At 44.0% G+C, this 62722-nt stretch overlaps 2 protein-coding genes across 5 annotated transcripts; one reads left to right on the forward strand and one right to left on the reverse strand.

The window, feature by feature from the left end:
- Positions 1 to 9305: 9305 nt before the first annotated feature.
- On the reverse strand, positions 9306 to 47305 carry MRPL46 (mitochondrial ribosomal protein L46). Of its 3 annotated transcripts, none has more exons than XM_008057182.2 (4): positions 47047 to 47303; positions 45574 to 45760; positions 44669 to 44842; positions 9306 to 9965 (listed from the first exon to the last, which is right to left on the reverse strand). In XM_008057182.2, exons 1-4 carry the CDS (start codon positions 47272 to 47274, stop codon positions 9814 to 9816), a joined length of 741 nt encoding a protein of 246 aa, XP_008055373.1. In that variant the 5' UTR covers positions 47275 to 47303; the 3' UTR covers positions 9306 to 9813. The 3 variants fall into 3 exon arrangements, with proteins under 3 accessions (XP_008055373.1, XP_008055372.1, XP_021567564.1); XM_008057181.1 differs by lacking the exon at positions 9306 to 9965 and adding an exon at positions 39664 to 40048 and having other exon boundaries at positions 47047 to 47305; XM_021711889.1 differs by lacking the exon at positions 9306 to 9965 and adding an exon at positions 39664 to 40048 and having other exon boundaries at positions 44669 to 44839; positions 47047 to 47287.
- A 316-nt stretch (positions 47306 to 47621) lies between these two features.
- Positions 47622 to 58701, forward strand: MRPS11 (mitochondrial ribosomal protein S11). Of its 2 annotated transcripts, XM_008057183.1 has the most exons (6): positions 47622 to 47713; positions 47840 to 47950; positions 53222 to 53320; positions 56324 to 56453; positions 57699 to 57764; positions 58310 to 58701. In XM_008057183.1, exons 1-6 carry the CDS (start codon positions 47649 to 47651, stop codon positions 58415 to 58417), a joined length of 579 nt encoding a protein of 192 aa, XP_008055374.1. In that variant the 5' UTR covers positions 47622 to 47648; the 3' UTR covers positions 58418 to 58701. The 2 variants fall into 2 exon arrangements, with proteins under 2 accessions (XP_008055374.1, XP_021567562.1); XM_021711887.1 differs by lacking the exon at positions 53222 to 53320.
- Positions 58702 to 62722: the final 4021 nt, after the last annotated feature.

The following is a 62722-nucleotide window of genomic DNA, read 5'->3' on the forward strand; positions in this document are numbered from 1 at the left end:
TGGGTACTTGACTGAGTACCCTCTAGAAAGTTCCATCTAGGGATCGCAGCTTTGCCAGCCCACAAGGGCAACTTCCTGTCAGGACTCTGCAGAGCCCTCTGTCCTTCCATCTTGGCTGGCAGGGCTGCTCTTACCCCTTTTCTTGGCTCTTATCAACGAGGATCTCTGTGGGTTACAGTATTAGACCAGGCGGGGCAGCACTGGATGGCTGCAGGGCCCTGGGTGCCAGGCAGCTTGGGGCCATCTCAGCCCATCGCTCTCGGACTCCATCAACCCTTGTTAGTCCTCATTACCAGCCCGAGCCCAGACAGGCTGCCTCCATGCTGGGTCCTTGATTTTTCTATTTTGAGAGAGTTTCTCCGGCCAAATCACCAAATCAAGTTATGCCCCTGACATCTTAGGCTTGCAGTGCTCTGACAGTACCCATCCCTTGTGAGCCATCCTCAACCCCCACAAGTTAGAGATGGTCCCCACAGCAAATAAACCTATCCTGGACCTCCAGCAGCATTTATACTCTCTCTCTCTCTCTCTCTCTCTTTCTGTCTTTCTAACTCTCTCTCTCTCTCTCTCTCTCTCTCTCTCTCTCTCTCACACACACACACACACACACACACACACACACACACGCTCATATATACGCAAACACAAACCAGCAGTTTCACAGATGCGCTCTTTCACCCATACTCATACAGATAAGCATCCTCAATCATAGAATCATGAACACCCACATCCAGGGGTCTTCAGAGGTCATGACAGACCCACATCACTTACAGTTTTCCAACATGTTCAAGAATGAGAGAATAGCTGGGTGTGGTGACTCATACCTATCATCCAAGCACTTTGGGAGGTCAAGGCAGGAAGACTATTTGAGCCTAGGAGTTTGAGACAAATCTGGGCACATAGCAAGACTCCAAGACTCCATCTCTACAAAAAACAAAAACAAGCAAGCAAAAAAAAAAAAACTATCTAGGCTTGGTGGCTCAGCCTATAATCCCAGCACTTTGGGAGGTCAAGGCAAGTGGATTGCCTGAGCCCGCAGGGTTTGATACCAGTCTGGGGAACTTGGCGAGGCTTCATCTCCACAATAAAATAAAAAATTAGCCAGTCATGGTAGCACACACCTGTAGTTCCACCTACTTGGAAGGCTGAGGCAGAAGGATAGTCAGAGCCCAGCAGGTCGACACTGAGGTGGCCATGAGTGTACCACTGCATACCAACCTGGGCAACAGAGTGAGACTCCAACTCAAAAAAAAAAAAAAAAAAAATTTAGCCAAGCATGTGGCACATGCCTGTAGTCCCAGCTACTCGGGCAACTGAGGCAGAAGGATCACCTGAGTCCAGAAGGTCCAGGCTGCAGTAAGTTGTGATCATGCTACTGCACTTCAGCCTGAGTGATAGAGTGAGACCCTGACTCAAAGAAAAAAAAAAGAATGAGAGATTGCTGCAACCACATTCCAAAATTTGTAGCTGTTTTAAATGTTTACATTTAACAAATTACCATCATATGTTTTAAATCCCAGATAATTGTGTTATCCACAAAATAATTATAGGATTTATGAACTATTAATTCGTAGGACACGACAGGCAGCATGCTTCGGTAATGCAATGTGCTCAGGGCTGGATGATGAATGTCCTCCCCTCTCCATCTTGTCAGCTTATCTTTTGGACTGTGTGTGTAACCTCATTTGGGAATGATATTGAGAGCCCACATCAAAAGCCTTCTGTGAGTGTGAGGCCTAGCCTGTGACTCCTGTCAACCCCTGAGTGCACACACACTAACATCCATGCACCCACCCCATCTCCCAGGAAGGCACCAGTCCTGGGACTCGTTGGTAACCTCGGTGACCTCTTGACCATCATTGGAATGGTTCAGAGCTGGGAAGGACCCTCTGTGTCATCTGATCTAGCCCCTCTCAGGACAGAGATTTCTCCTACAGGCCCCCGGAGGGTTGGCCACCCAGCCTTGACGCAAGCCCTTTCAGATGCTTCCTGACATGGCAGCCTGGACCAGTCCTGAGGGGAAGGAATGTGAAGCTGGCCATCATAGAACTTCCGCTCATCAGCATCCTCCTCCCCTTCCATATAGCCGCCCTGGGACAGGAAAGGAACCATCACCACCCATTCAGCCTGCTCTTCTCTGGAACAAAGGGCTTCTGTTCCTTCCATCTGTGTCTGGAAAATCATTGCCTATGTACACACCCACATATACACAATTACTTGCTCACACACATATACACTTACATGCTCACAACCATACATGAACACACACACTTTGAAAGACTGTGGCTTTCAGGGCACGACCCTGACCTTGAGATGTAAACAAGATGCAGTGTGAAGCCCTCTTTCATTCCATTTTAGTGGTGGCTTGAAAAGTCATTTGTCCTCTGTGAGCCTCAGTTTTTCCTGTCTTTAAAGTGGATCCAAAACCAATCTGCTTCATAAGTCGTTGTTAGGATCAGCTTGAGATTTTTTCTAAGAGCATCCAGCAAAGCACCCAGGACAGTTCCTTTCCTATTGTCCTATGCTTTGGGGAGATTATTGAACTGGCCACATCTGGTCCACTCCCACTGAGGACAAACACCAATTCAAACATCCAAACACAAGATAAGGTCACTATCATCCTCAGTCTGGATGTTAGCAAATGACAAATACTTTGGGCAAAGTGGAGGCTGGCTCTGCCTGCCTCACCTCTGCTACTGTTGGGAGGTGATGAATTTTGTAGGAAGTGATGAATTTTACACCCTGTGGCATGTAAAAAGTTTTGCATTTATAATCTCCCTATATAATGTACAATGTAGTGAATTTGTAACCCCACGTGTTAGGTGCTGTGTGGTGATGTTGCTCAGCTGTAATGTGCTTCTAGGAGGGGTCTCTAGGAGATGCCTTATTTGGACTGGAATGCACATTCAGGAGGGTCTCTAGGAGATACCTTATTTGGAAGGAATTAAGTGGCCACGTTAAATTAGCTAACTTGCTCATTCTGCTTCTGTAAACCCCCGCTGGCATTATGTGATTGGCATATTTGAGTTTCCCGGGCTTGTGAGGTAATGTGATTGGTATATTTGAATTTCCCAGGCTCGCGAGGTGGGCAGGCTCTGATCTATTTAAGGGCAGCCTCTGCCATAGCTTGGGGCCCTTGCTTTGTCTCTGTGTTTCTGGAGAGCGGTCCTGGCTGGCTGAACCTTGGCTAATAAACCTCTCCCTTGTTAAACTGTGTGTCGGCGCCGTGAATTAAACACTCAGTCCCCACTCCATCTGGGGGCTCATCCGGGATTCCCCAGTGCTTAATCCACAGGTTTTAAACCAACCGGCCTTGTGAGCTTGCTAGCCTGCAAACTCCCAAATAGCTGAGTCGTCCCTGGCAGGCTCACAACGCCTTTTGGAGCCCTCGGAGAGATAAGTCAGGTTCTCATTTTTGTCTTGCCTTTGTCTGCTTTTGTCTGCAGTAGTGCGCACTCTGGGTTAAACTTGCAGGAAAGCTGGACCCAGCAGTAATTCCAGAGTCCGAGGTCCCGGTGAGATGTCACTGGGTCCTCTGGTTTGGAACCCTGAGCGGCCAACCATCGAATAAGCCAGGAGCTGAAACAGGATCTGGAGCTGAAAGAGGCTCAGGCGGCCGACTGGTGGTGGATGGGCTCAGTGTCCATTGTTTTGGTGTCCCTTGTTTCCCGTTTGGAATTCAGAGCGGCCAGTTGTCGGATAAGCCAGGAGCTGAAGTGGGCTCCAGAGCTGAAAGAGGCTCAGGTGGCCGACTAATGAATAGGCTCAGTGTCCAATCTCTCCCAAGGACTGTTAGGTCCTCCTACACTGTATGTGTCTTTGTCTCATTGTGTCTTGTGTTTGTAACTATTGTAACCCTCATTTTCATTGCTGCAGTTAAAGGTATGGGACAGCGGGGGTCTAAGCCTCGTACCCCCTGGAGCTGGTCTTATATCATTTTAAGGATTTTCAGGATGCTGCAGAGCAGTCGGGAAATGTAGTGCTTAAAGGGAAACTAACCGCTTTCTGCTCCCTTGAATGGCCTAAATTCGCAAACGGCAGCTGGCCACCAGAGGGCACTTTCAACCCCTCAATAGCCGAGAGAGTCCAGCGAATTGCCTGCCGGTACCACCCAGATCAGATTCCGTACATCATTGCCTGGTACATTCTAATCCTGCAGCATCCAGCCTGAATGAAAAGTCCAGGACTAACTCTTCTCATGTCTTAACCCTACAGGAAGCTAAGCCCCCCATGCTCCAGCAGCCACCAGCGGACGAGGAGAACCCCCACAATATCCGGTGGTGGGACAAGGACAGGGCGTTCAAGAGCAGGGAATTCTTAGCCCGGCTCATACTAGAAGTGGTTCTCCCTACCAGCCCCCTCCTGGCCCACCATGCCCCACTCTTAACCGGCCACCCGCCCAAGGTCCAACAGCCCCAAACCCGGACTCAACTACTGAGATCTTGGAAGAAACTCCGGCGATTCTCCCTCTGCGGCAAGCCCTAGGGCAAATGTGGGTGGGACGGGACCCCGACACTTTATGGTTTATGTCCCTTTTTCTACTAGTGACTTCTACAATTGGAACAGGACCTAATTGTCATAGCCACACATGCGATAGAGGCCCTTCTCTGGGGGGCCGCAGCAAAATGGATTTCCAATACCCGGCTCACCCACTATCAGGCACTGCTTCTCAATCAGCCACGTATCAGGTTCCAGCGAACTGCCAGTCTAAATCCCGCCACCCTGTTGCCGGCGGGGACCTGCAGCACCTATGACTGCATTGAGCTCACTGAGTTCCTCCAGAAGCCGCACCCGGACCAGACAGGCGTTCCTTGGCCAGAACCAGACTTAACCCTCTGTACGCACAGCAGTTGCTTCATGGAAAATGAAACCAGGAATGCGGGGGCAGCAGTGGTAACACTGCAGAACACCGTATGGGTCCAGCCCTTCCCCCAGGGACCTCAGCCCAGAAGGCAGAGTTAAACACCTTGACAGAAGCCCTCAAAGCAGGCACAGGAAAGACTGTCAACATTTATACTAACAGCAGGTTTGCCTTTGCAACTGTGCATGTACATGGGACAATTTACAAAAAAAGAGGGTTGCTCACCGCTGAGGGAAAAAGTATAAAAAATAAAAAGAAAATTTTAAACCTCTTGGCAGCAGTCTGGGCTCCAGAGAAGGTGGCAATCATGCATTACCCAGGTCACCAACAGGGAAGCTCAAATGAAACAGTCGGCAATATGGAAAGTGGATCAAACTGCCAGAGGTGGCACGCTGCCGCACTGCCTGCCTGCTGGCACTACCTCCTCCGGTACTGTGTAAATCACCAGTTTACACGGAGGAAGATTTCTGTATAGCACAGAAATTAAATGCGACCACAAATTCGGAGGGATGGATGCAACTCCAGGACCAGAGGACCATCCTCCCCCAAGCCGTAGGGCACAACCTCCGACGGCAACTCCACGAAGGTACTCATTTGGGAAAAACTAAGTTAACTGAACTCATAAAAAAGGAGTTCTACTTGCCTCACCTGGATCAGCTGACCCAAGAACTCATCCAAGGCTGCATACCATGCCAAGAGACTAATGTCACTAAGGTCAGTGTATCTACTCCAGGAACCTGACACTGGGGAGTAACCCCTGGGAGACATTGGGAAATAAATTTTACAAAAGTAAAGCCAGGGCAATATGGATATAAATACTTGTTAGTTGTGGTAGACACTTTCTTGGGAGGGGTCGAGTCTTTTCCTACAAAAACTGAAACTGCGTCTGTAACAGTTAAGAAACTTTTAAACGACATCATCCTGAGATATGGTCTACCTATCTCAATAGAATCAGATAATGGGCCAGGCTTTGTCTCCAAACTTACAAAAGGTATAGCAAAGGCTCTGGGAATAAATTGGAAATTACACTGTGCTTATAATCCCCGAAGTTCAGGACAAGTAAAAAGAATAAATCGAACACTTAAGGAGACCTTAGCCAAATTAACCCTAAAAACCGGCGAGGGATGGGTGATGCTCCTTCCCTATGCCCTCCTAAGGGCAAAATGTATCCTCTACATCTTAACTACGCCAACAGCAGTGAAGGTAGGCAGTGTCCATCCCTGAATCCATCATTCCCTACTAAAGAAGGCAGCCCCTCCCTAGACTAGCGAGGAACTGCCGATGAAATGGAAGGTCATCAAGCCGGCCGCCGAAAAAACCCACTAAAAATAAGACTTTCACGCCCCGATTTCCTAGGTCCATCATGTAATTGGAGGCAACTGTGTCCCGCGTTCCCAGGGAGGCTAGTAGCCCTCCTTATTCTTTTAAGCCTTCCCCAATGTACAACATATTACCTTCCCCCGCGAAACTCTTCATGGGGACTGGTAAACTCTATTACTGAAACTGTAGTTTCCACCTACATCGGGAATGGGTCACCGGCCTTTAAATTTAATCTTTGTAGACTGTGGCCCAATTTAGCCATAACTGAGTATAATTACCGCCTGGCACTGAGCGGTTCAACCCGTTGGAAAAGGGGCTGGGAATGCATTTCCAAGGACATTGAATATAAAAAACAGGTTGCAGTGTATAACTTCTATGCTTGTCTGGCCGTTGCCCAAAGCCAATGCCATAAGACAGGGCACTTTCATTGTGCTGAATGGGGTTGTGAAACACTTTCCCCTTGGAAAACTGAGAACCCTTTCATATGCCTTCAAAGGCAAAGCAGGGCGCCCATTTGTAATCAGCTTAAAACATGTAACCCCCTAAAACTCACTATTATACAATGGGATGCTTATGGCATCCAGAAAATATGGAAAAAGGGCAGAGCATGGGGACTCAAACTGTATGTTTCAGGAAGGGACCCTGGAACAAAGTTTGCCATACAAAGAAAAGTTATACCCCATGTCCTTTTCCCCATGGGGCCCAACCGTAATCTCTTTCTGCCAAACCCTCAGGCAAGACCTCAGGCCCTCAAACCCATTCAGAACAAGCCCAGGTCAGTTAATTTAACAACTGTTGCTGCAACCTCAAAGCCTATTGCAACCTTAAAACCTACAAGACCAACTGTTACTCTTCCAATTACCCCACTTGGAAACGAAAATCTTTACCTCCCTATGTTAGCAGCCATCCATAGGCTGGCCATTGCCACCCAACCAAACTTGACCAGGGGCTGCTGGCTGTGCCTAGACCTCAGCCCCCCATATTATGTGGGGGTGGCCGTAAACTCCTCAATAAGTAATACCGGGGGGCACATACAAGTTCTTAATCATACTACTACCCAACTCAGGGGATTATGTCCATGGGGACAGAATCCTGCTCTCACCCTGGGAGATCTCCAAGGGCTTGTCACACTTCATCCTATAACATAGAAAGCTCCCCTTATCGGGAAGCTTGTTTGACTTCTTCCAAAATAAATGCCTCCCAGCTGGGCACTCCTGAAGGCCTTAATATGGTTGTTGCACCCCCCACTGCCTGGTTTGCCTGCACACGGGGTATAACCCCATGTGTCGCTCTAAAGCTCTGAGCTCTGTGTTTTGATGCACATACTGCCCCAGGTGTATATTACTGAAGGGGCCGCAGGATAAAAACAACTTAAATTCCAGAATTTTAAACGAACCAAAAGGGTCCCCATCCTAGTACCTATCCTTATAACATTGGGAATCACAGGATCGGCCGCCATGGGGGGTGCTGCGCTGGCCGTAGGAAATAAAAATCTTAAAAAATTAAGCAGGCATGTTAACGCAAATCTGTCTAACCTTAAAACAAGCATATCCCAATTAAAACGACAAGTAGACTCTTTAGCTAAGGTGGTGCTCCAAAATAGAAGGGGACTAGACCTCCTGCTCACACAAAAAAAAGGGGGGGCTCTGTGCAGCATTTAAAAAAGCCTGTTGCTTTTACACCAACAGGTCCAGAATAATCCAGGAAACACTCGCCCTGGTTAAAGAGAATATTCACCAAAAAGAGTCTAAAAGACAGGCTTCAAAAAACTGGTACCAATCCTTATTTTCCTGGTCCCCTGGTCTCAGCCATTGCCGAACCTCTGCTCTTAATCCGAATATTTGTAACCGTGGGGCCATGCCTAATTCAATGTCTTCTAAATTACATAAGAAACTGGCTAACAACCACAAACCTAATGTTACTAAGAACACAAGTTAAGTCCCTGCACAACGAGTCAATGATTTGACTCTAGGAACAACTCAAAGTGGGGAATGTTGGGAGGTGATGAATTTGTAGGAAATAATGAATTTTATACCCTGTGGCATGTAAACAGTTTTGCATTTATAATCTCCCTATATAATGTACAATGTACTGAATTTGTAACCCCACATGTTAGGTGCTGTGTGCGGTGATGTCGCTCAGTTGGAATGTGCTCCAGGAGGGGTCTCTAGGAGATGTCTTATTTGGACTGGAATGCACATTCAGGAGGGTCTCTAGGAGACACCTTATTTGGAAGGGATCAAGTGGTTATGTTAGATTAGCTAACTTGCTCATTCTGCTTCTGTAAACCCCGCTGGCATTATGTGATTGGTATATTTGAATTTCCCGGCTCGCGAGGTGGGTGGGCTCTGACCTATTTAAAGGCAGCCTCTGCCATAGCTCGGGGCCCTCGCTTTGTCACTGCATGTCTGGCCAGCGGTCCCAGCCGGCTGAACCTTGGCTAATAAACCTCTCCCTTGTTAAATTGTGTGTCGGCGCCGTGAAGTAAACACTCGCACCCCACTCCACTACTTCCACTCCTTCCCTATCACCTACTTCCATGTCTTGCTGAAACGCCCGCTGCTCTCAGCCCCTGGTACCTCCCTTGACTTCACTTCAGCTCTCTCTGACTGGAACATCTTCCCCATCATCTCCCAGTTCCTCCCAGCTCCAGATCAGGGAAGGCTTTCTGGAGAAGGTAAGCTCAGGGCTCAGTCTGGAGGGATGAGCTGCATCACTGTTTATCTCCCTAACTCCTATTTCTCTCTCCACACTAGTGCACGCCTTCTCCTTAAGAAAGCTTTCGCTGATCGCCTCACCTCACGCTGGTTTAGATGTGCATCAGTTAGCACTCTTTTGTTCTGGTTGTGATGAGTGGTTTTGGTTTGAGGTTGAGATACTTATCAGCAACTGGGTGGTGCACTCAAATTAGATAATTTAGAAGAGTTTACCAAAGGGACTGTTTTCAAAGATGTTAGCAGGGTTTAGGGAAACCAAAAAGAGCTAGTGTTACACATGGGGACAGAGGGCAACCTTAACCACCACAGGCCTGAGATGACAGGAGGAGCAGTTAACAGAACCGGAGATAATGCAGCTGTGTGGAGAGAAGGCAGCAGGTTAGTGTGACTAATGCCATGTGCTAGAATGATATTAAAATAATAATGCTCATTTAATGTTAATATTTTAAATGAACACTTTTAGCTGATGTTTTTAACATGTTTATACATATTTTGCATCTAAAAGGTATTAAAGTTTTAGTTTCACTGATTATTTTATATGAATTTTAATACTTAATAAAAAACCAGTATTAGTGATAGCATTTCAACATCGCACAAAATACTCAAAGTATTATTTTGTTCTAATATTGAAAGTCTACACTCTTTTGGTTGTAAGTGATAGGAAAACCAGCCCAAACCAGCTGAAGCAAAAAGGGAATCTGTTACTTCACATGTGTAGAAATTCCAGGGCGTGGGCTAACTTCAGACCTGGCTTGGTGCAAGGGCTTAAACAATGTCAGCAGGACCTGAGTGGCTCAGTCTTTCAGCCTGACTCAGTTCTCCTCATTGGGTCACTTTTATTCTCAGTCAGGTCGTCGCTTCAGGGTGCCAGGGGACTGCAGCAGCTCCAGACCTCATACCCATTCAACTCCACATTCAGTAGTGAGGGGCCTCTTTCCCGGAATCCTCTGACGGCCTGCTGCCTCCCACTGGCTCTGGTGGGGTGTCACATCTGTGGCTACAGCAATCCCTGAGTCTTGGGTTGTGAGTCCCAACCGCCCTTGGTGCCTGGAGTGGATTCAGCGTCTCTGAAACATAAAGATTGAAAGGGTAGTTTCCCTAAAGCATAAGAAACTACCCCAAGAAGGGAGTGCTGATACTGGGTGACAAAACAGACACCCTCCTCATATAATGCCCCCTCTGTGCTTCCATGGAATCCTAGACTTCCCTCTTAAATGGCTCCATTCATGCTTTTTTTTTTTTTTTTTTAGCCAGAATCTCACTCTGTCACCCAAGCTGGAGTGCAGTGGCAGGATCAAAGTTCACCACAGCCTCTACCTCCTGGGTTCAGGTGATCCTTCCACCTCAAACTCCCAAGTAGCTGGGATTATAGGTGCACATCACCATGTCTGGCTAATTATTTTATTTTATTTTTATAGAGACAAAGTCTCACTATATTGTCTAGACTGGTCTTAAGCAAGCCTCCCGCCTTGGCCTCCCAAAGTGCTAGGATTACAGGCATGAGCCACTGCACCTGGTTCTTTCATGCTAAAAAAAAAAAACAAAAAAAAAAAAACAGACAATTCCTGGAGAACAGAGACAACTATGTATTCCTAGTTCCTAGCAAATGCCCAGCATTACATAGTTACTCATTAACTGCATAGAGTTAGCATATGTTTAGAAGTTGTAGGTGAGGATGGCTTGCCTAGAGACTCTCTGTCCAACAGTCTGATGGGACAAAGTATTTTAGTTACCTTCTGCGTCTGACTATAGATTTCAGTGTGCCTAGGAATTGCCTGGAAAGCTTTTTTAAAACGGATTTCCTTACTAGGCACAACGGCTCATGCCTGTAATCCTAACACTTTGGGAGACGGAAGCAAGATAATTGCCTGAGCCCATAGACTGGAGACCAGCCTGGGCAACTTGGTGAGATCTCATCTCTACAATAAATCAAAAAATGTGCGGGCATGGTGGCATGCGCCTGTAGTTCCACCTACTTGGAAGGCTGAGGTGGAAGGATTGCCTGAGCCCGGCAGGTCAAGGTTGCAGTAGCCATGACTGTGCCATTGCACTCCAGCCTGGGTTACGGAGTAAGACTCAGACTCAAATAAATAAATAAACAGATTACCCGGCCCAGCCTCCACAGCTTCTGATTCAAGTGTTCTGGGTGGGGCCTCAGAGACTGCATTTCCATCAAGCTTCTAATTGCTGCTGATGCTTCAGGTCCTGGAACACACATTGCATAGCACTGCTCAAGAGGACCTACGAGTGAGACCCTGAGCATCAGGGAAGAGTGTTGTGCTGGCCAAGAGTCAGGCTACCCTTCGTGATGAAACATGTGTATTCAAACGGCGCTCCAGTGACTGCTATATTAACCAAGGTTTTGCAAATGGCTTTGCTCGATGGGGCTCGTAATGAAAGAAGTAGAATTTTCAGAACTATCTGGTAAAAGATTTATTCAATTAAAAGTGATTCAATTTTTAAAGGTATCTGTCCCTTCGTGAAGGCGAAGCCATGCTTTTCTAATTAAAAGCTAATTACTGGCTAATATGCAGGTCTCACTGCTTTGGGCACAATGAGACAGAGGGAGAGGCAGCATCTGGTGGCTGTGCTTCTCCCCATCCCTTGGAGTGCAGGTTGAAGCCTACACCTAGTGTCTCCATTCATTCAACAGGCAGTTTAAGCATTTTAAGAGGAGGATTCAAAGGTTCTGACCACGTCACTCCCCTGCCTGAGACCCTGCAAAGGCTCCCGATTACATTGGACCAAGAACAAAATCTTTAGCATGGCCCATGAGCCCTGATCAGGCTCCTCCCCACCTTTCCAGCCTCATTTCCCAGCACTTGCTCCCTGACTAGGGGTCAGCTGTCCCAGGTTTCTCTTTGTTGGTTCCTCTAACGCAGCGGTCCCCAACCTTTTTGGCCTCAGGGACCAATGTGGTTGGAGACAATATTTCCACCGAGACAGGGGAAGTAGGGAGTGGGGAATTGGGAACGGGGAGCGGGGACGCGAATCAAGCATTAGATTCTCATAAGGATCGGGCAATCTCGATCTCTCGCATGGGCAGTTCACAACAGGGTTCCAGCTCCTGAGAATCTAATGTCTCCGCTGAGCTCACCTCCTGCTATGCGGCCCATTCCTAACTGGCCCCCAGTCTTTTAAGGACTGAATTGTGTCTCCCACCCCCAAAAATGCACAAGTTAAAGTCCTAATCCCTAATGTGACAGCAATTGGAGAAAGGATCTTTAGGACGTAATTAAAGTTAAATGAAGGGGCCTTAATTCAATAGGATTGGTGTCCTTAGAAAAAGAAGAAGAGACACCAGGGTCACTCAGATAAAAGGCCAAGTGAGGACACAGGGAGGAAGCTTCACCAGAAACCAACCCTGCTGCCCCCTTGGTTTTGGACTTCCAGGCTCCAGAACTGTGAGAAAATGAACTTCTCTTGCTTAAGCCACCTCATCTGTGGCATTTTTATATGGCAGCCCTTGTAGACTATCACAAAGTCCTCTTCTGCCTCAAAGCCCTCACACATGCTGTTCCCTCCATCTAAAAGACCCTGCCAACCCTCCTACTCTCAGTCAGACAGACTAATTACTGCTCATCCTTTAGGCCTCAGCTGAAATGTCACCTCCTCAAGTAGACGTTCCCTGATTACTCCTCCCTCAGACTGTTCTTTAGAGAACCCATCAATGAAACAGATTTCAGATTACCAAAACATACCCAAATACAAATGAAAAAAACAAAGCTCATGATCAACACAACATTTTGAATCTGTAGAACAAAGGATGAAGGACTCAACAAATTATGTTGGGATAAACTGGGTCTCTAACTGGAGAAAATAAAAGTTTGGTCACAACCTTATTATTTATACCAAAATTAATTCCTGATGAAAAAAAGATTCAAATGTATAAAATAAAACCACAAAGTTACTGGAAAAGTTTTTACATTCTTGGAATAAGAAAGTCCTTTTTAAAAGTATGATACAAATCCAGAAACTGATATAAAATATTGATTATTTTAACTTTTTAAAAATGTTATTTATGAAAAAATGATAAACAGAGTCACAAGAAGAGTAACAAATTAAGGAAAATATTTGTAACATATTACAAACAAAAGGCTAATTTCTATTAATATGTAAAGAGCTTCCTCAAATCAATAAGATAAACAATCCAATAGGAAAATGTGGAAAAAATAAAATAATAGCCACTGAAATAAAATGGATTTTTAAACACATAAAAAGATTTGCAAATTAAAATGCGATACCATTTCTACCTATTATGTTAGCCAAGTTGATAAAGCTTAATAACAGATTGTTGGCAAGAATGTGAAGAAACTGACACTCTCATTCATATGCACTCTCAATTCATGTGACCTTTACGGAGGAAATAAACCATAATATTTGAAATGTGCAGAGTTTTTAATCCAGTAATTGCTGTTCCAGAAAATTAGCCTATGGATATGCTTGCACATACGTGAAATGACATATGTATAAGAATATTCATTGTGGCATCGTTAAAAACCTAAAAGACTGGAAACAAACTAAATATCCTTCAATATCAGGCTGGTTAAATAAATTGTGTTACAATCCATACAACTGAATATTACACAGCCTTTAATATGAATGAGGAAGCCCCCATGAACTGACGGGAGCATGCTCTAAAATACATTATTGTGTGGAAAAGCAAGCTATTGAAGAGGGTGTCTGCTAGAATGTGTGTTTAAAAATAAAAGAATATGCATGCATATACTTATATGTGCATTGATTAACTTTGGAAGGAAACGTAAGGGACTGGTAACCAAGGCCACCTTCCAGGAAGGGAACTGGGAGGGGCGGGAGACTTCTTTTTCACTGCATAATCCTCTGTAACTTTTGAATTTTGTATGTACTATGTATCAAAATGAATTTTTGATTAAGAATAAATGAATTAAAAGTCATTTCACAGTGGGAAAATACCAACAGGGAAAAAAGTAAAAACAAAATGTTACCAGTGATTGTGTGGCAGTACTTCACTTTTTCTTTGTATTTTTCTATATTTAACTCTATTGCTTTAATAAGCATGTACTGATTTAAAATGGGGGAAAAAATCATTTTTTAAAAGCACCGGCAGAGTCACTAATCAGCATCTTTCCTGTGGAGTCGCATGTGTTCCCAGCTGGAGATGGCATGAAATCCCCCAACCACATCTGTTAATCCTGAGCCATCCCTGTAAAGACCCTCTGAGCCGCTGCATGTGGCTTTAGGGAACCAAGTCATCCCAGCTGCTTCATTGGTCCCACTCCAAGCAGGCTAGGGGCGGGACCTGTGCTTAAATGACAGCAGAGCTCCAACTCCAAGAGGAGGGGAGGAGGCACCGCAGGCCCCTGCAAACTTGGAAAGATCGCAAAAAAGCAGTTAGCATTTGAACAGCGTGTTGGAGTTTGCCAGAAACATCTCAGAAAACATTTTACGTGATTCTCACAACTGCCGTGAAATGTAGCTCTGATGATTTCCCCGGCTACATGTTCTAAGGTCGGGAGTTCTGTCCAGATCTTCTTGTTCTAAATGTTAGGTCCTTTCCACATAATTAAGTTGCTGTGGTGGACACTCACTAAGCTCACCAGAACTGAGGTCTTCTTCCTGGACACACTGCTGGGTAACACCTCCTTGCCTTTCTTGCAATTAAATGTGGTCATTGAATTAATCACGTCTTTTTAAGTCCAATCTGTTTGGCTGTTTGCTTTGTTTTGTTGTTGTTGTTGTTGTTTTCTTTATTTCGATAGCATTGGGGGGTACAAATAGTTTTTGGTTACAATGGTATAGTGGCAAAGAAGTCCGGACTTTAAGTGTATTCACCACTCCTACCTGTGCACATTGTACCTGATAGGTGATTTTTTATTCCTCCACCCTTTCTCCCTCTCCTCTTTCTGAGGCTCCAGTGTCCATTACACCATTCTTTATGCCTTTGCACATCCTTAGTTCAGCTCCCACTTGTAAGTGAGAACATGCTGTGTCTGGTTTTCTGTTCCTGAGTTAGTTCACTTCAGATGATGGTCTCCAATTCCATCCAAATTGCTGCAAAAAACATTATTTCATCCTTTTTGACAGCTGGATAGTATTCCATGGAGTATATATACCACATTTTCATTATACACTGATCAGTTGATGGGCATTTAGGTTGACTCCACATCTTTTCAATTGTGAATTGTGCTGCGATGAACATGTGGGTGCAGGTGTATTTTTTATATAACGGCCTCTGTTCTTTTGGGTAGATGTCTAGTTGTGGAATTGCCGGATCAGATGGTAGATCTACTTTAGTTCTTTCAGAAATCTCTGTACTGACTTTCACAGAAGTTATAGTAATTTACATTCCCATCAGCAGTATATAAACATTCCCTTTTCACCACTCCCACGTTTTGACATCTAGAACCTTGTCAACCTTGGAGTAACTGCCCCTCTCAGGGTCAGCAGATTTCCAGAGATAGTAAATGACTCTCCTGAGAGCACATCTTCTATACGCAAACTAACCAATCCAAAGCTCACACCCTCAACACCTCCTTTGACAACCTGGGACACTATTCCTCAGACCTAATCACCCCAGAGCCAGGGATCCGACAACTAGGGGCAGCCCCCACACCCCAGAGTCCCCCAAAATTATTTAAACTAGCTGATTCTAAACCTGCTTACCCCAGGTTTTTCTGTGGTTCCCTCTACCTCCTAACTGACTACTTCACCGCTCTGACCTTCTTTCTGTGTGGCCCACTGTGGTGTGGTGTACCCCCTCTTGGGAGCTGTCAGTAACTACCTTTTCAGTGGCAGGTGCCTCCTGATCCATTGGCCTTGTCATACCTGGATAATCATAAAACTCACACTTTAATATGGTCTTGAGGCTGAATTTCTAGCCAGTGGAATGTGAGCAGAATTGCAAGATGTCACTTCCAGGGCAAGATGTCACTTTCATAGGGCTGGCCTATGAAAGCCTCCCCATGCAGAATTCTCTCTCTCTCTCTCTCTCCCCCCCACCCCCCTCCCCCCGGCTGGATATAGGGCATCCAGCAGAATATTTGCAGGTCCTAGAGGATGATGGAGCTCCAGAATGAAAGGAGGCTAAGTGCTTGAGTAACCACATGAAAAGTCACCTGCCAAACACCCATACAACACCAACATCTGAGCAAAGAGTGAACTTCCATTGCATTAAGATACTGCACTCGAGTTTCTCTGCTACACCAATGAGACCACCTTGACTTATTCAGTTGCCAAAATGTATCTTTGGTTACTTCCACCTCCTCCCATAGCCCTGCCTGACTCTCAGACTCCTGTCCCCAACTCCTCTCCATTCCCCCCAGGGTCTTGGGGGAATGTTCTAAAGCTCCCTTCAGATAGCCTAAAGTCCCCTAGAAGAGTATCCTGTTATATTAAGTTCAAATTCAACCCTATAAATGTCTCCTAAGCACCTACCATGTGCAGGGCACAGAACAGGATATGAGACCAAAGATCCCAGACCTATGGGAGGGCTGGATAACAGATTCTGAAGGTCAAGAACTGGGCAGGGTCCAGGGATACAAGGAGGAATCAGACAGTATCTTCCATGTTGTATTACAGACTCTCCAATTGCTGGGGATGCAGGTTTCAACATCAAAGTAAAAGAAGAGAAAGGAGGAGAGACAAAATGAGATTGCAATTGACACTCAATAAACCGGGACAAGACTAAGTAAGGGCCCTAACGGGAGACCAGGGAGCATCTTGAGAACCTGGGGCCAAGCAAAAGGGAAGCTTAGGGGCTCTAAAAAGGGTTGGTGAGAACACTGGAGAGGGGCAACACTTGTGTTTTTGAAGAAGACCCTAGAAACACTGGCCTTCTGTCCCTGAGATTAAGCCTCCATTATGGATACCCCAGAAACATCCAGCAGCTCATCCCTCCTCAGTGTCCCTCATCAAATGAAGCAGCATTTGTGTCTACAGCTCTGGTCTTGGGCCTTGGGCCCACTGGACTGATGAATGAACCCAGATCACAGTCACACAGCCCTGGGAGGCACACGTACACTCTCAGCCAAATATGCAGGGCTCACTGTGAGGAGCTGGAGTGGGGGGGGGAGGCAAGCATATATGAGACACTGTCTTAATCAAGCATCACTTGGTTGCAAGAAATAGAAACCTCCCTCAAACTAGCTCAACTAATAGAGGGTTTTATTGAAGGGCTACCAGGGAAACTCAAAGACATATTGAGCAAGAAGTGTAAGTAATTCTTATGGAAGCAGGAAAGTCATCCAGGGCATCTCTGGCCCTCTCTCTCTCTCCTATTTCTGGGTAGTACAATCATGTTTTCAGTTCTCTCTGTGCTGAACTAGGTGCTATGATTCTGGTTTATGCATAACTTGGACTTTCCATGGGCTTCCATGGACCAGGCTGACTCGGCTCTGACTCCACAGGGCCTCCCAACTCAGCCTCTCAGTCCACCAACTCATTCTCTCTGAGTCTTCATTTCAAATTATTGAGAGAATTGATCTGATCAAGAAACTAATCAAATTAGGTCATGTGTCCACTCCCGGTCTAATCAGCATGGAGCTGCCCCTTCCAGCAACTAGGAGCCCTATTGGATAAATAAGTAGAATGTGTAAGCAGAGATGCAAACCCACTCACACAGCCACTGCAGACTGGCCTCGACTCTCTAACAGATCAGTCTGCTGGGAGATCTCGTCTTTCAGTAAACTCTCCAACAAGGAAATGAAAGTAAGGCATCGACCCTATTTTCCAGAGAGAAACAAGCAATGAGTTCAAAGGAGAATGCCCGATGGCAGGTCAGGAACTCAGCTGGATTCCTGCGGGAGCAACTGACCCAGCTTCACACAGACCCATTCTGTATCTCTCACTGGCTGTCCAAGGTTTGTTACACCTGAGTCTGTGACCCAAAACAGGCTTACCACCTTCAGCCTTGTCATCAGAACTTCCTGCTGGACTCTTACGTGAGAAGAATGCCAACTTAGAGGCATCTTCATGACCCAGACCAAAAAGCACCATTCCTGCTCCCTAGGAGCTTACTTGCCAAGACATACTACACTGGTCAAGAAGCACCTGAGAAATCACAATGTGAAAATACAGAATGGAAACAAAATGAGTCCATGGCGGTAGAAGGAGGGCTGGACTACAATTGCAGAGACCTGGTTGCTTATCCTGACCCCAAAACTAGCTCACCAAGTGAAGATGAACAAGTTACTTCCTCTTCCTGAACCTAGATGACCTCAATAGCCTATCCTTCCAGCTCTGACCTTCTTTGGCTGAGGGACATTGTGGACTGAATTAGTGGGGTGGTATGTAAAAGGGAAGATGGTTCATGCTTTCCCTACTTAGAAAAGAGTCTCTGGATGAAGTCAGTTTCTAGAATTGGTTAAAAGAGAGAAGGGAGAGAAGCAGACAACAATGAAAAGAGTTTTCAGGCCTGGGGTGTTGGGAGAAAGGGCTGGGTCACTGTCATAGGACAGGTACATCTGGTTGAACAGCAGATGGGTGTGTTGTTGAAAGATTCTGGTCCTGATGTTGCTTCCTGGTCTTCAGCAAATGTAGGTTGTATATGGAGGAGCTGGAGTAATAGGGGTAGCTGTAAGGTGAAATCCTTGCTTTGTGTAGTCCTTTTTACAGGGTCTCGAGGAGCCTATTGGAGGATTCTTCAGAGCATCCTAGGGTGAGTTAGGAGCATTTCTATCATAAAGCACAGAAACTCCACCCAAATTATCTTATGCCAAATGAGAATTTAGTATCACATATAGCTGAAAAGTTCAGGCATAGTGTTGGTTTCGGTATGGCTGAATACAGGTGCTCAACAAATATCACCAAAGCCTGGTTCTTTGTCTCTAAGGTCTGCTTGCTCTGGATAAGATTCGTTCTTAGAAAGGCTCTCCTGAGGCAGGATGTGTTGGCTCACGCCTATAATTCCAGCACTTTGGGAGGCCAAGGTGAGGATTACCTGAGTCCACAGGTTCAAGACCAGCCTGGGCAACTTGGTGAGACCTCATCTCTACAATAAATCAAAATATTAGCCAAGTGTGATGGAGTGTGCCTGTAGTTCCAGCTACCTGGAAGGTTGAGATGGAAAGATCACCTGAGTCCAGCAGGTCGAGGCTGCAGTGGCCATGAGTGTGCCACTGCATCCAGCCTAGGCAACAGAGTGAGACTCCAACTCAAAAAAAAAAAAAGAAAGGCTCTCCTGATATAACACAAGATGACTTCAGCATCTCTACCACATGCTTCCAGGTTTAAGTCCTACAAGAAAATGTGAGTCTACTTTTCCAGGATACTCAAAAAAAAAAAAAAAATCCCAGAATTGAATCTCATTAACTCTGATTGACCTAACTTGAGTATACACTAGTTCCTAAACTGATCACTACCATCAGGGGAATGAAATACACCGACTGTAGAAGCCTGAGCCTTATGTACCAACCATGGGGCTGGTGGAGGATTCTACTCCACCACATGGGCTGAGAGAGAGGAAGAGGTGAATCCTCAGATGAAAATGGATGCTTTTACCAGAACAATGGAGTAATGGATGTTGGAAAGCAAATAACCCATGATCACAACAGCAAGTTTTCCTAAACTGGGAATATTTCTACTGCAGATGTGGGAAAGACCTCATCACAACTATATGCTGACATATCTTATTCTCTTACCAAGGGATGATTCTTACTCATTATTCTACCCCCCAGAGTGCCTAATATAAGGCCTGCCTGGTACACTGTAAGTGCTTAATATCTGCTTCTTAGATGGAATTGAATATCTGCAGTGGAACTCATCACAATTAGCACTGCATGCAGCATTTTATATAATTTACCAAACACTCATGTATCCATTTTCTAGTTTCATCCTCCCAAAAACCCTGTCAGAATGACATTATTAGCCTCATTTTGAGGATATGAAAACAGAAGATCAGTGACGCTAAGTAACTCAGCAACTGGTAAGTGACCTGCCTGGCTGGTAAGGGTTGGAGCAGAGTCTCAAATCCAGGACTTCTCAGCCTAAAGTATGAGGCTGTTTCCATTGTGCAGCCACCCAGTGGAGAAAGCAAAGGACACCAACACCAGGGTTCAGGTCCCTGCTGCCCTAGCCCAGAGAGATTCAGCCACAGCAAACAACCTCCCACCCACTAAACTGGGCTTCTTTCCTATGGATCTAGAGATATTCCTGTTCCCATGTCATGTGACCTGAGGGCACAGAGCCAGGGGGTAAGAGGGGGCAGGAATGAATGAATGAATCGGTGCATTTAATTTCCCTGCTGACAGAAATGAATACTGAACAGAGCACTGAGGCGCCAAGTGACTTGATTGATCTTCTGCCCATACCTCCAACCCCTGATGCCCTTCAGGCCTCTACTTGAGGCTGGGATCATGGCTGAGCTGAGCCGAGTTCCGAACCCCATTTATTGACATATAAAATCCAAAGGTTTGTTTCCCCAAGGTTCTGCTGAGTCTGCATTTTTAAATAACAACTTCCAGCCCCTGAAAAATATGCCTGTCCATTCAGTTACTGCCTTTGAAAGAACTGATATGTTTTGGAGCATTTGTTTAGTTAATATTTTCAAATTGAATTTGGAATTTTTACAGCATTGCTATTAAATATGTGTCACCTATTTTGAACTGTATATAAAAGTGTTTATAAGAACAGTGTGCATTTTCCAATATTTATTTAATCTTCTAAATTAACCTTTGAATTTCTGCAAAGTGCCTCGTTAAACATGTCACTTCTTTTTCTCTTAACACAGTGCATAAAAACACTCATAAGGATTGCATTGTTTTTGAGCATTTATCCACTTAGTCAAAGATAGCTATGTGGTTGTGTATATTTATTTAATTAATTAAGGATCTTAAATTTCCAAGAAGGGTAAAAATAACTAATCAAATATAAGACTCTGAGAAGCCACAAAGGAACTGTTTATCCAACTTTAGAGAAGCAATAAAATAAACTCTAATACTGATATGAAACAGTCACAAGAAAGCTGGCCAGGGGCCTGAGATGGAGAAAAAAGACTGGAAATTGGGGGAAAGAAAATACTGCAGAACTGCCAAGACAGAGAGATTTCCTGATATTAATCATCAACAAGTGAATAATCAGCATGGTTGAGCCAACAGAGGAACTATGTAACCAATATAAGCATCACAGTGAACACGAACACTGTTCACCTTTCACTTCCCATACTGCCTTCATATTCAAAAGAATAGGTTTCACTGGAAGTGACTTCTCATGCCTGTAGTCCCAATACTTTGGGAGGCCGAGGCAGAAGAGTTGCTTGAACCCGGAGTTTGAGACAGCCTAGACAACATGGCTAGAACTTGTCTCTACAAAAATTAATTTTTAAAAAATTAGCCAGGTGGGGTGGCACATGCCTATAGTCCCAGCTACTTGGGAAGCTGAGGTGGAAGGATCACCTGAAGCCCAGGAGGTCAAGGCTGCAGTGAACAATGATCGTGACACCACACTCCAGCCTGGGTGACAGAGTAAGACTCCAATTCAAACAACCATCAGCAACAACAAAAACAGGTTCCTGGTTTTCTCAGTGATCAGTTACAAGCCCCAGTGTAAAACTTTTGATAGGACTTCAAACCCTAGAGAATGATTCACTCTGTCAAGAGTTCATTCATTGGGCTCATTAAGGGTTATATTTGAGAAGAATAAGGCTAACTGTTCACAATGTAATGGATGCAAAAATACAATTTTACAAATGGCAGGTAAGATCTGTTGGAATGAAGTATGTTGCACTGGGTATAGCCTATTTCCCATCACCTCTGCCCCTGGGGCTGAGCTCTACCTTTTTGTCCTCTGACATCTCAAACAGTGCCTCAGGATCTCACTGGGATTGGAGAAAGGTGGCCTGTCATGATGTCCAGGGCATTGGGGTTACACACTACATTGGACTTGGTAATTTGGACTCTTGGCTGATTAGTTTCTCCAAGTGCATGTGTGTATAAATACACACACACACAACCCTGGCAACCTCGGTTCTTTCATTCTTCCTGGCAGGAATTCCCATCCTGTTTGCTTTCAAGGGAGGGCTTGCTGCAATCCAGAGACAATGGCCGTATCAAAGAGCTTACTTAGTTAGGCCGGCTCAGTGGCTCAGCCTGTAATCCCAGCATTTTGTGAGAGGTGAGCGGATTGCATGAGCCTGCTGGTTCAAAACCAGCCTGGGCAACTTGACAAGACCTCATCTCTACAATAAATCAAAAACCAGGCATGGTAGTGCCCACTTGTAGTTTCAGCTACTTGGAAGGCTGAGGCAGAAGGATCACCAGACCTGGGGTGGCCATGAGTATGCCACTGCAAAAAAAAAAAAAAAAAAAAAGGTTAGTTAGTCAGCCAGTCAGTAAGTTAGTTTTTGTGGTAAAGTCTCACTATGTTGTCCAAGCTGGTCTCTAAATCCTGGACTTGAGTAATCCTCCTGTCTCAGCCTCCAAAGTAGCTGGGGTTTTCACCAGACTTATCCAGCAGATTCTTAATATTTTTCTTCATCATAACACTTGTGAAAGATGTGAAGAATACAAGCATGACATACTCCCTAAGTACAAGCTGATCTTAATAGAAATTTCAAATCTTTTTCAGGGAAGAAGATATTACAATAATTCATAGCTACCCCATCAGTAACCGAGAATTATCTTAGATTGGGGCCACAGACTTATGGCCCATGGGTTAAAAGCAGCCTAGCCAATAGAAGCATTTCCTTTGGTCTGAATAATATTTTTTAAATGTTTGATTTTTTTTTTTTTTTGCTGCCTTGAATGTGTAATGATTTTACACAAAAAGAACAATGATCTGGGCTTCCAGTTATAATGGACAAGGTCATTAAAAACAATTATGTCCATAAGAACAATGAGAAAACATCAGATAAACTACAAAACTGTGTTTTGTAAACCCACCAGAGAGCTGAGAATGCAGAGATACCTAAATAAACTAAATTCTAGAGAGAGATATAGGCGATAGAGACCAGTGGCTGCTTTTATCCAGTGGATGTGGGCAGACAGAGAAACAAACCTGCAATACATGGGGGTACTTTTCTGAATTAAGGAGAGCCAAGGTTAACTTGGAGCAACCATAACAGCTGGAATAACAAATTAAATGTTGATTGAGCCCTAGATGTCACTCACTGGCCACCAATTTTTCCCCATAGTACGCAGTAGCATACAGATGTGGGCTGGAATGCAGAGTAAGAGCTTTCTCACAGAAGGAAAATCTGGAGGCAGGAAAGGAAATTAAAGGAAGAGAGAGATGGGAAGAAACCTAATAATCATATACTACTTCAATCCCAAGAAAGAAGCTAGATCCCATCCTCAAGACATTTTGGAAATCATTGGTTTCACTGAATGAAACTATTATTTTTACTGCTGAGAGAAGATCTTTCTCAGGGTAAATATTATCTACTTCAGTTCTACTGTTCTTTCATATACAACATCTAGCTTATGATCCAAAATTCCAATAACTGCAAGGGAGAATGACAACTATAATCAAGAGAAAAATAGTCAATAGAAGCAGACCTACAGATAATGAAATTAACAGACAAGAACTTTAAAACAACAGTCACAAATATTTTAAGTTACTGGGAAGTAAAAATATAATGAATAAAAAGAGAATTTCATCAAAGAAGCAGAAACTCTAAAGAAGAATCTAATGAAATTTCAGACCTAAAAACAAGTAAATATCTGAAAAGAAGGAGTATGAACTAGACAAAGCAGAAGGATCAGTAAACTCAAAACTCAAAACTAGGTCAATAAGAAAAATTGCAAAACCCGAAGCACAAAAAGAAAAAAAAAATTTAAACTCAGAATGTAGCATCAGAGGCTATGAAGGGTAAAAAAAAAATCAAGCAGTGTAATACAAGTGCAATTGGAGTCCAAAGAGAGGAAAAGAAGAATAGAAGCAAAAGAAATATTTAAAGGGATAATGACCCAGAATTTTAAAAATGTATGAAACATATCAACCCACAGATCCAAGAAGCTCAGTGAATCCTAAATACAAATAATATTACATATAAGCACATTATAGGCAAACCACTAAAAACCAAAGATGATGAGAAAATCTTAAAAGCAAACAGAGAAAGGAGATATTAAATTTAAAGGAATAACCATGAAATTCACAGATAAATAGCAAAACTTCTCTACAGAAACAATATAATTCAGGAAATAATGGAATGACATTGTTTAAAGCTGAAAGAAAAAAGCTGCCATTGTATAATTCTATAAACTGTGAAACATAATTCAAAAATTAAAGCAAAATAAAGACATTATCAGAAAAACAAAAGAAGAAAATAGTCACTACCAGTAGACTGAACTAAAAGAAATACTCAAAGGATACTGCTTAGGCAGAGGAACAGACAGAGGCCAGAAAGAAATGAAGAGCACAGGAAAGGTGTAAATATACTTATATACTGACTACTTAAAGCAAAAAATAGTAATATTGAAGTGTGGGGCTAATATCATGTCTAGACATAAAATACATGAAAAATAGCACAAATGGTGGGAGAGAAAATAAAATAAATCATACTTTGCAAGAGCTATACATTATTCAATGGTTTTATGCTAATTAATACTAATTACATGATTGATTAAGCATCAAAAGTTAAAGATGCATATTATAATTTCTAGAGTGAACATTTAAAATCATATAAAGAATTATAATTTAAAAACCAACAAAGGAATAAAATGGAATAATTTTAAAAATGCTGGATTAATTCAAAAGAGGGCCAGAAATGAGGAATGTATATATAAAATGAGATGGGACACATAAGAAGAGGGCAAACTTAAACCCAATCATATTCTTTTTTTTTTAGTTGGAGTCTCACTCCTTTGCCCAGGCTGGAGTGCAGTGGCACGCAAGCTTCTGGCCACACCAGCGTCCACCTTCTGGGCTGCAGCGATCCTTCCACCTCAGCCTTCCGAGTGGCTGGAACTACAGACGCACGCTACTACACCCGGCTATTTTTTATTTTTATTGTAGAGATGAGGTCTCGCCAAGTTGCCCAGGCTGGTCTCAAATCCGCGGACTTAGGCAATCCACTCACCTCAGCCTCCCAAAGTGCTGGGATTACAGGTTGAGCCACCAAGCCCGGCCAAACCCAATCATATTCTTAATTATACTAATCGTGAACACACCAGACATTCACATTTTTTAAAAAAGACAGATTGTTTAGATAAAGAAACAAACTCAGATTATGCTATTTGCAAGAGACGTACTTTGAATATAAGGTCATAGTTTGAAAGTAAACAGATTTTAAAGAAGCATAACATTTAAATGCTAATCAGAGGAAAGTTGGTGTGGCTATATTCATTTGTATAAGACAAATAGACTTTAAGGAGTGTTACTAGAAATAAAGGGGACATGTTATAACGAAAAAAGGGTCAATTCAGCAGGAAAAATTAAGTCTTAAATGCATTTGCACATCATAACAGAGCTTCAAAATATATGCAGCAAAAACTAACATAAAGGAGAAATAAACAAATCCACAATCACAGCTGAAAATTTTAACATACCCTCTCAGTAATGGAGTGAATAAGTAATCAAAAAATCAAGAAATAGACAGAAGATTTGAAAAACACTATCAACTACCTTGACCTAATTGATATTCATAGAAAACAATATTCAACAAATACAGAACATAATTTTTGTTAAATCCACATGGAACTATCACCAAAATAGTCCATGTGCTGGGACATAAAGCAAGTCTACATAAATCTCAAATGGTTAAAATCATATGGAGTCTGTTCTTTAACTATAATGGCTAAAATAGAAAGCATTAACAAAACATAATCTAAATAAAACATAATTCATACAACACAAAATACAAAATAATAATAAGACACTTCGATTAAAAATAAAAAAGAAGGGCAATGAATTTTTTTTAAATCTTAAAAACAGGCAGAGAAAAGAAACATTAAATTTAGAGGAATAACATGAAATTTACAGATTTATAGCGAACTTCTCAACTGAAACAATGGAATTCAGAAAATAATGGAATGACATCGTTTAGATGCCAAAAGAAAAAAACTGTCATTCTATAATTCTATATACTATGAAAACATAATTCAAAAATTAAAGCAAAATGAAGACTTTTCAGAAAAACAAAAGAAGAAAATAGTCATCACCAATAGACTGAACTAAAAGAAGATACTGAATGGCCAACGCATTTTTGTAAAGGTGCTCAGTATTTATTCATCAGGGAAATGCAAATTAAAACGACAACAAGGTACCACTTCATACCCACTAGAGTGGCCAAAAGTGCTCAGGAGGATGTGGAGCCACTAGAGCCCTCATATTTACTAGTGAGGGTGGAAACTGACATAACCTTTAGGGAAGACTGTCAGTTTCTTTCCCTTTTTTTGGAGTTGGAGTCTCATTCTGTCGCCTAGGCTGGAGGGCAATGGCATACTCACAGCAATCCTTCTACCTCAGCCTTCCAAGTAACTGGAACTACAGGCACGTGCTACCATGCCTGGCTAATTTTTTGATTTTTCATAGAGACAGGGTCTCACCAAGTTGCCCAGGTTGGTCTCGAAACCCTGGGCTCAGGCAGTCCTTCGCCTCAGCCTCCCAACGTGCTGGGATTACAGGTTTGAGCCACAGCGCCTGGCTGGTCAGTTTCTAATAAAGTTACATACACCTATCTTAGGGCCCAGCAATCCCACTCATATATATGTATCCAAGAGAAATTAGTGCAAGAGTCCACACAAAAGACTTACACATGAGGGTTCGCAGCAGCTTTATTCACAATAGCCAAAAAGTGAAAACAATCCAAATATCCTTCAGTAAGAGCATAGGTAGACAAATTGTGGTATTTGGTACTACTCGGCCATAAAAAGGAATGAAATGCAAATACATGCAACATGGAGAAATCACAAGAATATTATACTGAACAAGACAAGTCAGACACAGACACAAAAATATACACTATAAGGTTTTATTCATAGGAAGTTCAAGACTAGACAAAGTTCATTTATGGCTATAGAAGTCAGTGGTTACCTTTGGTTGGGGGGCAAGGTGCCTACTGACTAAAAGGAGCACAGGAGATCTTTCTGGGTGGAAGAAATGTTCTCTCTTTATATGAATGGTGGTTACATAGGTAAAAGGTATACTATGTGAAAATTCATTAAGATGTGTTTTATTGTATATAAATTATGCTTCAAAAATAAAACCCCACATATACCTGGTTTCTTCGGAAAACATGACAAAATTGGGAATTACCAGGCTCATGCTCCCACATGGCCACAGCTGGCCAGGAGAACGCACATGCCACTTCACCACATACCCCACCACTCTCTGTTGTTCATCCCCAGTCCATCAACACTCATTTCTACTACCTGCCTGTCTCCATACTGCCCAGATCCAACCACTTTGGCACAACAGTCAGGCTGGGAGTCCTATGTGAGGACACCACAGCAGTCACTAACTCAAACCGCCAGCTAGCCGACTAATCAGACTCTTGTTTTCTGCCTAGCATTTGGAAATAGGTCTTCTTCCTTCATACTGAGCCAACAACAATTCAATGGGGCAGGAAGTCTCAAAAGAGCACTCCTGAACTTCTGAATAATAAAGACTGCTCAAGCAATTAATTGGAAAAATAAAAAGAATCGTGACGGTATTTGCATTCCAAGCTGGTAAAGCAGGTCATATTGATTACATTTTTTAATCATTTAAGCAAATCATGTGCAAACTCTATTTTAACAGAGGTAAACACATTCAGAGACTGGATACAGGGCTCTACTTCTGTCTCATGGTTGTGCCGGTGGACGAGAGTCTTACAAAATAGCTGACCGTGGTGGGCCAGGCATCACACCCACAAGCCAGGGCCACTCAGCTTTTGGACCTGGCACCTTTGGGGCTGCAGACCTGTAATACTCATCCAAATACTCATCCAGTTTGTCTACTCCCTGGCATATCCTTGACCAATCAGAATTGAAACTGGCAAAATCAGTTAATCGATCAGTGGAAGGTCTAGGAAGATCACTAGGAGAGGGGCTAGAGCTAACAATAGTAGGAAGACTCATGGGGCAGTGGCTATTGACCAACCAGTATGGACATTTTATTTATTTTTTTATATGTTATATATGTGTGTGTGTGAGTGTGTGTAACACCACTCTTGTCACCATACTAGAGTGCATTGGCACCGTCAGCCTCAAACTCCTGGGCTCAAGTGATCCTCCCACCTCAGCCTCCTGAGTAACTGGGACTGCAGGCACATGCCACCATGCCTGGCTATTTTTTTCTTTCTTTTCTTTTTTTTTTTTTTTTTTTTGTAGAAACAAAATCTCAATATGTTGCCCAGGCTGGTCTTGAACTCCTGGGGTCAAAAAATTCTCCCACCTCGGCCTCCCAAAGTGCTGGGATTATAGGTGTGAGCCACTATGCTCGGCCCATTTTCAATATTGATTAAGCAGTCTCATCATCCCAGTGGGTACTGGGCCATAGCTCTGCTGAAACTAGCTTACACCAACTCTTGAGAACCAATTGTGCATATCTCTTCCCAATCCTGCATTTTGTGACACCACAATGGTGACTCAAAATTAGCCATGGTGGGAATATTTACACCATGGAAAGCAGCAAGTACTATGAAAGAGCACACCACCACCACCACCCCCACACTTCCAGGAGCCTGGTTACCACACACCATTGGTAACGACTAAATATCGGCTACAACCCCATTCACACTCAGGACAGCCTCTGGATTCAGGGACTTTCTAAGGGCTTTAAATATAAACATTCATTTAATCCTCACTGCAACCCCATAAGGTACAGCCTATTAGTACCCTCACTTTACAGATAAGAAACTGACGTACAGAAAGGTCAAGTGACTTGCCCAAGGTCACACAGCTACTAAGCAGCAGAGCCAAGTTCAAACCTGGCAGACAGGAGTCAGAATCCATGTGCTTCACCCTATGTGACACTGCTCCTCTTCTCTTCTTCGCCTTTCAAAAGCCTCAGTGGGCTATGGACTTTCTGTCAACTATGAATGTAGAGTCCAAATTATCAGCTACAGAAAATCTGACTTCCCCTTGCTCAAAGACAGGGAAGGTCCCAGGGCTTCAGAAATATACGCCATTGCTCAGGCCTCGCTTCTTCAAAAGAATGGGAGACATGTGCATCTAATCTTGAGAACAATTTCCCTCCCAGCACCCCAACACCAGAAATGTGCTAATGATGCCTTCTAAAACGCCAGGTTAAATTTTCACTCCAAAAACCAGCAGACCATCCACATGCAGCATGATTGGTTTTCTGCCTCCAGGCTCTAGCTGTCCCACCCTGCCCTGCCCTCTGCTCTTGGATAGAGATACAAACCCTCCTGGCCTTCCAGGTCCCTTGGAGAGTACTGGCCTAGCCACAGGCATCACAAGCACGTAGAGCCCTGGCCTCAGCCCTGCACAGGGGTCTGAGCAGGCCTCTGGGAGGTCCTGGCTAGAGGCATCAAGACCAGATGGCCGGGGAGATTACTACAATTTGGTTTCCACATAATCCACAAATTTGGATGAGCTCATTTCTTCATGTGCATTATCTTGTAATCCCAGGGAAAGCTGTGCAGGGCAGAGCCTGGTTCTTCCCGCCTCCACGGGCCCCACCATGCTGGGTAATCCTTGCTCTGCTGGACGAGGCTTCTGAAGGCCAAGCAGCTATGCCAGAGGGCCGAGGAGACGCTATCACCCCCACACCCAGTGCTGGCTCGCTCCTCAGTAGTCTGGTATTTGGGGGTGGAGGAGACTCCTAGGCTTCCAGCAGGTACCAGGGATCTCACACTGGGGCCAGGCAGATCCCATAAGGCATCTATGCAAAAGGCCAGGCTGGGAGTCAGGACTCCTGGAGTCTCCCATCTTTGCCTCTGCTCCATGTGAGGTTTAAGAAAAGTGACTCTTCCTCTCTGGGGAAGAGGTGGAGGAAAGTGATTTAAAGGGCCCACCCTGCTTCTCCGGTTGCCATATGTGAGCCCAAGGTCCTGTCAGGAGCTGCTGACCAGATAGAAACACTCACAACCACCCTGAGGCAGGTGTCCCACTTAATTGACTGCCTCCAGTACCTAGGGGTGTCCCTCAAAAGCCTGGTGCCCTGACTCATGAGGACTAGATTTAAGTCCCAACTCTGCCCCTTACTAGAGTGGGACAGGGCCAGTCACTTCAGTTCCGCAGCTCAATGCTCCCTTGGTCTGTCAATTAGGAATATTTATATGACTGCTTTCTCCCGGCATCTTGTGAGGATCACAAAAATTAGGATGCTGGACTATAGGAAGAATCTAGTGTATCAGTTGCTCAAAGCAAAAATGTGTTGCATTGAATCAAATACATGGGAAAATACTTGGATGCTGGTGTTATGACTTTTTTCCTTGGCTCTGTCTACCCTTTCCAATTTTACCTCTCCTGAATTCACACACCCTTTCCGTGACTCTGCTTAATCCTATTAGCTCATCCTAATGTGTTAATGACTTGGTTGGTGACTTCTGCCTCCCAATATAGCTGCAAGCTTGCAGTGGCCTTCAAAGTCTTACCACAATTTGTAATAGGCAGATGGCTACTCAGTGGTACTCATGAGCCAGGAGGCACTGGGGAAGGGGGGTGACGTAGGCTTTTCACCTGGAGTGTTCAGGCTGTGGACACATTTGTGTGTGGTGCCTCCTTGTGGACCCCACATGTACCGCCTGGGACCCACCGGGATCACCAACATCTATCAACCCTTGGCAGCCCTCACAGGAGCTGTGGATCCAACTTTCTTATGTTGCCAGTGAGGACACCGAGGCCCCTGTGGGGGTGGATAACTTGTTCCCGATCAAGTTCCTTAGGCATGTTGCGAACAGAAATGTGATCGGTACTAGTACCTCATAATTTTATAAGCAAGATGCTGAAGCCAGGAGCAGCTTGCCCAAGTCGGTTTCAGAGTAGGAAATTTCTATTTGAGGACCAGCATTCAGACCATAAATCTAAATCTTTATGGAGGGAGAGATGACCCCATTCTTTCCCATTTATCCCAAGTAGAGCCAGTCCTCTTGTCTCTGAGGCCACATCTGACCTACTGATGCAAAATCTGGTTATGCATGACGCCTCTTGAAGTTTCCACAAAGACCGGACTCGGTTGAGGGCCGTTCACCCTCCAGTCCCCAAATGGGCTTTGCCCAAGACGACCAGGGCCCCTCGTCACTGCTGTGATGTGTAATCCGTATGGAAGGGGCTGAAGATGTCCCTGAGTCACCCAGTTCAGGGATTCAGGGATACAACAAGTTCTGTCCTTGGAACAGTGAGGGTGGCAAGGTTGTCACTATACTCATTCACTCAACAAGTACTGCAAACTCTGTACCAGAATTTGATCCAACCAAGATCTGGCCACCATTGGAGGAAAGGCTGGAAGTCAGGGAAGAGCATATTCTAAGGGGAGATGTGGGTGCTGGCTGAGCATCAGGTAGAGTCACCCATGCCAGGTAGTTCAGGAGCAGGAACTTAACGCAAGGAACTAGTTACAAGGGTGTCCGAAAGATTAAAAAGTCCAGAGGATGGTTAGGCAACCCAGAGATTTGCAAGAGTAGAAGCTACTGCTCCCCTAGGGCTGAGGGGACAGAGGAAGGAGAAGGCACACCCAGAATCCTCAACCTCCCTGCAGGAATTTGAATTATGAAGCAGGCTGCCAGTGAGCCGAGATTGCAAAGGAGCTGCTGCAGTTGCTACCCAAGCAGAAAATAAAGAGAAATGCCTGGCTCCTCCTCCCTTCAGTCTCTCAGTGGCCCCTCTTATTGGCCAAATTAGTTGACATCCAAAGCACAGCAGGAGAAGGCCAGGGAATGGATCTGAGAGCAACAGGCAAATGACCCGAACAGCACATGAGGCGAATGCTCAAGAGTCCACGTGAGATGTGAGTGTTCAAGGATGTGCACATGTATTATGATATTGGGTTCTAAGGTGTGTTTGCGAGTGTTCACGTGCGCATTTTGGTGTGACTGTTCAAGGGTGTATATGTACCAGATGGATATCAAAGGTGTGTGCCTGTGTGTGCAGCGAACATTCAAGGCTATGTGTATGTGTGATGAGAATATTTCAAGCTCTTGGTGTTGTGTGTGTGCTATAAATGTTCAAGGAGGTATATATGTGATGTGAATGCTCAGAGCTGTGTGACGTGATGTTCACTCCAGGGGTGTGTGTGTGTGTGTGTGTGTGTGTGTGTGTGTGTATGTGTGTGTGTGTGAGAGAGAGACAGACAGACAGACAGACAGAGAGAGAAAGAGAGACTGTGTGAGAGAGACTGGTGAGAAAGATAGAAAAATACAGTGTACAGAAATGTTCCCTATATCATGATAAAAAAAGGTGGACATGTCTTCGTTGGGAACAGACAAATATGCTAAACTTTTCAAGTTCATGTATGCACAGAGAATGGTGAAAAGGATGGTGTTCAGAGAACGCTGTACATGAAATGACTACAAGAAACATAAAATTTGTTTTAACGAACAGAATTTTCATCCAAATGAGCTTCAAAGTAGCCACCTTAAGAAGTTAAATGCTAGGCTGGGAATGGTGGTTTATGCCTTCACATAATCCCAGCACTTTGGGAGGTCAATGCAGGAAGATTGCTTGAGCCTAGGAGTTCAACACCAGCCTAAGCAACATAGCAAGAATTTGTCTCTTAAAAAAAAAAATTTAAAAATTAGCTGGACATGGTGGCATGCACCTGTAGTCCCAGTTACTCAGGAGGCTGACTCAGGAGGATTGCTTGAGCCCAGGAGTTGGAGGCTGTAATAAGCTGTGATTGTACCACTGCACTCCAGTCTGGATGACAGGAATCCTAACTCCAAAAAATAAATAAAGTTAACTGCTTATTGTATTGATGCAGTCATGGCCAGTGAAATTTTTGGACCTGCTTTCAGAGTCCATCTATAAACTGAACAAAAAATCTGCAATCATTACTCATGATCACATATTCTTGTTGGCGGAGGCTAGAATGACCCAACGTAATCACTTAATCACTCCCATTGTTGGCTTAAGAACTCCAAAACTCAAATCTCTCTAAAAAAAAAAAAAGCTAATTTGTCACTTTTGAGGCTAAGCTTCCTTTGGGTGTGTGGATTAAAACACAAGCTTCGTTGCTTGGTAATTAGCTGGTGTAGGTGGGAGCATGCAGGGAGCTACAGAAACAACCGGGAACTAAAGGAATACTGTAGAAACTAGATTTACATCATACACACATTTGACTTTTATGAATTCAAACTATTATACCAGGGCTTTTTAAGATGAGACAAATAATACTGTAAGCAATGTAGGCATTTTGGTCCACTGTTCTTTTCCACGACGCCTGCTCTCGAATGAGCCTAAGATGGGTGAGACGACTCCGTCTTGGATTCCAAATGTCTTTCTTTGTGTGAGCATCTCATGACATCTGATGTGATTCAGTCTCTTCAGTCTCCCAAACTGCCCCCAATTCAAGCCTTTGGAGAGGGGCAGAAAGAGACCTGCAGTCAATTGTCCTTGAGGACAGGTATAGGAATCTTAGTATTTTATACATCATGGCCCCCTAAAACACAAGCCAACTGGTTAATCTTGTGCTCAACCAAATAAACCATGATTGGTTCCATCACTGGAGGAAACACTGGCCATGTTGGATTCCCCAAGAGACCTGGCTAGTCACTAATGTGATACCTTTCTAGGGGATATTTCCATGCTAACTTTGCCAATACATGATTTATGACATATGCACTGACTTTAGAACCCAGCCCCCAGATAAGTGTGACTACACATAAGAGATCAGAAAACTCATTCTCCTGCCTTCAGACAAAACTACTCTTGGGCCGTCTTGGATAGTTAAGAGCCTGAAAAGCTATAGAATAATTCCCACGTGCACAGCCCTCCAGCCCCACACAAGTCTTTTCAGGCCTCTCTGGACTCTGGGCACACACTTCCTACCCTTCCTTTTCCCTCCTACTTCTCAGAGGCCTGCCCTGAGCCCCTGACAGAATGTGTGCAGCACACATTCCCTTGGCGTGTTGATGGACCTGGTTCTGCCCCCACCCTCGGCAGGAAACCATCAGGAGGACGTTGGCCAGGAGTTGTGTGATCACCATTTTCTCCCCTGAGCTTGGCTGTAAAACAATCCCCTCCACAAATATTTGTTGAAGGGCAACTGGAATGTTTCAAGAATTCTCTTTATTTTAGGTTTTTTCTTGTCACTAGGATTTTACTGTCTTTGAGAAAATGTAACGAGGTAATTGACGAAGAACCTAAGAAGGACTAATCTAATGGACTACATAGGATTGACCTTATTTTTTATGACATTGGTTCTCATTTTTAACACTCACAGATTCTCACCCACTGTTACCAGTTAGCATTCCCAAATTATGCTTTAACTGTTGATCTTTGTAATAAAAAGTAGCATGTTATTTCACTTTAATATTTAATAATCCTAAATGTCAAGGAATTCTTCCCATGTGTAACTTCTCAAAATTCTTACTGCTGCCTTTTTAAGCTTACTTCCTCTAATTTAGACAAAGACAACTAATCAACATCCCCTGTGTAATATGCATACTTGAAGACCATAACTCTCCAACTTCTCTTCTCCAAGTTCAATAACTTCAGTCCTTTCAGCCTCATCATTCTCTACTCTAAATCCTCTTCATTTTCTTGCAAATTGTCTAGTTCAGGCATCTCCAGGGAGGGGTCCATGAGCCTGCAGTAGATTGCCCCTCAATGACCATTTCAGGAATTCTATGATACAATGTCCAGGCAGCATGGGGCAATGGGCGACTTTAGATCACATAGCTCTGGGTTCAAACCCTGGCTCCACCACACATTGATTATGAGACCTTCACAGAGTCTTTTCACCTCCCCAAGTTTGTCTGTTGATGTAGAAATGGCAAGAGTAAAGATTCCCACACAGGGGTGACATAAGAATTAGGTGAGGCAGATTATGTGAACAGGCGAAATACTCCCAGTACATGGAATCCGAGTCCCCTGCCATCCACCAATGCCCCCCCCCCTCAGCCCCCGGCCCCCCGAAGACACTGCTTCCATCTATAGCACTCCCTAGTGCTGATACATGGAGGCAGAGATGGCCACAAGTGCCCTGCATCTGTCCTGGCTGGCTGCCTGCCCTAAGCCCCAGAGGACCCAGCATTAGAGACGCTACTCGGCCTAAGGTAAGCAGCTTCTCCAAAGGCAGTGGCCTAAGGCCAGGCGCCTTGAAGGTTTCCAGGGATGGTCTCTCTACTTCCAGAACAGAGTGGATGCCAGGCAAATTCTGCCACCTTGTGGTGCTCCTGCATACGAGCCCACTCCAGCCATCATGGAGTCCCAGTGAACCTCCTGGGCCCAATCTGACATCTTCGTCTGAGAGTGCCCTCTCTGCTTTCTCAACCCAATCTATCCCAAGGTTTTCTGACCTAAATGTGTCCTTCTCAAACCCCCTAATCCCATGGTGTTCTCAACCTTATCAGCCCTGTCATCCCCAAAGGCCCCTAGACTCGAGGGTCCTCATCTGACTGTATTAGGATAATTTTCCCCTACTGGGCCAAGGTAGAGCCTAGGGATCTCTCTCCTCCCACCTCGGCAACTCAGCAGCCACTTGGGGCCTGGGTGTCTGATACTTCAGCGACCAACACTGTGTCTGTGCTGTCAAAGTCTTTGAGCAAAACCTGGTGCTGGCTTTTCAGGCCCACTCCAAAGTGGCTCAGGGTGGAATGGCTGGGGTGTGTGCACATGCACATGCACCTGTTCATTGCATTGGACTAGTAATGCCCTCCCTGGCCATGCCCATCCCACCTCACAGGGGACCTCTGAGCTCTAGCCACTCAGCAGTGATTCAGCTGTCTGGACCTGTCCCTGAGCCTTCTGCAGCACCTGTTCTGGGAAAGGAGCACTTTCCTCCCTCACTTCGTGTCTTAAGCACCGAAATTCCAAGGCAGGTGAAAGGTGACAATCTGAAGTGACTGGCCACAATCCAGGCTCCACAGGCTTCTAGAAAATAAAGCCGAGAGGGGCGGGGGCTGAGGCTGCCCTGAGATTTCAGGCAAACAGGCTTTATCTTGCTGTGTGTGTTAGCAGCTTAGCGATCTGTGAGCTTTCAGTAATTGGGTTGCTGACCTTTCGGCTGCACTCCTCTTTCCCCTGCTGGGGTAATAGAATGGGTCAGCAAGTCTATTCTGTTTTTAGTGCCCCATAAGCCTGTGCCTAATGGTGGCTCTGGATTTCCTGGCCCAGGGTGGGAAGGGGCTAACATGCCCAACCAGCTGGATGTAGTTATGCGACTGACCTGCCACACACCCTTTTTGAGATCAGCTGATGAAATCCATTAATGTCCAAATTACTCAAGTCCCTTTCCAAATAGGTCAGAAATGCTTGGTTGCCACAACGTATAACCTAGAAAAGGTGAGAATGGGAGTTGTAAAAGCTAAAGATGATATGGCTAAATTCAGGAGCAGAATTTAGAAGCCTAAATATGTTAGAAGGAGGGAAACATTTACTGAGTGTTTATGACAAGCCATGCATGGTGCTAAGTACTTTCACATAAATTATCACATTACCTGAGAAGTAGTATCATCTTCATTTTACAGATGAGAAAGATTAAGTTAGAAAGGTGAAGAACTAGCCTTGTACACAGGTCTGGGTCTGAACTCTGATGCCGCCGATTACCTGTTTTTAGTGCCCCATAAGCAAGTTAACTAACTTCTATGAATCTATTTTCTTATCTATCAAGTAGGGTAATGATGCCTCCCCTGCAGGTTTAAATAAAAATGTACCTTGTAGGTAAAGGCCCTCACACTGTTCCTGGCACTCAGGAGTCATTCCAATGTTATTAACCGTGATCATAGTCATAACTTAACTGAGGTCATAAAACAAATTCAAACCCAGGTTTCTGACCCAAGCCCAGTATTCCTGGGGAAACGAGCTGATTCACATACATATTGTCTGAGGTTCTATTCGGCATGGGTTGAGTATCCCTAATCCAAAAATCCAAAATCTGAAATGCTCCAAAATCCAAAACTTTTGAGAGCCAATATGACACCACAGGTGGAACATTCCACACGTAAGTACTTAACACGAACTTTGTTTCAAGCATAAAATTATTAAAAATATTATATAAAATTACCTTCAGGCTACATGTATAAGATGTACACAAAACATAAATGAATTTGGTATTTAGATTTGGGTCTCATCCCCAAGATATCTCATTATGTATATGCAAATATTTCAAAATCTGAAAAAATCCAAAACACTTCTGGTCCCACACATATGATAAGGAATATTCAACCTGTATAGGAGCCAGACTAACTAATTATCCCATAAAGTGCTACGTGCAGAAGTATACAGAAGGTACAGCAATGACCCTGTGGGAGGTAAACCTTGAAAATAAGTTACCAGAAAAACAAGTTTGTAAAGAGGGCATTATTTCCCCTGTAGAACCAGCAAAAGCAAAAACCAGGAGACTGGAAACCATGTGGGAAAGCAATGACCAAGTCAGGGGTGGTGGGTGGCTAAATCTAAGCCTTTGGGCGATCCTTATAGTCAGCGGAGTGGCCTGTTTTACATGTTATACACACACACACACAGACGGCATTTCTCGTCTGAGGTTGTACAAACACACCTCAAACTGGAACTCCTAATCCCCACAGCAACACACACATTACGCTCTCCTCCCACGCTGAGAACATCACCTCTTATTTTGTTCCCTGGCGATCTTCCCCCAAAGAATACACTAGAAACAATTTTTTGGTCATGTTTGGCAGCTAGTGGAAGATTCAAGCTGGCACTTGGCAAATACAGTCATTTCTACGCTAATGCTAAAAAATCTTGCATTCTGCAACATCACACTCCAAAAATAACAGAAAAGGAGGTTGGGGCAAGTCACTCAAAACCTATGGGATTTTGTAGCCAGAACAATAACAAAACAGAATCAAGCCTAATGTTGATGCTAACGCAGTGAAAGCCCCACCACGTTGTGCACCAGTCCCTGGAAGCCTTAAATCCTGGGGCTCATGCTGTTTCCTGAGATGTAGGTCCTAGCAGAGATGAGTTCTAGCAAAATTAAAAACGTGATGCAGGCTGGGCATGATGGCTCATGCCTGTAATCCCAGCACTTTGGGAGGCCAAGGCAAGAGAACAGTCTGAGCCCAGGAGTTCGAGACCAGCTTGGGCAACTTGGCAAGACCTCGTCTGTACACTAAATCAAAAAATTAGCCTGGTGTGGTGGCACACACCTGTAGTCCCAGCTACGTAGAAGGTTGAGGAGGAATGATCACCCGGGCCCGGCAGGTAGAGGCTGCGGTAGCCATGATCGTGCCACTGCACTCCAGCCCGGACAATAGAGTGAGACTCCTACTCAAAAAAAAACCTAAAACAAAAAAATGCAGGACAGAGGTTTCTTCATCAACTTTTTAAAACACAGTGGGTTGAGATGCCTTCACAGCTTCTTCCGTTCCACTCAGTTTTTTCCCCAGACAGCTGACCATAGTGGAGAGGCTGGCAGTGATTCTTCAAGTGACTAAACCTGCCCCTGCTTGCAATCAAGGAAGGGACCCCTACAAAATTTTCAGCTTTCTTTCTTAAGGTATTCAACCTTGTCCCTGATCATTTCACATTATTAATATTCTTAGGAAAATCTCACAAGAAAATCTAACATAATTTGGGGTCATCCTGACATTTACCAATTGCACATATGCTATTATCCACTAAAGAAATAATGTTGTAACAAACAGACTGTCTTGTGCAAGGTACATGGTTATGAAAATAGTCGCTACTTCACCCGGTGTTCCCTTCCCTTCTAGGTTACAGATGCAGGCCCTAAGAATATGCAATATGGGGCACACACAACTCACTCCAAAATTCAGAGAGACAAAGTGCATCTGGGTCCGAGAGCTGTACCCAGGCTTCACTCCAAAGGTGCCATTATTGTTCACGGTCAGCAGCCTAAGCCAGGGGACAGCTCTTCTCAGTAATGAGGAAAAGCGAACACATGCAGGAGAAAAGGGGGAAGGAGAGGAGTATCGGGCCTAAGCCCCTCAATGGTGATCACAGATGGCAACTTTCCTAGGCCAGAAACAGGAGGCTACACCCAACACAGAAATAGTAATCCCCTCTCACACGCTCATATCACACAGTTCAGTCATTAAACCCAAAGGCTGTCTGAGAGGAAAGTAGGAAGCATCTGCTGGGATCCAGGACTGCAGATACACTACTTGAGACCACTGTTTGGGGCAGACAGAGGCACGCCTGATCACCTGACTCTCTTCTACCCATTTAGCAAAAGTTTACTGAGTGCCTTGCATGTGACAGGCACTGGGGACTGGTGGTGACCCAAGCAACACACTAAAGCACCAGGAGCCCCAACCCGGAGGCAAAAGGTCAGCATTCTCCTTTGGCACAGTCAGCACATGCAGTACGACCCTGAGCCAAGTCACAGCCTGGTCATGGTTCCTCTATTGTAGAATGAGATAAGCTGACCATGCATATTTCCCATGACGGTTCCAAAATAGGTAAGACATGATTAAATTCTTCTTAAATAAAATGCTTTTAGGAAAGGAGGGATTATTTCCTAGGCTAGATTAAAACACCTTCATACCAAGGGAAAAGGTAAGGAAGAACAAACCGGCAAATGGTTAAGTAACCATATAGAACTAGTATTTTGCCCTTCCCAAGGGACTAGAAGCTTTCACAGAACTCAAGGCATTTAGGAGGTCATATCCTTCTATCTCCCTGGGCCCAGTAAGCCATTATAATAAAATACTCAATTATCATTTTGGGGAAAAAACAGAAAGGCATCCTAAGAGATGGTTCGCTCTTCACTGGTAGAAGCCAGTAGTTTTCAAAGGGCAAATCACCTGAGACCAACACACTAATAGACTCATTTATTTCTCAGAATTTAGTTTGGTGCTTGATACTACCCACAAATGTGGGACAAACACAATGTCCTTGAGGCCCTCATCCCATTCTTGTCTGAACATTGTCCACAGGCAGTTCAGCTCATCAGAGGTCCAAAAGAAATTTCCGAACCTGGGCCAGGTATTTGGGCTTCAAGTAGTCACCCAGCTCCTCCTTACTGACCCACACATGCTGGCCCTTCTTCCCGGCCTGGGAAAAGTCTCCAGTTAGTAGTAATGCTTTGAAGAAGAATACTTTGGCCCCGAGGTTACTCTCTGTCCGCATTGCCTGGGGGAACTTGAACTTGTAGTGCCCACAGGGCGCATTTCCTAGGAACTTGGCTTCCATGTTGTTTTCTGAGAGGGGAAAAAAAACAGAATTGGAAGAGAAGGATACATGGATCTGTTTACTCTGGCTCCCAAAATCATAGGGGGTGTCTGCAAAATCTGGGTCTAAGGTAAAAGCAAACTGCAAGAGTGAGGACTAGGGCCATTCCTGAAAAGTCTCCCCCTTCCCAATCCAAATGCTTCCTGGCCATTGAGTTCAGATTCACTGGGTTCATTCTCATATGCCAAGCTACTGCTCTTAGAATGGAAGTCAGCAACACAGTTAATATAACACTATCTGAGAGTCAGAGCACCAAGAGTCCACATTCATTCAGTCTGTCACTAACTGAGAGACCAGGACACTTGATCCTTAAAGTAAAGTTAATTCATCATAAACACAGTTAAAAGACAAAAACAGATGGGTAGACAATATCTGTAGTCTGTAACTAAAGGTTAATAACCCCAACCCAGCATTGAAAAGGAAAGAAAAATGATGGACTAATTACTAAGAGACATCTGAAGAACTGGTTAGCTAGATGCAAAAAATAAAGCTAGGTCTCATGCTCAGTCCTCACATCAAAATGATCCCATACAAATCAAAGATTTCACAATCAAAATTTTAAAATTTCATAAAAGATTTGTTCATTCTGGAGGATGGTTTCATGGACATTTAATATTTTCTGAATTCTTCTGTATTTTTAAATTTTCACTAAAAAAAATTCCATAAGAACATTAGAAGAAAATGTGGGATATTTTCTATTCCTTAAGAAATTATTTGACAGGGGAAAGCCTTTCTAAGCAAGAAACAAAATTAAAAAAAAAGAGAGCGAGAGAGAGATTTATTGACACAAAAATTAAGTCTTTCTATAAGGAAAAATGAAACACAAGAAAAGCAAAAGACAAACTAGAAAAAATATTTCAACACATTCAACAAAGGAATATTTTTAAGATACAAGAAGCACTTAAAAATCAATACTCAGGAGGCTGAGGTGGGAGGATCACTTGAGCCCAGGAGTTCAAAGCCAGCCTAGACAACATAGCAAGACCAAGTTTCTAACCAAAAAATTTTAAAGACCCAAAGAGGGGGGAAAAAAACAACAAATTCAAAAGAAAAATCAACCAAGCACATGAACACTAAGTTTACATGAAAAAAAAAAAATCAATGGCCTATAAATACATTAAAAAGTGTTCAATCTTATTAATAATTAAAGAAATAAAAAGTTAAATAATAATAATATACCATTATTAGTGAAGTTTAAAAATTTTAAGTTGTACACTGCTTGTGAAAGACATAGGAAAAACTGGTTCATATGTATTGTAGGGGGTATAAATTAGTGTAACTGCTATTAACTGGCAAGAGGCATCAATTGTACATACCCTCTGACCTTGCACCCTCACTTCTAGAACTCTGTCCTACCAGATATACCTATTTTCCTGTGTGCACGTGCACAAGGATGTTCACTGCAACTTTACTTGTAATAACAACAGACTGGCTAAACAAACTGCAGTACATACATATTATAAAACAATATGCTGTTGCTAAAAAAAGCTAGATCTTTATAAGCTGACCTGGAAAGATGTTCAAAGCTGTATATAAGGAAAAGAGAAGATATTTAACAGTGTCTATATATATTGGCCCATTATATGGAAAAAGAGAAACATAAAATATTTATGTGTTTGCATATGGACAAAAAATTTCTAAAAAGACACACAAAAGAAAGTTAAGAGAGATTGCCTCTAAGAAGGGAAAACTACTTCTTACACTATATTTAACAGACACAGTTTTACAATTTTTCACCTTACACATGAATTGCTTTTCTCATATTAATAAAAAAACACTACTAGCATTATATGAAGAATTTATTTACGGTATGAGCTCATGTACAATAAAAGATGTTAGCAGTGGGTCTCTGTAAATGGTGGAATTATATAGGCATATTTCCTTATACCTTCCTGAATTTTTCAAATTTAATTTAATAAATGTATGTTACTTTTCTATAATCTGGAAAAGATGGATTAAAAAACATAATCAAACTAAAAAGAAAAAACAGCTTATTACAAACATAAGCAAAGGATCTGAATAAGTAGTTCATGAAAGAAGAAACACAAACAGCCAATAAAGATATAAAAAAGATGGTCAATCTCACAGAAAAATGCTAATAAAAAAGAGATCATTTTTAGGCAAAAGTTAAAAAGAGACTATCCCATATGTTGGTGAGGTCTAGGCAAATAGGCATTCCCATACACTGCTCCTGAAAAGTGTCAATTGTCATATGCATTCTGGAGGACAACTCGGCAGTACCTATCAAAAACTTAAGTATATATACCTTTAATTCATTAATTCCATCTCTAGAAATTCCATCTTGCAGAAATATGGAAGTGTGGCACCAGCAAGGAGGAAAGAAAAACTTTCACTTTTTAAATACACAGTATGCACTCTTACATTGCTTGAACTTTTCTTTGCCATTTTATTATATATTATTTGCCATTTTATTAAATTTGTAATAAGTTGATATATTTGCAATAAGTCAACATGTTTTATTTTATGTGGATCTATTAAACACAAATATTTACTTCAATATCTTTTCTATATTTCCTTTCATATTTATTTATTACAGAGGGAATATTAAAAGGAGGAGAGCATGGTGCCAGGGTGGAATCCCTTTCCACATGGCAGACATGGGGAGGAGCTGAGCAAGCAGCAGGCATGAAAGTCTGATGTAAGGGAGGCTGAGCACCTGAATTCCGGCAAGAAATTCGGCTGCCAGCTCCTGTGTGATGGCTGAGGACACTGAGAGAGCAGCAACTCCCCCTCCCACCACATTTCATTGTGTCTTGAAGTCTCTCCTGCAGGACACACAGGTCCCTTGAGAGAAAGAGTCAAGAAGGCACACACTGGCTGCTGACATTTTGTTAGCACGTACTTACACTGCTGACAGGGCCAGTGAAGTGGCTGTGCACCACCAAATCCACTTATTCAACATTCAGCAAATTCCTACTATGTGCCAGGTACTTTGCTGAAAGCTAGGATCATGGAGAGGATTAGATATGACCATACCTTCAGGGAATTCAAAATTCTGGCCAGGGAGAGAAATGCGTTAACAAATAACTATCATGCAATAGCGTAAGTAAAAGAGTGTATTCTCCATTACAACATAAGATTCTAGGGAGCAGAGCAGTGTCCTATTCATCACTGAGGCACCCTGCCTGGAGAGGGCTTGGCAAATGGTAAGCACAGACTCAATGCTGGTTGCGTAAACTAAATAAGAAAGCACATAAGTGCTACGGGTGCCTAGAGGGAGAAGTAGCTCCTCTACCTGGAGGCTCAGGAAAGGTTTCACAACAGAAGGTACAACATATGAGCTGAGTCTTAAAAACTGAGCAGTCAAGCCAGGAAGGCATAAAGCATTCTGTCAGAGACCAGCATGCCCCAAAGCAGAGACACAAGAGAGACCACATTATTCAAAGAATGCAAAAGATTTGCTAAGTTAGAGCTTGGCTTTTACATTAATGAGCAGGAAGATGGAACACTGATGAGACTGGGACCAGAGCAAAAAGGATTTGTAGGTCATGCTTGAGAGTTTAAATTACTATGGGAAACTTCTTAAGAATTCTATGCAGAGAAGTGACGAGGGATCTGTGTTTCATAAAGTTCATTTTGGTAGAACTGGAAGGTATGGCACAAAAGTAAGGGAAAACTTACTGTGTCTACTTCAACAGTTCAGTGTAGTGGTTCTCAACTACTGTAATTTTCTCCCCAGGTAATACGTGGCAATGTCTAGAGATATTTGGTTGTTACATTGGGGGTAGGGGGATGAGGTAGTGCTACTGGCATCTAGGGGGCAGGGGCCAGAGATACTGCTAAACATCCTATAATGCACAGAATATCTCCCCCACAGAGAATTACCAGGCTCCAAACATCAGTAGTGCCAAAGCTAAGAAACCCCAGTCTTGTGAAATGTGACGAGGGTCACAGCTAAAGCTGTAGGAATAAAGAGGGGACTGTTTAGAATAGATCAGGCCAGGAGCTGTAACTCATGCCTGTAACCCTAGCACTTTGGGAGGGTGAGGTGGGAGGATCATTTGAGAGCAGCCTGGACAACACAGTGAGATCTCATCTCTACAAAAAAATAAATTTCAAAAATTATCCGGGTGTGGTGGCACATGCCTGTAGTCCTAGCTATGCTTGAGCCACCATTGGATTCCAGCCTGGGTGACAGAACAAAACATCATCTCTAAAAAAATAAACACACAAACAAATAAATAAAGTAGATCAGGTGGGACTCAAGAACTTATGAATGTCAAAATGAGGTCAAGAATAATTCTGAGATTTCTAGTCAAGTGAATGGATAAGTAGTGGTGCCAGTTAGCAAGGCTGCACAAGATAAGAAAACAAGCAGGCTGAGAGAATGGTAGAAATATCAATTTTCAATATACCAGATTAAAAATCTCAGTAGGACAAGGATAGATTCTCACTTGGTCTAAAAAGTCCCTCCCTGGATTTTTCTAGCTGAAATTTATATAAACATAAAAGTTTCCATTAACTTTCCCACCCCCACTCCTAAAACCCATTCTCACAGTCAACCTGTAAATTCTCTGACTGAGTCTGAAGTAAATCTTATGGGATTTAGAGAAAGACAGAGAACCCACCTGAAAGTGTGGCCATGGCTCTCTGAGCTGTTCCTCGAAGGGTCTCCCCAGGCTGCCACTCTGCTTGGGGCAGCATCCAAACATACTCGTCTCCAAGCTGCTCTCTGACTAACAAGACAAGGTTCCTATCCAGCTTCCGGTGCAATGAGGTTCGATCATTCTTATTATCAGCTTCTGCAAAGGGGTATAAGAAGAGGCAAGAAGATTGTGATCTGCCAGAACCAAGAAGCTTTGAGTTTTACAATCTTCCTTTAACATAATCCTTGTCCTCAAAGACTTATAACCAAATTACAACTCTGACTCATCTAACTCTAATCTCTTTCAAAAAAGTCTCACAATCTTGAGGAAACCCAAAGGTAAGGAAAAAAAATCAAGAGGTGAACTGTTTTGAATAGCAAACTACACTTTGAGACTTTGAAAAAGAAGTAATGCCCACACTAATTCAAACACAACTACTTAACTGGTTTTGATACTTGTTACATAACTTAACTAGCCCCTATTTTCTCTGTTCTTCAGTCTTCATCTGTGAAACAAGCATAATAGAACTCAACTCCCTGCTTTAAGAGGAATTTCAGATAAAACACAGGAACTGGAAGAAAAGGGCTTAATTTCCCCCACTCTCAGTCCTAAACTAGGAGTTAAACACAGATAACAATTCACAAAGTTTAATTGAGAAAGAAAAGGCTATGCCAATACTCTTACCTCCCACTCAAAAATAACACAGTCCTTTTTAAAATTATATTATGGCAGATATGAGCAACAAGGAAAAGAATTTATTTTTCTCCCACCTGAAAGACGTGTTGCTCTTTGAAATTATTTGTTGCTTAAAACACAAAGTAGGGGCAATTGGGAACCTGAATGCCCCTCTTTCCCTTCCTCCTTATTGGCCTAAAAAGATAACAAACCTGTTACACGAGATCCAGGTTTGAACTGTAGGAATGTCTGCTCCCACATATCTTCCAAATCTTGCACCAGCAATATATTCTGGTCATCTTCTTCATCATAGAGGTCAGTTTTCTTCCTTGCCAATCGCTGGCTTTCATCCAGAGCACGAAGCTCATGGTCTGAATACAGGCTTTTCTCTATCTCAATCTGGAAAAATTAAAAGGAAAAAAAAAAAAAGGAAGAAGAATAAAACAAAGCTGTAGTACATTTGACAGGTTCAAAAGGTTGTCAGCCAACATAACAAGACATACAATCAAAAACACCACACAGAGAGAAAACAGACACAAAGAAATAAAGGCCACCTGCATCTTAAACTTGAGTTACATTTGCCAAAAAGTCAGAATGTGATTAGGATCAAGACTACCACAAAAAATAAAGAGCTGAAACAGGCATTGCATGCCCACTTACCACACTCTACTCATGTCACTGTTTCATTAGAATCTCTCTCACCAAGGACTTTCCTGCATCAGGGACTTTATAGACACTGTTCCTTGTTCTTAGAATGTTTTCCCTCACATTGTTTCTCCAGGAATATTCCTACTCATCTTTCTGATCTTAATTTAAATATCACTTTCTCAGAGAGACATTCCTGGACACCTACCACAAAAACCATAATTTGATGATCTTGTTAAACACTTTTATAGTAAGTACCTGTGTTTTCCTTTACAACACACATTGGAGTCTGCAATTAGTCATGTGATTATTTGGTTACTAACTGCCCCCCTCACTCCACTAGACTGAAGTTCTCTGAAAACCAGAACCACATCTATTTTATTTTCTACGGTATCTGTCATTTGACACTGTTTGATACATAGTATGTGCATAGTGAACACCTATAGTATGAGTAGTGCATATATGCCGAGTGAGTAAATGAATAAATCGAGCAAAAAGCACAGAAAAGTTTATATCTCTCAGTAGACCAAGACAAAGACATCTCACAATCTGTGGGAACCTAACACCCCCACAGCCACTACACTGTTTTTGCTCATGTTTTTTTCATTTTCTCTTCACACAAATAGCCCTTTATCACAAGCATCTTACATATGCGTCCACAGCCTCCTGTACTTCCACCTTCTTAATATTCATCACATCACAAAAACTTTCTCCCCTCCAGATTGTGTGCTCCTTGTGACAAGTACAGATTCTTGTTCACCAACGAATCCTTATTGTGATGAATGAACAAGAAGGAGACAATCTCCAAAGAGTTGCCTAAGGTGACAACAAAGACCAATGAAAAGAAACAACTTGTTGAACGCCTTGTGTGTACCAAACCACGTCAGTAGGTACCATTTTGTAGACAAGCACTTAAGTTCAGACAGGCAAAATATCTCGCTCAGGGTCACACAGACTAAATGGTATCGGAGTCGGATTCGAACTTAAGTCCTCCTACTGCTATTGCTTTCTCAAGCCTGAAGCCTGAATTTCAGTCCCACCTGCTGTAGCAGAGCCGCCATCTCTTTCTGCAAGGGGGTCAGAGGCTTGGAGACTCGCGGTGGCCGCTGCAGGCACAACGCACCCAGGAGGCGCCATGGAGATCCGCTGCTTGAGGGCGCGGCCGCAAGGCTCAAGCTGCGAGAACCCAGGCTACCTGCCCAGAGGCTCTCGAAGCGCCGCCAGCCCCCCGCCAACCCTAACAGAGTCCGCCTTACGGGCGCCGCCATCTTTCTGCCTTCCCACAATGTACACCGGCTCTCAGCGGGGACCTCAGCCAATCCCATGTTCCCACAAGGCACCGCGGCAGCAGCCGCTAGCTCGGAGAGAGTTTAGTCCCCCGGAGACACTAGAACGAACCATTCCAATATGGAGGGGTGACTGAAGATCTCAGAGTACTAAAAAGGGGAGATAATTCCCAGGACAACCCGCAACGAAAGTTTTATTGAGAATATAAATGGTAATGAAAATATTTAGTGGGCCTTATTAAGAGCAAGCAGATGACTTTACCTTCTGTCTGCTCCCCCGCAGGCACTCTTGGTACTGGCGCAGGTCCAGCTACGACTACGCTACCGACGAGAGCTAACTAGGGCCAAACTTAGTCATGCAGGTAGTAAGAAATGCTGGGTCTTGGCTTCTGCGGTCCCAGACTTGGCCACGGGCAACCCGGTAACAATAACCGCCCCCTCGAACCCACAGCCACCTCCGGGACTACACTTCTGCCGTGTACCATAAGCCCCTCAGGCCTTAGTGACCTTTAGGCCGTGGCCCTTACCGAGCTTTTCTTTCTTGCAGGGTCGTAGCCGAGGCCCGAACCGTCCGTACGGGCGCTGGCGAGCTCCAGGACGCGGCGGCCAAGCAGGAAGTTGAAGAGAAGGCTGCAGCTCCGAGCCGCAGCGCCTTCAGGTGAGCACCACGTAGGTCCAGACCTCGGGAGACCCCGAGACTCCTGCCTGCCACCCTCCGGAGTCAGAACCAGTGAATTTCCAGCTCACTTGCCATCTCTGGGACCTTATGCAACTCAATCTCTGAGCCTCCGCTTTCTCATCTAAAAATGGAGATAATGCTGAGAGAAGTTATTCTGAGAATCAAATGAGATGAACCCTGGCACAAAGTAGATATGCAGTGAGCATTTGTTGAATGAATGAGTGTCATATGTGCATAATATAGATCCGCTCTCTTTTAAGGTGGATATCGTGGCAGATTAACAACCTTTCCTGCCTCCCACGCAAAATGGGAAGGGGCAATAGCTGGGGAACAAATCGTCATGCACTTGGACTTGGAGAATGTGAATCACCTGTTGCAATGAACCTGAAATTTAAATAGGACTCTTGGTATTTTCTTTTAAATGCTACTTTCTTTTTGTTGGCAGTCTCAGAGTCTTCTGCTGTCTTATCATTGGGTCTTTACCCCTTTTCAAAGAAGTTCCCTAGTGATGTTTAGTTTTTACTTATTTTGGCTAGGGTTAGCATGTGGGCTTACCAGAACTGTGACTGAGACAAGTGTATAGTGTGGGAAAGAGGCGCAGACAGAAGTGGTAAATAAAATAACGGTGGGCCATACACGGAGTAAAATAAGTGTCAGGTTCTGACTTAAAGCCTACCACCAGATGCAGTGGTACAATTGAAATACATCAACTCGGTTGCCACGTACTGATAGGGTTTCAATATGAGTCTGCAAGCAATTAATTTATTATGGTCTCTATGCCGCCAAACCTCACTACTAATATTAATCTGTATTTGCAGCCACTCCCCAGCACTAGCATCACCACTTCAGCTCCACCACAGATCATCAGACATTAGATCTCATAACGAGGGCACAACCTAGATCCCTCATATGCACAGCTCACAGTAAGGTTTGTACTCCTATGAGAATCTAATACTACTAGTGGTCTAACAGGAGGCAGAACTCAGGTGTTAACGCAAGCACTGGGGAGTGGTTGTGAATACAGATGAAGCTTTGCTCTCTCTCACTTGCCACTCACCTCCTTCTGTGCAGCCCAGTTCATAACAGGCCATAGACTGGTAGTGGTCTGGCTTGAGGGTTGGGGACTTAAATGACTGGAAAGATAAAATTGACATTTATTAAGATGGGAGGACTGTGGGAGTTTGGATTTGGGTAGTTAAGCTTGAGGTGCTTTATTCGCATCCAAGTGGAGATACAGTGTAGACTATTAGAAATAGAGTTCAGGACACATGAGCTAGAAATATACATTTGGGAGACATTGTCATATAGATAATATTTCTTTAAAACCACACAATGGGACTGGGCATGGTGGCTCACACCTGTAATCCTTGCACTTTGGGAGGCTGAAGTGGGAAGATCATTTGAGGCCAGGAATTCAAGACCAGCCTGGGCAACAAAGCAAGACCCTGTCTCTACCAAAAAAAAAATAGCAAAATTAGCCAAGTGTGGTGACATGCACCTGTAGTCCCTGCTACTTGGGAGGCTGAGGCAGGAGGATCACTGAGCCTAGGAGTTCAAGGCTGCAGCCTGGGTGACAGAGTGAAACCCTGTCTCTAGATAACACACACACACAAGATGACAAGATTATCAACAAACTACATGTAGATGAGAAGAGGTCCAAAGACTGAACCTTAGAGCACCCTGACATTTAGAGATTTGAGAGATGAAGAACCAGCAAAAGAGATAAGGAATTTCCCAGAGGTAGTAAGAGAACCAGGAGAGCTATTCTGTTTTTTAATATGGTTCAAGATGGGGAGACCAGCTGTGTCAAATGTTGATGTGATAGGTCAATAGGTCAGTGACAGAATTGCTCATTGGATTTAGTAATGTGGAGTTGGTTGGATTAGCATTTTGGGCAGAGTGGTAGGGGAATAGAGAAGTATGTTTTGCTGTTGAGAATGATGCAGTAGAGGGGGAAAAAAACCAGTGATACCAGAGTGGGAACATTGATGGAGTGATGACCTTGAGGGGCTGATACGCAAGTGGAGCATTGTAACAGGAGAGATGGCAAAGACAGTGGGCACAGATGTTTGGTAGTCAGAGCTGGAAGAAATTTTGATTGCTTCTATTTCTCTGTAGAGGTCAGCAGCTGGCACTGAGGAAGCAGGAAAGGGATGGAGGTTTGAGGAGACAAAAGAAGGTATAAGAGAGTCCTTAGGAGAATGAGAGGATAACTGAACTGGGCATGTGCCGTATGATTGCCAGATGGGGCTGAGGGCCCACTTGATGCTAGAGTCATTAAAACAGAGCAGTGCTTCTCAGCTGGGAGCATTTTGGATCCCAGGGTACTTTTAGCAATATCTAAAGACTTCTTTGGTTGTTACAACTTAGGGGACAGTATCTACCGGGTAGAGGCCAGGGATGCTGCTAAAACCTCACAATTCACGGCCTCCCACAGCAAAGAATTATCTTGCCCCAAATGTCAGTAGTGCCCAGGTTGAGAAGCCCTGATGTAGAGAGACCAACTTGGCTGTGTACTTTTCTCTAGCCAGTTGTGCAGGTGTGTGCACAGGCTCTGAGTGGCTGGAGAGATGGATTTACCCAGGGCTAGGAGTTTGTCAGGAGCATACAGTGAAGTAAAAGCAGGCAGAGAGCTGAGGGTATGTGCAAGGGAGTAATTATCATCGTTGGCCACGGGATTTAGTTTGGGTGAGAAGAGAAGTGAGCCCATGAGGAGAGTGAGGGATGGTGGAAAGCTAGCGGGAAAAGTGGATTGTAGGTCCTCGTGGGATGAGGGTGGTAGAGAGAGCAAGTGGATGCACTAGGAGGTGGTGGCCAGAGTGTGGTGCTTGAAACAAGGTTATGATGGGGTTGTAGGTATTTGTAATGACAAGTGCTAGGTATGACCATGAGAGTAAGTAGCCAACGTAGAGGGAAGATACATGAGCAGTAAAGGAAAGGAGGTCGAGAAACAAGCCAGGGGGATGGGAGAATCTTACTGAAATCAGCAATGATATAACAGGAGTCACATTAAGAGAAGTTAAGCTGGAAGCTGTGATCTCTGCATTTATTTGCATTTTTAAAATCATCTCTGGCAGCAATTAGAAAATGGGTTGACTCAACATTTCCCTGCTGTGAGGATGGGTCTGTGATGAGGCAGCAGACCAGTGCCAGAAAGCTTTGTCTTTCCCTTTCGACTTGCTTGGGGTAAGCCACTTGGTTTGTACATCGGACCTGGAAGGTTTAAAGACCTGATCTTGTGTGTCTTCAACTAAATGGTTCAAACTCCAAATCCTTCCCAGTTCCAAACCTTGCTCTATATAAAGGGCATTGGTTACTTTCGGATCTTAGTAGACTTGTGTTTTCTGACCTCTAAATTGATAGGAGAAATTATCAATGGGGAAATGACCATCTTTTAAACATTAGCATCATCTAAGAGACACATCCGCTTTTCATTTTGGCATGTAAACTGATAAGTGAACAACCTGCCAAGGTTCTAAATCATTTCTAAGATCAAGCCCACAGGAAAGAATATACTTGTAATCTAATACCACTGTGCTTTTGTTGTTGTTTTTTAAATATCTCTGGGAAAGCAGGTAGGACTGCAGGAAGAATGGTATTCAGATTATAGTATATTTTCTAAAATGAAATCCATTGTATTTCAGAAAGGTGTGGGAGATCCAAATATGAATATGATGTGTGTGTAGACCTAGTGGAACAGCAGGTTCATTCCATCTCAGATGTTGAAGAACAATTGTGTGTGTTGGAATTTTAAAAAGCACAGCTTGATGAGCACAGCTCCAGACTGAGACATCTCTAGGTCCAAGGGCTTGGCTTTCCTTGCTAACCCTATTCCCCTATTTGTACCTAATTTTCTCCATCTGAAAATAAAGAGTACTTATCTAGAGAAAGCCAGAGAACAGCTTGGTCTAAGGCAGTAGAATGTCTTGAACACAACACAGTGTGTTCTCAACCCTGAGTTTATATCTGAGTCTCCAGGGACATTTGAAAACCAAATTCCCAGACCCCCACTCAGAGGTCTGGGGTGTAGCTTCGGCATCTGGGTGCTTTCCAGGTTACTGATGTTCAGCCTGCATTGAGAACTACTAGTCTAGGGTAGGGGTTGGCAAACCACAGCCCATGGGCCCAATCTGGCTAGTTACCTGTTTTATAAATAAAGTTTTATTGGAACGTAGTCACACCTGCCAATTTACTGTTGTCTGTGGCTGTTTTTGTGATATAGCATCCGAGTGTAATAATTGGGACAGAGACCTCTTGACCAGCAAAGCTTTTAATATTTACCATCTGGCCCTTTACAGATAAAGTCTACTATCTATTCTAAAGGATACTGGATTTTTTATAGTAATGATATTATGATATTGTGCCTCATTTTTTAAAAAGTAGAGACAAAATATTATCTATAGTCCATGAAACAAGAAAACAAGGCCTGGCATGGTGGCACATACCAGAAATCCCAGCACTTTGGGAGGTTGAGGTGGGAGGATTCCTGAACCCAGGAGTTGGAGACCAGCCTAAGCAATATAGTGAGACCTCGTCTCTGCAAAAAATAAAAAATAAAAAAAATTAGCCAGGTATAGTGATGCATGCCTACAGTCCAAGTTACTTAGGAGGCTGAGGTGGAAGGATCCCCTGAGCCCAGGAGGTCAAGGCTGTGCTGAGCCATAATCATGCCACTGCACTCCAGCCTAGGCTACAAGTGAGACCCCCAACTCAAAAAAAAAAAAGAGAGAGAGGTTTGACTAGATTTTTTTAATTGCAGAAGGCACTTATGGAGGACATGAAAATAGTGATATGATTATACTAGCAGGGACAAGGAATATGGGGAGTATGAGTGGAAATATTTTTGTCTTACAGCAGAAAGTCACTAGAAGAGCGGGCATGGTGCTGCACACCTGTAGTCCCAATTATTCAGGAGGGTGAGGCAGGAGGATTGCTTAAGTCCAGAAGTTCAAGATCAACCTGGGCAACATAGTGAGACCCCATCTCTTAAAAAAAGATAGAAAGTCACTAGATGGGTCTAATACCGACAAGCCAAGAAATAGCCTTATAAGCACAATAGGCACAAATATGGCGGTAGCACCAGAAGGAGCAAAAAGAAATGGTGGGGGCAGCTACCCCAGGAGGGCAGAGGCTTGTTTTTCATTATGGGTTCATCTGTACTATTTGATTCTTTAAAATCATGTTCTCTATTTCTTTGAATTAAAAAAAAAACCAGTACCATTTTAAATGAACTGTTCCTTCTAATTGCAGCATTTACCCTCCCATGCCAGGAGAGGAGAGCCCATTGAGGTGGGCAGAAAAGAAATTTGAGGAGATCCCCATTGCACACATTAAAGCGTCCTACAACAAGTAAGTGGGGGAAAGCACCTGAGCAGGTGTAGTGTGGGTGACTTTCTGCTTCACGGGGGACATTAAGGTTAGCTCTGGATACCCCTGGAGTAGAAATCAGGATGCTCGTGTGGAGGTCCTCAGGCTCGCTTCTTGTCTAGGGAAGCTACCCACTGCCTTTATAAAGTGTATTCAAGCTTCATGAACATGTGAAATAGGTTGGGCTTATCATATCACAGGGTCTGTTTGATTTCCTTGGAAATAGTGCTTTCTGGTTTTGCTCAAGGGTTGGAAAGGGTATATTAGGGGCAGGAAGTCCCACCATGAAAGTATTGATTAAGTGCTACTGAGTAATTGGGAGTAGGAGACAGATGATATATAAATAAGAAGAAAGATGATTTACAAGTACGTGATTTGTTAATAAACTAACCAGAATGTAAGGCTCCAGGTGCTGTTCCTTTAAAGCCATGAGCGTGCCACTGCACTCCAGCCTTGTAGGGCTAAATGCAAATGGTAAGTTTAAAGTGATGAGACTGGTGTTCTTGTGTGGCTTCCTAACAGGTGCCAGGGGCATTCCCAACCATGTGTTGGTACCGAAAGCACTACTGGTGTTAGTGATAACTCTGCAGGTCAGCCCCTACTTGGGAACGGGATCCATGTTTGGTTACAGCCTGCCCACCAAGCAGTTTAGAGAACAGCACAAGAGAGGATTTTAGTCATGGACTAGAGTGTGTGGCACAGATTAAATGCTGTAGGATTCATTTCAGCACTCAACAAATAAAATGAGAGCAACTGGATATCTTTTTCTTCCTTTCTCAGGCTAATACGGACATGGGTTAGCTCTCTGCATTTTATATATATTTATATATATATATATTTATGCCTCCACATACATACATACACATACATGAGATCTGACAATTAAGTGTGCGAACCATCCTGGAAAAGGTGTGCCATACCTCATTGCTGAATATCACTACGGTCACCTTCAAAGTAATCCCTTGGGAAGCTATGCACTGATGCCATCATCTAGTCCACCCATCAAAGCAGTTTTGGAACTCTTTCTGGAGTGGCCATCAGAGCTGCCATTGTTATCTATTGCAGTGTGACAATTAAGTTTGTGAACTTGGAACCATGCACTTATGTTGGCAGCACTGTACAAATAACTATTGGAACACCTTCCCTACTCTCTTGATCTGGCTTCCAATGACTTTCTTCTTTACCCAAAGATTAAGGAAGTATTGAAAGGAAGACATTTGACAGCATTCAGGACATCAAGGGTAATATGATGACAGCGCTGATGGCCATTCCAGGAAAAGAGTTCCAAAATTGCTTTGATGAGTGGACTAGGCTCTGGCGTGGGTACATAGCTTCCCAAGGAGAGCACTTCAAAGGTGACCATAGTGATAGTCAGCAATGAGGTATGTAGCACTTTTCCTAGGATGAGTTTGCAATCTTAATTGACGGACCTCATATATATATGTGTGTATGTATGTATGTATGTATGTATTTATTTTTTTAAGATATGGGGTCTCATTGTGTTGTTCAGGCTGGTCTCGAACTTCTGGGCTCTAGCGATCCTCCCACCTTGGCCTCCCAAAGTGCTAAATTACAAGCATGTGCCACCATGCCCAGTTCTGCAGTTTTTTTAAATGTCTATGGTCTACTCTCAATACCACTGTTTAGGCTATCTCAGGCAAGCAATTATCTTATGCTTCTATTTCGTGTAGAAAACCCTAGAAGCCCTGGTAGGGAGAAGTAGCAGAGCCACAACCAGACCAACAAGCAGCTGGCCCAAGACCAGGGCTGACCCAGCAGGTTATTTCCCTCTTCTTTGAGCACTCGGGGAGCTCTCCAAACCAGAACATAAGGGGACAATGACCAAAGGGGGAATGGAAAGCATGTTTCTTAAAGTCATTCTTAGTCATTTAACTTGTTCAAGTTAGAGGTGATTGAGAAAAATGTTTCACTTATGTAAAATAATTTTTGATTATGGAACAGAGTGTCATAAGCATCAAAACTATCCGATATGGTAATATTGCTAACTTTTTAAATAATGGCTAAGAGTTTTTTAAAGAGCCCTGGCTGGGTACAATGGCCCACATCTGTAATCCCAGCACTTTGGGAGGTGGAGGCAAGAGGATTACTAGAGCCCCAGGGGTTTGAGACCAGCCTGGGCAACTTGGTGAGACTTCGTCTCTACAATAAAAATAAAAAAAGTTAGCCAGGTGTGGTGGCACACACCTGTAGTTCCAGCTACTCGGGAGGGTGAGGCAGAAGGATTGCAGCTGCAGTAGCTGTGAGCATGCCAGTCCACGCCAACCTGGGTGATAGAGTGAGACTCCCACTCAAAAAATAAATAAAAAACAAATGAAGAGTCTTATCTTTTAGAGCTATATACTGAAATATTTACATATGAAATGGTAGGTTAGGTCTGGGATTTGCTTCAAAATAATTCTTGGTGAGGGGAGTAGGAACAGGGTTTATAGGTGAAACTGAATTGCATGTGAGTTGCTAATTTTTGAAGTTGGCTGATGGGTCTGGGAGTTCATGTTATTCTGTTCACTTTTGTGTATATTTGAAACTTTCCCTAATAAAGTCTTTTTTTAAATTACCTGATGTGAAACATCTCATTTCATAGGAAAAAAAGGCCAGGCAAGGGCATCACAGCTAATGTAGTTACTGGCTACAGGAACGACACTAGGAGAAAAACACGCTATGCTTTTCTGGATGACGCTTACCCACCCTCAGGTTATGGAGCGCTCTACATGGCATGATATGTCCATTTTTTATTAGGTTCAGAGGAGGTTCTCGCCTTTCCTGACACTTCCTATAGGAATTCAAAACACATTCATCTCACCGCACTCCAGCCTGGGTGACAGAGCAAGCCCTGTCTCTTAAAAACACAAAAACAATCCCCATCCATCCAATAAGCTTCAAGTGGAAGCAGCTGCATTTCTTTTTCTCTTCTCTCTCACTTCCCCAGCAACAGTTATATCCTGTGTGCCTCCCTGTTTCTCCCAGTACACAGATCCAGGTGGTCTCTGCCACTAACCAGCCTCTTGCCCGTACATCCTGTGGCACAGAGGGATTTCGAAATGCCAAGAAGGGCACGGGCATCGCAGCACAGACAGCAGGCATCGCCGCAGCCACGGTAAGTGTGTGTTGTTTCTACTTCACACTGTGGTGCGTTCGCTTTCTGCATGGCTGAGCACCGTGTGGAGAATTTTCATTAAACCAGCCATTCCCCTTGCTAGGTGCCATGACATTGGAAGTGGTTTGAAGAGGTTTATGTCAAAAGGCTTCCCTTTTTTTCTTTCTCTTGGCTTCATTAGAGGTGAAGCACTTATTGGCTCATTCTAGGAGAATTCTAGAAGGTAAGAACCAGAATCCTGAAGCCTTAAGAACCACACCCCCTCGATTTAGAAACTAGTGGCAGAGGAAGGTATAATAGTCTATTTGCAGAGGATGTGGTATGGTGAGCACTCTCATACAGTATCATAACTGTTGCAGACCTCTCTAGAAGCAAATTGACAGTGTGCTGCTGTTGGTGTATTTATTGAGCATCTACTATGTGCCACTTTACCTTCATTATCGTGATTCTTCAAAGGACTCTCAGTATTGCCCATCTTTCCAAGAGCCAGTTGAGACTCGGAGTGTCTGACTTGCTCAGAGCCAGTTTCATCCCTGGTTTAAAACCGATCGGTCTGAGACCAAACCCACATACTTTCTACTGTAGCACAGGCCTTGCAAATGTTCATACTCTGCCAGGCCAAATGTATTTCCTGAAGGAAAACCTTGACCTTCAAACAAAGGAAGACACCTAAAAATATTGATTGCTGTATATTAATTATCATCAAAAATCAAAATGCTGTAAATGCCAGACAATGGACAGATCATATACAATTAAAAGAAATAACGTCAGTGTTTACAGTTGGCTTCTGCTCGGTGAGTCATGAGTGACTTCTGTGTATTTTCCCTTTTTGGAATGAACTGCCTTTAAACCAAGAAAGAAAATTTTAACTCTAAAGATTTTAAATGATAACACTTTTTAAGTGGGTATCAGGTTCAACCTTGCAGTCCACGGTGGCACTTCATGGTCTGAAATTCTGCATTTGCCCACCTGAGAAAAGCCCGAGTGATGTCTAGCGATCTCCATTAGGTGGCAGTGCTCTCCTGGGCTAGAGGGATCACAGTCACTTCAATTCTGTGACTTGGTTCTGTGGCCACTGCTGGTGTCCGTCCTCCACTGCGGCCCTCCGCCTGCCTCCTTGTCTTCTGTCACCCGTTTCTGTGGTGCCCTTTCCCAGAGCTCGTAAGCCTCTTGCTTCAGGAGATGGTATACTAGTCTGGATGCGTTAGTCCTATGGGGCACTGACCACTTGCTGCTTCTCTCCAGAAAGCTACAGGGAAGGGTGTGACCCACGTCCGAGTTGTGGTGAAAGGCCTGGGGCCAGGGCGCTTGGTAAGTGACCATGATTCTCCAACGTATGTGTTTTCTTCTGTAGTTAGAGAAATTGGGGCTTGAGAGCAGAGTATAGAATTCTTAGTGGATTCCCGGGACGGCTTGAAGTGTCTTTCTGTTGTTCCTATAATCTAGCTAGCTTCCCCAAAGAGGGGACAGCTCTGTGACTTTGCAACGGTGAGGTATTGGAGGGGAAGCGAACGGGAAGGAGGACATTCCAGGCAGACGAAACTGCTTATATAAAACTACAGAAGTGTGATACAGAAGGTATGCCAGGGCCCACAAGGAGTCTTGGTTCTCAGATTGTAAAACACTAGGTAGAAAGTGCAGGTGCGATCTGAGAGGAAGGCAGTGTTGAGAACTTGATCAAGGGGTTTGGATGGAGATCTTAGTGAGAATAGAATAGGATTGAGGTATCAAAGCCAGCTGGCCTCCCGCAGCCTCCCTTCCCTACATTGCCTCACCCTTCTCGGAGTCCTGTCTGGAGATGCTGGCTCATTGTTTCTGAGACTGTGCCATTCTGCTCTTCCTTCTGCTCCTTCCAGTCTGCCATCAAGGGACTAACCATGGGGGGCCTGGAAGTGATCTCCATCACAGACAACACCCCCATCCCACACAACGGCTGCCGCCCCAGGAAGGCTCGGAGGCTGTGATGGAAAGGAAGCCTGCACTTGAACCTGACCACAAATCTCATGTGGACCTTCTAGAAAGTTCACTGTCAGAGCCCTCTCCAGAACACGACTGTTGGAGATCCTTCAGGCAGTAAGGGGGAGGTTTACTCCTTGCACAGTAGTGTTTGCTCGCGCCTCCAACTAGAAATGAGTGTCCCCAGAAGTGGGCTTTGCCTCGCTTAGACATGAGGGGAGCCGCAGGGGCAGCTATGACCCAAGCTCCAACCACTACTCTGAGAAATAAAAGAATATCTTTATTATCTGTCGTTATTTTGAGTTTTTTGCGTTCAGAGTTACAAAAAGTAAGACCTACTTCCTACTGAAAAAGAGAGTGTGATTGAAGTGAGACCCTAGATGGACAGGTTAAGTGCAAACGTGAGCTGCTGGAAGCTATTTACCAGACGCCTTCTTTGGTTTCAGTTATTTCTTTTGTAGCTCTTTAACCAAGGTTTCTAGAGCCCATCATAGTAACTGTTCTTATTAATGACTTGTAATTTGGCCCCCAATTGAAAGCTCTCTGCCACCTACCTCTGCATTCTGATAGAAGCTTTCACCCTTGTGCGCATGTTTGAAACTAACCCCTAACAGTGCAGGATCTTTTACATGTGGACAATCAGATATCCCCCACACTGAAGTCATTTTTTATACCAGGGTCCCCAACCCTTAGGCCATGGACTGGTACCAGTTCGTGGCCTGTTAGGAACTGGACCATACAACAGGAGGTAAGCAGCTGGCAAGTGGAGCTCCGCCTCCTGTCAGAATAGTGATAACATTATATTCTTGCAGGAGTGCCTCCCTATTGTAAACCGCGCATGTGAGGGATCTAGGTTGCATGCTCCTTAGGAGAAAATAATGCCTGATGATTCCCCAATCCATTCCCTTCCACCAATCTGTGGAAAAATTGTCTTCCACGAAACCAATCCCTGATGCCAAAAAGGTTGGAGACTGCGTTTTATTATATATGCTCCTTGGGCTTCGGCAATCCCAACACTAAAGAGGGAGTGGCCCTAAAGTGGGGATAGTAGAGTTGTTAAAATAGAGAATTCTCTAGAAAATAGATTGGGTGACAGGAAGGGCTTCCGTGGAACCCAAATCAAGAAGTACAGAAAGCATGTTGGTGTGGAACCGGGTAGTGCTGACAGGTAGGCACCACTCAGGACCCACAGGCAGGACTGCTCCTCACTTGAGGCCCTGGGGTTCCTGGATACAGCTCAGAAGCCAAAGGTGAGGGCTCTAGAAACATGGCAATAGAGACCCTTCTTCCACAGACAGAAGGCCAAGGGTGAGAGTGTCACTAAAAGCTAAATGAAAAGGATGGTCAGGCACACAAAAGCCCTGTTCCTCCCAGAGGCGTACAGGAAGGGCCTGCTGACCAGAAGGAAAGACACCAGGGCATTTTCCTTCGGTTCCTTGCCAGCTAAGCCCTGTGATCTTAGAACTCAGTGTAGCCAAAGTCACAAGTGCCCCCTTAAATAGGCAAGAGCCTGTGTTAGGGCTAGAGAAAGGAGATAGATCATTAACCCAGACATGAGTTTAAAAGGAAAACGCCTCCCTCCTTTTTCTTTCATCCTTAGCAATCTTGTGACCAGTGACCACAAAATCCCAACTGGAGGCTTCTTGTATTAAAGCCATGGTTGGAAAGAGTTACACCATGTGGACCATAAAACTACATACAGTAAGTCCCCCACAAACAAGTTCCATTCCTAGAGCACGTGTGAAGTCCAATTTGTTCATAAGCCCAACAACTTGTAAAGGATGCACACACATGACAATGTACACCAGACATGTGCACTAACTTATGTGATTGGACATGTGAACGCACATTTGCATCTTTGAAAGTTCTCAACTTAAAGGTTTATATGTAGGGGTTTACTGTATAAACACAATGCATAAAAACACAGGGCTCTTGAGAATTGTGCTCAGTGATTTGATATGGTTTGGCCTTTATTCAGGTGGACAGAGGGCCTGGAGCAGTTGGGTGGTGGCTCACCGTTGAGGAACCAAGCCAGGGCACAAGCAAGAAACAGTTCAGAAGGTTAAAAAAAAAACTTCATAGAGGTTCTTTGCAGGAGAACGTGCAAGCCTAGGGAATAAACAAAGGGGATGGAGCTGAAATCCATCCCACCCTAGGCCCAGAGGGGCCAGGGAAGGAACAGTTACAAGAACCTGGCAGGAGCCACAGTCACAGAGGAACACAGCCTCCGCCAAAACCGTGACCTGCTGGAGAGGGAGGAAATGGCCCTGGCTGTTCCTGCTTTCTGGATCCTTGCTGGGGTTCCCCTTGCCTGAAACCAAAGGAAGCAAGATGGCAGGGGAAACCAGAGGTGTGGTCCTCAGGGCTCGTCCTCCCAGGCCACAGAGTGGATCTGGAGGAGTGCATGGAGGACCGCAAGGGCAAGAGGCTTCTGTGCTACCTGGAAGTGAGGACTTCCATATGCCATGGCAAGAGAACCTTGAGAAGAAACAGACTGCCCAGGAGAATCTACAAGCAAGGACACTGAGAACTCTAAAAGATCAATGGTCAACCAAGCGCAGTGGCTTACCCCATAATCCCAGCACTTTGGGAGACAGAGGTGAGAGGATTTGAACCCATGGGTTCAAAACCAGCGTGGACAACATGGCAAGACCTCGTCTCTACAATAAATCAAAAAAGGAGCCGGGCATGGTGGGACATGCCTGTAGTTCCAGCTACTTGGAAGGCCGAGGTGGAAGAATCACCTAAGCCCAACAGGTTGGGACTATGGTGGCCGTGAGCATGCCACTGCACTCCAGCCTGGGCAACACAGTAAGACTCTGACTCAAAATAAATAAATAAAAGGCCAATGATCTTGGGTCCAGAACCCCCAGGAGATAGTTGGGGCTGGGCTACCTTTTTCAACATGTACAGGAAAATGCACACTCCTTTATTATGAGCTTTCTGTGCATTGTTGTTTCCAGGCTCTGGGTGGCCAATAAAATGGGTGCTCTCTTAAACTGGATTACCTCTTTATTTTTTTTTTGAGTTGGAGTCACTCCATTGCCCAGACTGGAGTGCAGTGGCACGCTTCCGGCCACTGCAGCCTCGACCTGCTGGGCTCCGGTGATCCTTCCACCTCAGCCTTCTGAGTAGCCGGAATTACAGGCACACGCTACCACGCCTGGCTAATTTTTGATTTATTGTAGAGATGAGGTCTCGCCAAGTTGGCCAGGCAGGTCTCGAACCCGTGGGCTCAGGCAATCCACTCACCTCGGCTTCCCAAAGCACTGGGATTACAGGCTGAGCCACCGAGCCCGGCCTAAACTGGATTACCTCTTAATCGTTTGTCTTGGTCTCTCCTCCCCACCCCTTTGGAGAGACTAAGGAACCTTTACTGAAGGCTGACCAATTGAGGCAGTTATTATTTACTGAAAATGCTGAGGTGCCCTGTCCTTGCTGCCACAGCCCTTCCCAGCAGCACGTCTCTCCTCACGGGTGAAATGTGTGCTTGCAGTTACCCCAGGCAGAGAGAGGCAGAGCCTGGCATTTGGGTCCCAAGTATTTGCACAAGCAGGGTGTTGGCATCAGCTTGTGTGACACACGTCCTTGTTTTCTGGCAGCAGGGCCTTGGATTATTCTCTGGATGCATCTGCAGTTTTGCTTGTAAAGTTGATTGCACAGGCCTGGCTACATAAGGGAAGGCTATCTTTCCCTACACAAGCAAAAAGACAAATGCAGTTTCTTTCCTTTCAGCATAGATGCAGTGTTTTCCCTTCTTTCTGCCAAGGCTATCACCTGATGCCAAGGCCAAAATAAGTCTGTTTAACACTGGAGTCCCTGGATGCTCGCAAAACATCACTTGGCACTTTGGGAGAAACCATTTCCCAGTTGCATCTGCCTGCAACCTGGTTCTGACACAGCCCTTAAAAAATGCATATACAAGAGGGATCCCCCCAAAAAACAATTATTTTTTAGAGGGCGAGCCCCTTGTAGTACAACCTTCCTCCCCAGATAAATGTTCTAGGAACCCATCAGCATCAGTAGACCAGCTGGCGTTGTTGTGAGAGGCTGCATTCTGCTTCAGCAATTTTTTTTCTTTTCTTTTTCTTTCTTTTTTTTTTTTTGAGATTCTTTCAACAAGTCTGCCCATTTTATGATGGGTGATTTACACAAACAACCTGCCTACACTGCCTTGGGTGTTCAGCAATTTTTTTTTTTTTTGATTTATTGTAGAGATGAGGTCTCGCCAAGTTGCCCAGGTGGGTCTTGAACCCACGGGCTCAGGCAGTCCATTCACCTCAGCCTCCCAAAGCACTGGGATTATAAGCTGA

Source organism: Carlito syrichta, unplaced genomic scaffold, assembly GCF_000164805.1.
Source record: "Carlito syrichta isolate Samal-C Ts95f unplaced genomic scaffold, Tarsius_syrichta-2.0.1 Scaffold302850, whole genome shotgun sequence".
NCBI lineage: Eukaryota > Metazoa > Chordata > Mammalia > Primates > Tarsiidae > Carlito > Carlito syrichta.

Coding starts and splice junctions, on each gene's coding strand:
- MRPL46 (XM_008057181.1), bottom strand. CDS start 47,274: ATGGCGGCGCCCGTAAGGCGGACTCTGTTAGGGTTGGCGGGGGGCTGG. Junction 45,761..47,046: donor TGGCGGCTCTGCTACAGCAG/GTGGGACTGAAA, acceptor TAATTTTTCCAG/ATTGAGATAGAGAAAAGCCT. Junction 44,843..45,573: donor ACCTGGATCTCGTGTAACAG/GTTTGTTATCTT, acceptor ACCCCTTTGCAG/AAGCTGATAATAAGAATGAT.
- MRPS11 (XM_008057183.1), top strand. CDS start 47,649: ATGCAGGTAGTAAGAAATGCTGGGTCTTGGCTTCTGCGGTCCCAGACT. Junction 56,454..57,698: donor CAGGCATCGCCGCAGCCACG/GTAAGTGTGTGT, acceptor GCTTCTCTCCAG/AAAGCTACAGGGAAGGGTGT. Junction 57,765..58,309: donor GCCTGGGGCCAGGGCGCTTG/GTAAGTGACCAT, acceptor TGCTCCTTCCAG/TCTGCCATCAAGGGACTAAC.